Source organism: Eptatretus burgeri, chromosome 6, assembly GCF_056783735.1.
Source record: "Eptatretus burgeri isolate ZD-2024b chromosome 6, Ebu_testis_v1, whole genome shotgun sequence".
Lineage (NCBI taxonomy): Eukaryota > Metazoa > Chordata > Myxini > Myxiniformes > Myxinidae > Eptatretus > Eptatretus burgeri.
Genome location: NC_140966.1, coordinates 111,327,518 through 111,390,432, shown reverse-complemented (window position 1 = coordinate 111,390,432; position 62,915 = coordinate 111,327,518). Strand labels below are relative to the sequence as shown.

At 44.1% G+C, this 62,915-nt stretch overlaps 1 protein-coding gene across 3 annotated transcripts; it reads left to right on the top strand.

Annotated features, from left to right (window-relative positions):
• Positions 1-3,238: 3,238 nt before the first annotated feature.
• LOC147025620 (C-Jun-amino-terminal kinase-interacting protein 1-like) lies at positions 3,239-57,292 on the top strand. 3 transcript variants are annotated; one of them, XM_085886773.1, is made up of 14 exons: positions 3,239-3,386; positions 15,026-15,185; positions 29,330-29,435; positions 30,678-30,875; positions 34,899-34,983; positions 35,986-37,008; positions 38,807-38,882; positions 39,126-39,298; positions 41,640-41,749; positions 43,536-43,643; positions 49,919-49,989; positions 51,982-52,080; positions 52,389-52,476; positions 55,605-57,292. In XM_085886773.1, the coding sequence occupies exons 1-13, from the start codon at positions 3,254-3,256 to the stop codon at positions 52,459-52,461; spliced, it is 2,415 nt and encodes an 804-aa protein (XP_085742899.1). In that variant the 5' UTR covers positions 3,239-3,253; the 3' UTR covers positions 52,462-52,476; positions 55,605-57,292. The 3 variants fall into 3 exon arrangements, with proteins under 3 accessions (XP_085742899.1, XP_085742898.1, XP_085742900.1); XM_085886772.1 differs by having other exon boundaries at positions 52,389-57,292; XM_085886774.1 differs by lacking the exons at positions 3,239-3,386; positions 15,026-15,185 and adding an exon at positions 16,291-16,807 and having other exon boundaries at positions 52,389-57,292.
• The last annotated feature ends 5,623 nt before the right edge of the window (positions 57,293-62,915 follow it).

Below are 62,915 nucleotides of genomic sequence, written 5' to 3'. Positions count from 1 at the left end.
TAATGACCGAACACAAAAAAAATACACGCAAAAAAAAAAACTCGTGTCAGAACAGCTGTACACACTATGACACAACAAAGTTCGTAAAGTAATCCGCTGGCACATCTGCAAAAGCTTTGATGTTCCAGTTCCAGAAAATTTGTGGGAAAATGAACCAAAAGCAATCACTGAAAACATTGAAGTACCGCTTACGTACGACCTTTTGATCCCATCGGGCGTGAACATCGAAAACAAAGCATTGTGACCAGATATCCATCCATCCATTGGGACCAGATTCTGTGCAGAGCGTTAGTGCTGCTTAAGCAGTCTCCTTGGCTATTGGGCACAATCCTGGACGGGTCGCCACTCCGACACAGGATACCAGCAAGCTGGCACTCATTTTGCCGACCTCGGAAGGATGATAGACAGTCAACCCCACCTTGTATTACTTCAACAGCCAAGTGGGATTTTAACTCAGGATCCTAAGATCCCAAGCCCACCATCCTAGCCATTAAGCAAACAACAGACATACATGATATTGTTGCGGTTCTCAGAACCGCATGCATACAACAGATAGTTGTCCCGAGTCAGTTATTCCATTAATATAAGTGTAGTTAGGTCCCTACCTTTTGTCTAGTGGGAAGACAAGGGAGTGTGTTGCGATGGGATATGAGTTCAAAGGTTATTAAATCATTTTTCCCTTTATATTTTATTCCCTCCATTTATTTTCCGAGGTAAATCTGCCTCGCTTACCACAGCATGACGATCCACATGCCTTCTGCCTCGCTTGCTCCCCTCGTCTCGCTTACCACAGCGTACCACAGTCTACCCGGAGTCTCTTTTTCCGGGCAAGAAACCAGACATAGGCAGTGAGTCACGTACGCTTAGCACCCAGGTGGGCGGAGTGTACCGGCATCTGGCCAAAGCCCGGCCCAGGAAGGCGGACCACGTGAGGGGTCAGAGCCAGTCGGAATGCCCGACTCCGACGATGACGTCGGATTCGGCATGGCCCCTCCCTGAACCTTGGGCTCTATAAAGCACGGATAAATCCTCCGTGTAAAGAAAGGAATTGAGGAGGAATTGAGGAGAATTGAAGAGGAATTGAGGAGGAATTGAGGAGGAATTGAGGAGAATTGAAGAGGAATTGAGGAGGAATTGAGGAGGAATTGAGGAGGAATTGAAGGAATTGAAGGAGTGAAGTGTGTGTTCCTGCTACTTGTCTCCAACCACACGACGTCGACCATGCGTCCTGCCTATTGCTCCACCCTCGCCCTCTGGACTCCGCCCTTCTCCACTTAAGCTCCTCCTACAGACACGATCTCGACACATGTGGCTGTGGCCCGAACTACGCAACCATTGTCGGGTACCGCACCATGGAGCATCCCTTCCCCCGAAACGCTCAGGTACCGAAAAACTATAACCTCAACCCCCTTCCTCCCTGGCTGCAAAAGTCCTCTTCTTTTCATTGGGTTTTCTTTGTCTGAGTGAGTTGGCACCTGTCTGTCAAGTAAGCCTGTAGAAGATCTTTCGTTGTTACTGTGAATAATCTCGCGTCAAGTCTGCACTGTGTCTGCTTTGGAAGTTGCTTGTATAATCGCCGCACTCCACATCTCTCTCCTCTTTCCCTGCGTTACATACCCAATAAACCTTTGTTGTGCCACATGCTTTTCCTCGCTTGCTGTCAATAAATAATTGTTGTAGAAATGTTCCCAGCTCGCCTTTGTCTTTTCCCTCATTGGTCCAGCATGGTTTGAATCCAGGTTTAACTGAGTCTTTATTCCCAACGGTCAGTTCCTTTTAGCCGTAATGTCCTTGGCAGTGTCGCTCGGCTGCATCTGATCCGGAAAGGTGATGTGATCCGGTTTGGACAAGACGTACCAAGGGTGTGGTTCCCCGGTGGTTAATCAGGTAACCCGATTCCATAGGCGGGAGGACCCTAGGTCACGCGGTTGAGTTATTGGTGTCCACGGTCGGTTAAGCGACCCGCCGCGTCACGGAATTATCCGTGAGCGACGGCCTACAATTCCGGGGAGTCTGGTGGGAATCGACGTAGCTTCCCCCACCTGGTGGTCTTCTCACCCGACCCCGCCGGCCCGCAACAATATCATAGGTGCAAGAAAAAAAAAAGAGAAGAAGGCATTGCTAATTGAGGTGTTAATACCGGTGATTTTGGACAAACGATGCAGAAATCAAGAAAATGACAAAATACCAAGACCTCAACCACGAAGTGAAAATATCCTGCAAGCGGAAGAATGCCAGTTGTAGCAGGGATTACGAAGAACCTCGCAGAGATCTTAAAAACCATCCCCTGGGAATATCACTACAAACGAACTACAGTTGGAAGCCGTCCTGACCTCAGTGACGATCCTGAAGAGAGTCCTCAGAACAAAACCTTGAGAACAGAAAACTTCACAGCTTGGTCCATGAATCGTGACCCCTTCCTGTAATGAAGGTGGATAATTTGAGCCTGCCTGGAGGACTCCATTTCACATTGTGAAACCTGCACACTGTATGTAGATACCAATCAATGACCCACACCCCACACCCCACACACCACACCCCACACCCCACACACTATGGTAATACAGTTTATATACATACACACGCATAAAATACGTAAAAACGACAAACACAAAGATTTACCTCTAAACAGGGTTCTTTGAAAGAGGAATTCAAGTGGGAAATTAACAAAATTCCATTGTAAAATATATCAAGGCCCAGAATACAAAATGTCGACCTCTGCTCAAGGCCTTCACAGCCAGATCGGGGCAAACACCTGGTCGGCTGGACATTATTGTTTTTAAATACGTATGTATCGATGTCGAAGGTAGGGGTGGATTATATAAGGAGATCACACAAAAGGTTAAACAAAGCGATGTCCTGTAAAAATAAAATTTCACCTCCTGAGAAACCGATCGCACGGCACCGCAGGGCCCACCACAGGCGAAAAACGTACGTCCGTCTCATCGATATTCCCTTGAGAGCATGGACACCGAAACAAGCAACCAAGCGGCTTGGCGAGCGCTCACTAAGCGGCTTAAGCACTCAAGCAAGCACTCCGACGAAACGGCTGATTAGAAACGGCTCGTTTGGCATGCGATTAAAGAGACGTTGAACGTACACCTCCCGGAGACGCCCGAAATGTCGTCACGAACGCTGACGTCACCAGATGTTTACAAGTGTCGTGTTCTGTGAAGCTTCCGCCACGCGCATGCGCAGTGTGCGCTTCCCTGGGTAATGGCGTCCGTGGGGATTCTGGTGGAGTACCAGCCAGATGAGGACTGGGAAGACTCTGCTGATCGATTGGGACAATACTGTTGCGAATCTAGAAGCCATTTGCACACACACACACAGACAGATAGACAGACAGACAGACAGACAGACAGACAGCTGCCTCCGGAGTTCAGGTATTTCGATAAGTATGTGTTTATAGTTAGGGTCCCGACCTTCTGTCTAATGGGAATTTCGTGTGTGCGTTTCGAGTTACTTTTATAGTCAGGTTTTATTTTTTTTATATCTTTAAATCTTCATCCTTCGTTTTGGCACCATCGCCGTCCATCGCCCACGTGCAGCGTGTCACGTACAGGGGTGAGGTTCCCTCCGCCCACTGTGAGCTCGTCCAATCAACGGCGGCCACGAGTCGCCCGACAACCCCTCGTCCAATCTGGAGGCGTGTACCTCAGAGCGTTTCCCTCGACCCGCAGGGGAGGGGAAGGATAAGACGAGGTGGCGAGCCGTCGTCGAGGAAGGTTGGCCCGTCGTAAAAGAAGGAAGGGGAGAAAGAGGGGAAGCCTCGTCTTGCCTGCTGGCGTTCTCGTCTGGTCCGTTCCCGTGCTGGCTGGAGTCCGTGGAGTCGTTCCTGGTCCCTGGTGCTTGGTGCTGCGTTGTTGGTGGCGGGTTCGAGTCCCGCCACCGGACAAGCTCGACCAGACCGCACAAGGTGGACAGGTGCAAATAAAGACCCACGGGGTCCACTTTCTTTTTGGGTGTGTGCATGTGTGTGTCCGTGGGCCCCGTCTGTAAGTAGAATTGTTAAGTGCCTTGTACATTGTGAATTGCATTTCTTATTCGTGATAACTCTGCTCTGTGTGCTCCCCTCCCCGATTATTGGTTATAAATAAACCCCCGTGTTAAATGTACCAGCTCATTTTCTGTGCTTTCTCCCATTGGTCCAGCACGGTGCGTATTGAGAATTCGTGAGGCCGTTTGGGCCAGTAAGTTGTCATTGGGTCTGGCGCGGCTTTGGTAACTTCTGCTCAGTTACGCCGGATCAGAGTCGGTGATAGCGACTCGGTTCGGACAAAGTCGGCCGAGGGTGTGACTTCCCCGGTAATTTGACGACGTGGGTACTTAGGTATATTGAAATTAGGCAATTAACCCTACCCCACGCCATCAAAATATTGGGGACCACGGTCCGCTAAGGGGCCCGTGACCTTTCCGACTTATCCCAGAGTCACGACCTAAATTCTGGGTGTTCGGTGGGAAACGATTCCCCTGCTCCACTTAGTGGTCGTTTATCGCCACCGAACCCCAGCCCACAACAATACTTCATCTAATCGCTAAGATGATGGCGGCAGAAGATGCTGATCTTCGCCGGGCCATTCTGCTCACAGTGTGTGGCAAAACAATGTTATGTCCTGATGAAGGATCTGGTTTCTCCGGATAAACCGAAGGACAAAACCTTCGATGAACTGATCGACATTGTGGACAGGCACTACAAGCTGAAACTCAGGAAAATATTGTCCCGATACAAATTATACACTCATGGGAGCAAGGAAGGTCAGTCGGCGTCTGAGTTTGTTGCTGACCTTCGCAGATTGGCTGAACATTGTGAATTCAGTGCCACGTTGGATGAGATGTTGAGAGGCGTTTTCGTTATTGGCATCAATAAGGAGACGATCCTCCGGAAATTGTTGGTTGTTCCCGATCTCGATCTGACTGAAGCTGTGTCAATCGCAACTGCCTGCACTACTACGGATGAGGGGCTGCGTGTTATCAACGGCAGAAAGCAAGGCTCCCAGCCGAGTTCATGCAATGATGTGAACAAACTGAGCTCATCATCAGCTGTGAAGCCCAGCTATCCTCATTTTCACATATCTTCTCAACACATCACCTCGCTCCATAATGCGAGCTCGTCTGTGCCAAAGCAGAGCAGTGGATCATCGGGTTCTCCAACAGGTAAACCGTGTTGGCGTTGTGGGGGCAGGCACTTACCCCACCTGTGTCGTTTCAAACACTGCTCCTGTCATAACTGTGGGAAACTTGGTCATCTATGCAAGATGTCGCCAGACATCCCAGCACGGTACGAATCACTACATGATCGGGTTGGCCACGCTAGTGACTGGTGGTGAAGCAATACCTCCTGCTTCAAAGGAGCATGATTTGCTCAGTATGTCAAATAAAAGCAAACCCATTGTGGTGGATGTCAGGGTGAATGACATTGCCGTGAAGATGTAGCTGGACACCGGGGCCAGCAAGTCAATCGTGAGTTCCGAAACTTTCGATAGGCTGTTTAGCCAGGAGACAGCGAGACCAGTACTCAGACTGGTGACCGCCAAGTTGCGAACTGACACCAATGAACTGATACCTGTGATTGGCAGTGTGGAGGTGAAGGTCACCTTCAATGATGTGTCACGGAAACTACCCTTGTGGATCATTCAGGGAAATGGGACGACATTGTTTGGGCGTAATTGGCTTGAATTCATTAAACTCAATTGGCCTGTGATCAAATTGATGGCTTGTGATGTTAATCACAATGCAATTCTTGACAAATACCCCTCATTGTTTGGAGGTGGTGTCAGGACCTTTTTTTCAAGGTGTTAAAGCCAAAAATTTTGTGGATGAGAGTGCTAAGCCAATTATTTTGTAAGGCGAGGTCTGTACCTCACATGATGCGTCCAAAGATCAAGGCAGAACTCGACCACCTGCAGATGGAAGGTGTTATCAGTCCTGTTGAGTTCAGTGATTGGGTATGTCCAATTGTTCCTGTATTAAAGTCAGATGGTAGTGTTCGGATTTGTGATGGTTACAAAACAACAATCAACAGGTATCCCAAATAGGATCATTATCCTTTGCCCAAGGCAGATGATTTGTTCGCTATGCTTTCTGGTGGAAAGAAGTTTAGCCGCCTGGATTTGGAATCTGCTTCTCAGATGTTGCTTGATTAGGACTCCAAGAAGTATACATGTTGTAACACTCACAAGGGGTTGTTTGTTTATAACTGCTGTCCTTTCGGAATCAAATCAGCCGCTGCGATATTTCAACGCAATATGGAGAATCTGCTGAAAGCAATTCCAAATGTTGTAGTGTTTCAAGATGATGTTTTGATCGCTGGCTGCAATGATGCTGAACATTTGTGTAACCTTGAGGCGGTTCTCAAACGTCTTGTTGAAGCCGGTGTTGAGGTGAAACGTGACAAATGTCGATTTATGTGACCCGACGTGGAATTTCTCTGTCGTATTGTCAGTGCTGATGGCATAAGGCCCAGCACGTCCAAGACGGAAGCTATCAAGGATGCTCCGACTCCTGCGAACACGACCGAGCTCAAAGCTTTCCTGGGTATGTTGAACTATTACTGTAACTCTCTTCCGAATCTGAGCACCGTCCTTGAGCCTCTCCACAAACTCCTTCGTGAAGGTGTTGAATGGCGATTGTGTACCCTATGAATTCCATGACAAATTGAGGCCGTACCTTGCTCGTAAAAATGAGTTGTCTTTACATTCGGGTTGCCTGCTGGGGGGCAGCAGGGTCATTGTACCGCCCAAAGGTCGAAACAATGTGTGTGATGAGCTAAATGAATCGCATCCAGGGATTGTAACCATGAAGTCAATTGCCAGGAGCCATGTTTGGTGGCCAGGTATAGATGAAAACCTAGAGAGCTACGTTCGCCATTGCTCCATGTGTCAGGCCACTTCCCTGAACTCGCCTGAGGCACTGCTTCACATGTGGTCCTGGCCTTCTAAACCATGGTCTCAAATTCACATCGATTTACGCTGGTCCATTCTTCGGGAAGATGTTTTTGGTTGTTATCAATGCTCATTGAAAGTGGATTGAATGTTTAGCCTTATCCTGTACTCGTGAAATCACGGTTGAAAGTTTACGTTCCATGTTTGCCACTCATGGTTTGCCAGATTGTGTAGTTAGTGAAAATGGCTTATGTTTCACCAGCACTGTGTTTCAGGATTTCTTGAAACAAAATGGTGTCAAGCACTATCGCAGTGCTCCCTTCGAATGGTCAGGCTGAAAGAGCTGTCCAGGTGATCAAGAATGGTCTCAAAAAGGCAAATGACGGTTCTTCTCTGCAAACCAAGTTATCACGTTTGGTATTTGCATATAGGACACGTCCGCACACAACCACTAGACGCACACCCACAGAAATGATGTTTGGTCGAATGCTAAAGACACGCTTCGACCTGATTCATCCGAATGATTCGTCCAGGGTTGCGGACCACTAGTTTAAACAGAAGTGGTACCATGACAGGACCTCAGTTCCACGTGCCATCAATGTGTTTGATCCTGTTTTTGTGCTGAATCCCGGCCGTGGATCTAAATGGCTCACTGGTCATGTTATAAATCGAATTGGCAACTCTTTTTATTTGTTGTGGAACTAACCGATGGACAAACGGTACGTAAACATATTGACCAGCTCCGCCTGAGGCAATGTGACCTCAATCCTCCAAACTATATTCAGCCCTTTGAGGGTGATTCCCTGGTGTCTGTTCTGATTGTGAGCCAAGTGCTTGAGCTCACCGAGTCTGAGCCCGATAGTGGTGTGATGGAGCCTGCTCCTCCTCCTTCCTCTCCATCTCCTCTTGAGGATGCCACTGTTGGTGTTCCACAAGAACAGTCACCCATCTTGCGATGCTCTGCTCGCACATGCAAGGCACCGGAGCGTTTGAATTTGTGATTGTACCGAGCACTGTTGTGTAAGTGTTGTTGGGGGAATAATGTTGTGCAAGATTTTATTTGGGGGGAAATGCTGTCATGTTCTGTGAAGCTTCCGCCACGCGCATGCGCAGTGTGCGCCTCCTTGGGTAATAAACGTGGAGCTTGGACTTGTGTGGTGTCTGGCCTTTCATCCCACAATCCTTCGGATACGCCACAATAAACATTGTAATTTACCCAGCGATTCGTAGCTATGATGAACAGGCATTTGATAATATCAGTGAGGAAAGTGAAAACAACAACTTTATCATTAATAGATCGTTGTGGCCTGTTCCAAGTCAAGGTAAAGTTGAGCAGGCCAAAAAACATGGCAGCTTCAGACCCCAGCGAGGTTACCCAGAAAACGTCTTTAGACCCAGACAGCGAGGTGGCCGAGGATCGCCTGATGAAGGAAATAATTAAATAAGGCCGTTAATTATCTTCAAAAGGGGTGTTTTAATTAACCTAAACACCCAATTTTCACTCTTGCACATCCTTGGAGTTTTCTTGGTATGCGTGCAAAGTTTCAGGTTGCGAGGTTTTATCGTTTTGGAGTTATAGAGGACACGCACACACATTGCCTTTTATTAGTATAGATAATGGACTGGTCCCTCTGCAATCTCCTGCTGATTGGTCAGATTTAGTCACATAGTTAAGTGGTGGAATGGAGTCTGATATTCATGCTGAGGAGACATATCTCTTTCGTTGTAACAACAGTGTTGTTCTCAAATGCAAATGAAGGTTCTTCAAAGAGCATATATTTGTTCATTCATTTGGAGTCTGGCTGGTCATGCGGTGAAGTGCACGGACAGTTTGTGCGTCAAGACCGAGCCATTGGGGAGGCCTCGGCCCACGTCGGAGCAGTGAGCATCCGTGTTTGTCAGCTGACGCCTGAAACTCGACGTACCCCGGCCGATGTCGATACTGTCGACACTCTGCGCACCCAGAATCTGTGCACTCAGAGATCGACATGCTCACACGGTGATCGGAGGCGGCAGAGAGAACGTTACCAGACTAATGAAACGTTACGTGTTATACATAGCATTATCAAAACTTTGTTTTAATATGAAAAACGAATCAGCCATACCTAAAAACCCCACCTTGACACTCGAATCATCCTTCTAGCATGTTCCAATCGAAAGTTATGTCTTTTTCTATTTCATCTATTTCGGGTGACAGCCATCTGGGATTTATGTAAATTCTCAGTTACCCAAAGATGCCAAGCTGGCATCTGATTGATTCGACATCTCAGACAATGTTTTTGTATACCTTGTCGAGGCTCGTATGAGTGCGAAGACACAACGCACAGCAAGGGGGGCATGAGACGAGGGGCGGGAGTGGGAAGGACAAAACAGTGGGGAACAGAGACATTAGGAGATCTGTGGAAGGGAGAGGGATAGGGTGGGAAACATGGGGTATATAAGATGGAGATTACAGGGACTTTCAGGAAGGAAAGCAGGGAAATTGAAGGGGGTGGGTTTGGGGTGGATTACCAGGGGTAGAAAAGATTGAGGATTTGGATAAGGGAAGATAAGAGGTGGTGGTGAACAGCTGTTTTGAAGGCCTGGAGGGAAGAATGGGATCGAACAGAGTGAGGGAGTTTATTCCAAAGGCGGGAAAAAAGAGGAATGAAAGAGTGAAGATGAGCAGTGATTCGTGATTTTGGTAGTTTTACCAGAAGGGGGTTGTTGGCGGACCTTGAGCGCCCTGCGGAAATATAGTTGGGACAAATCGCATACAGAGCAGGGGTGGTCGAGACCGAAGAGACGGTAGAAGACAGAAAGACCACAAACCTGCCTGCGGTGAGAGAGTGAGAGGCCCAAAGACTCAGCCTCATCACGGGAGATGCCAATGATCCAAAATGCCTTAGTTTCCACAGCGTGAAACTGAGAAAGGTGGGAGGCAGGAACACCACCCCAGAGGGGAGAGCAGTACTCCATCATGCTGCGGATGAAAGCTTTACATGTGGTCAGGAGCTCAGGTGGGCCGAAGAAGGACTTTGCATGACGGAGGATTCCCAGTCGGCGACTGGCTTTGTAGGCCAGGTCGGAAATGTGGCTTTCCCAGGAAAGATCATGGCAGATCATGAGACCCAGAAGCTTCAAAGGACTTCCATGAGTGGTGATGTGAGCCATGAGTGGAGATGGCCTTGTATACCATAGGAAGAGAGTTTGGTGAGCAGGGCAGGGTGTCAGACCGTGCCAAAAGCACGCGATATGTCTAGGGATGTGGCTCTGATTTCATGTCAGGCATTGAGGATCTACATCCATTGTTGGTAGAGCAGAAGCAGCATATCCAGGGTGGAGTGACCTGGTCTGAAACCAAATCGATGATCGGAAATCAAGCCATTGGAGAAGAGGAAGGATTTATGTCTGAAGCGATCATGGATTCCATAACCTTGCTGATGATTGGGAGAAGGCTGATTGGTCTGCAGTTGCAGGAATCTGTTTTTGCACCTTTTTTGTGTAGGGCAGTAATGTTTGCTGATTTCCAAGCAGATGGCAGATGACCTTGAGCAAATGAGAGGGTGAATAGAACAGAGAGAGGGTGAGCAAGAGCAGAAGAGCAGGTTTTTAGGACACGTGGGCTGATGCCGTCTGGACTGGTTGCAGAATCTGAGTCGAGGTTTGACAGCAAGCTCTCCACCTTGTCAGGAGAAAAGGACAGAGAGTCCAGAGACAGTTGGGTGTGACTGGGTAAGGTGGTTACAGAAAGCGATGGGTTTTGGACACAATATTTTGATGCAAACACCGAGTTTAGGTATTCAGCCTTTTCACATGCGGTATCAGCAGTGCGGCCATTTGAGGTAAGGGAGGGGATGGAGGGGGAACATACACCAGAAACAGATTTGATAAGACACCACCAGGATTTGGAGGAGGGTGAGAGAGGTTTGAGAGTTCAAACTTGAGATAGGAAGATGTTGCTTTCTGGTTCTCCTGAGGGTAGATACACAATTGTTCTGAGCTTTATGGAAGAAACTGAGATTACCCTTAGTTGGGTTTGCTTTCCATGAGGCAAAGGCAAGTTGTTTCAGGACAACTGCTCGCCACAAGCTTCAGTGAACCATGGGCGGGAGGAAGGGTTGGACAACTCAAGATGAGAAGGGATAAATCTGTGCATGAGGGAGAGAAAGTTTCTTTGAAAGAATTCCCAAGTTGAGTTGATGTTTGAGAAAGTTTTGATGGGTGACCAGTCTCGAAGTTTGATGGCTGCTTGGAGACCATGCTTATTGTCTTGAGTGAAATGATGGCGCTGAGGTGGTTCTCTGATAACAGCCAGAGAGATGTCCACTTTGACAAGCATGTGTTCAGAAGAATCGATTGGAGTGGAGGAAGAACAGCAGATATTTTCAGGGAAATTTGTCAAAATCAGATCCAGAAGAGATGGAGTACCATTGTTTGTCGGGATGATGGTCGGGAAATTGACCGATTGAGTTGGTCCCAATGAGTCGCAGAAAGCTTTTGCTGAAGTGCCATAACAGGTGAGAGAGGTACCCACACCGACCCAACTGGCATGATGACAATTGAAGTCCCCACATACGAGGAAAAGAGAGTTTGGATGAGAAGATAGAAGTTGGTCCATGTTTTCGGATAGTGAGGTGTAGATGGAGTCATCACTGTTTTGGTGGATGGTACAGCACACATATAAACATGAGTTGGGAGTGGAGGGGAAGCTGTTGCCAGAGGTGTTTCTGGGGGAGTGAGGGCAGTGCATGGAGAGTGAGGAATAGAGTTTTTGATGGAGAGCAACTCCTCCACCAGGACGAGGCTCAGGTCTGTCACACTGGAGGAGGGAGTAACCAGGGAGAGATACTTGGAAGCAGAGACGTCTTGAGGGAGGAAAGTTTCTGTTAGGCAGATTATGTCTGGTTTGTCAGTGGCAACCTGCATGGACAGATCTGTAAGGTTTGAGTGAAGTCCCTGGATATTTGAGGTCCACACTGTTAATGAAGAGGGGCGGGAGGAGGCTTTGGGTGCAGGGGATCGGAGGAGGGGGAGGGTAGGACAAGGGAGGAGAGGGGAAAAAGGTAGGGAGAGTTGTTGAAATGGTGTGGGGTTTTGCAGAATAGCTCAGGGAAGGGGCCAGATGAGGAGGAATAAAGGCTCTGTGGTGCTGGGGGACAGGGGACAGAAAGCATTTGAGTATTTGAGGAGGTGGAGTGATGAGATGGAGGAGAGAGGGCAGGGGAAGGAGGCAGCTTTGTTGATGTAAGTGGGGACAACTTTGAGAAGGGTGAGTGAGGGGGTGAATTGTGGGGAGAGTTCAAAGTTGGAGTTGGAAAAAAAGAATGGTTGATGGAAAGTGAACACTCAGCAAACTGGGGTTTTAAAATTTTAAGGTCAGAGATGTGATTAAAGACATTTCTTGATGGATGCAATAAAGGCGAATTAAGAGAATGGAGAGAAGAAACTCTTTAACAATTCAATTCAATTCAACTTTTTAGACAAGGTATGAAGGAAAGGTCGAATTGAGAGCAGTCTGTTTAAATAGTATGGTGCATTATGATACAGTAATTAGAACTAAATGTGTGAAAGAGGAAGATGAAGCATTAAAAGAGATCGTTTTTATTATTATTATTATCATTATTATTATTGTTTGAGAGAGTTTTCATCAGATTCGGTACTAGAAATGTTTGAGAAAAAAATCGTGAGATGAATGGTGAATTTGGATCTCAAAACGCTGGGGGTAGAAACAGATCACGGTTTTGGGAGAAGCACGTGACTGGAAGGTGTATCGTCAAAAGTGAATTTATTTATTTTAAATAAGGCTTGTGTTGCATTCAGAAAAGGGAAGGTTGAAGTAAAATTGTGGAGGTGAATGGTGAATTTGGAACTGTAAATGCAGTGAAGCTGCTGGGTCAATGAAAAGTATCAGGAAGAGGGTGGAGAGAGACATGTGGTTACAGCAGGTGTATAGATCGAAAGGATACAAGGAAGATTATTAATTTTTGAAGAATAGGTAAGATTTGGGAATGGAAGGTTGTAGGAAGAGATTGTGAAGGTAATGGTGAGAGTGGGTCAGCTCAAGTGGAATAAAGATGGTGTGCCAGTAGGAGGAAGAGAAAGAATAATAAGGATCGGGTCTCGTGGGTGTGCAAGGAGAAAGGTAGATTTTTTTTTTTGGATTTAAGACAAAAAACAGATTGTTTAAATGAGAGGGATGGAGGACATTGGGAAAGTGGGGAAGATAGGAATTAAATGTAATAGGGAGAGAATACAAATAAAAACGATTGTACACCCATAGGGGAAGTGTGGGTAGGCCTCAAGTAAACCGGTAAGACAAGGTCGACGAAAACTCACAAAATAGTACAATTTTTGAAACAAAACCAAACTAGGAACACAGTAACATGTCGGTGAGAAAATAAACAATTAAATCGGGACAGATAACAACCAGAAACTTAACTTTGAGAGCACTGAGAGACCCTGCCATCGCTCCAAACGCAGAACCGGAAGTCCCAATGAATGGTTCATGACTCCATCAAAAAAAATAAACCTCCCAGTATCAACAATTTCTGGGTCCACAATCGCGATTGTGAACGGTGGTTACTGGACTGACATAGTAAAAGCACAACCAACGAGAAATCGATGTGAACTAGGAAAGATCAAAAGAGGAACTGAAAGGCAGAAACACATCACATGGCAATGGAGCGACGTCAGGATGATTTAGCTTCATTCTATACTAGGATCGATTGCCGTGCTGATTAGGAGAATAGGGAAGTAATCTGGGATGCAAATTACTTGGGTCTCACAGACCCAGCACTGGAAAGGATGGGTTGTGTTCGCAATTAAGCTTTTCCCTCGAACCTGAATGATTTTTTTTTTTACATTTTAATGTCACTGAATTATTTGTAACTAAATGATGAGAGCATATAAGGAGGCTCGTGCTAAAAAAAATTTAAAATATATAACAGTTATAGCACAGCAAAAACCTTGCCGGTTCTTTCGGACCCACTCCCTGTATCTAAGGGTTTTAAAAACAACCCGATGTACATACATGAAGAAAAACATGTGCAGCTTATTTGTACCTATAATACATAATGGCCACACACACACACACACACACACACACACACACACACACACACACACACACAGACCCACACACACACACACACACACACACACACACACACACACACACACACACACACACACACACACACACACACACACACACACACACACTATGTTGCTGATGCAGTGTCCCTATTACCAGTACACTGGTGCTCATTTTACCCACCTCAGAAGGATGACAAGCTGAGTCAACCCCACCTGGTGTTAATTCAGTAGCTGACAGGGTTTGGACTCAGCACGCAAGGAGGCCACCCTCATCACTAAGCCAACACCAGGCTTATTGTGGTGACTTACCTGGGATCGTTCCAATTACACTGGGCCATGGACTAACACCCTGCCGATATGTGCAGCTTCATGCAACTGTGGCACCTGATTAAGATCTTTTTTTTATTTGGTTGGAGTCGGGTCAGCTGTCCAGCCAATGGGTGAAAAGCAGTGGGCACGGAGTTAAGCCAGCTGAACACTGACCCTTGTATACCACGTGATATTTTAGAAGTCCAAAAAGGGCATAACTCTGAAAAATTGACGAAACGTCCTGAAACTCGAATTTGTTTTGTAATTTACGGTAATAAAACAATGTACCAAGTTTCAGTTGAATATGTTATAGGGTATGGGGAAAAAGTGAAAAATTGTGGGACGGACAGGCAGGCAGACAGAGCAAACCAATCGTCTCCTCCAGTGAAACCGGTAAGGGGCTAATATATGCGTTGTCAGATTCGTCAGGAGGATCCCCTGCAAAGCTTATCTCTGCACCCTACGATTGTGTATTTTGGGGAGGGGGGGGTTGCATGTTTGATCTATGGACACTCCCACTGTACATTTTGGGGAGGGGTGGTTGCATGTTTGTACAGGGTGGCCACAATGTCGAGCCACCCATTGTAAAAATTGTGACATTGCATTTTATCATATTGGCTGACAACACTGGAGGGTTCTACATGTCATACCATATACATTTGCATTACTCTTTTACTTGATTACATTTTTTTACAGCATATGACACTTTTTAAGTGTACAGTGGATTTGTTTGTGTTTCATCATTGTCATTACAGAGAATAATTTTGAGCCATGTTCGGTGGGACATTTCCGGAGCATTTGTGGGGTGATCCCATTAAAAGGAAGTCTACCTGCTTGGTCATCAGTGGTTTTGTGGTGCTGCTGTGCAACGTTCTCTTTTCTGAAGCTCCAAAGAGAATTATCAAATTTCAACAGGTATGGACTTTCCCTTTTTCTGGACTTTCGTGAACCCAAACACTGACAGCAATCCGTTGTTTAACGGTGTAGTTGCTTGTATCACCCATGGTTACAGTGAACCCAGACACTGACAGCAATCTATTGTTTAATGGTGTAATTGCTTGTATCACCCATGGTTACAGTGAACCCAGACACTGACAGCAATCCCTTGTTTAATGGTGTAATTGCTTGTTTTACCCATGGTTACAGTAAACCCAGACACTGACAACAATCTATTGTTTAATGTGTAATTGCTTGTATCACCCATGGTTACGTTCACTCAATATGAAAAAAAACAGGGAATAAGCGTGGTGTTAGCTTTGTGGTTTGGGTGGCTGGTTTTGGATCTTGGGGTTCTGGGTTTGAACCCCGTTTGCCGCTAAATTACCAGGTCCCCTTGACTCAGAATTTCATTCCTCTGAGATCGGCAAAATGAGTATAAGTATACTGGTAGAGGGGCACCGCATCAGCGGCACAGTCGTGCCCTAACAAAATTATAGCTGCCATTCGCGAGGAGGAGGAGGAGGAGGAGGAGGAGGAGGAGGAGGAGGAGGAGGAGGAAAAAAAAATTGAATGAACACGATCCGTACACGAAAGGCAATGTGACAATTTTCACAAGATGTGACAAGACGCCATTGCGGTCACCCTGTGCAGATGTTGAAGATTTATGATGGAGAGTAGAGTAGCAACAAATGAAAGTATTAAAGGGACGTTTTAATAATATTACAAGGACACATCACAGGGTTTTCCTGTGAACATTTCATCGGTCGTGGTGTCGTTCTTGCTTACACGACGACCCACCTCTCTTAATCGCTTGTTCCGCTTGCTGAGCGGCTTGGCGAGATTCTTGCAAAGCGGTTGATCCGGAACCACTCAACAATCTACGTAGGGGTTGCACCCGGTCATTACGATTACAACCCTCCCCCCCCCCACTTCGCACCCCCACCCCACCTGATGGGTACCTGTTGGTGCACGCAATAAGTGAAAGTTTACAACAGACGCGAAAAGAGGATAACTAAATTATTATTTATGTAAAAACAGAAAGATTGACAAGTGTTGATGAAACGTGTCCGTGATGTGGACGAGTAAATCCGTGAGTTTCGTCCTGAGTTGACACAATGGAGGCGCCTCGTCATCAATTCACCTGGAATCGGATCAAAGGTAACATCATCAAGAGGAGGTGCGTTACATGGAACGTAGAACGATTTGGGTCCGAAGGGAACGGAATTCCCTGATCCTGTGCACGGCTGTCGGTGAACAGCGGCGAACGGCGATGACGACCTACGTCATGTGCGCCGGTGACGTCACGACGAATCCCGTTCTATCTCGGGACGCGTCAGTCGGTCATTGCGTGTGAGCACGGACGGGCGGGCGGTGAGTAGTGCAGAGTGAAACGACGGAGTAGAGGAGGAGGAGGAGGAGGAGGAGGTACAGATCGCGGTGCAGGTGCTGGCATCGGCGCAGGTGTGGGAATACCGAAGAGGGACGCTCGGGCGGGGGGGAAAGGGTGAGCCTGGACAACGCGCCATGGCGGACACGGACACATCGTCGCAGGCTCATCGTCGATTCTCTCCCTTTTCTCCGTGTCCTCCAGCCCCCGGGTGAGGAAATTTCCTGCTAACCCCTCCATGATTGCTCCCCATCATTGACGCCCTGGTGTTTTGTTCCATTTTTTCCCATTCCGGTTCATTCCCCTCCCGGCCGCGCCCTCCATGCGCAATTGAACCCCGAGATGATGCGCAAGCTCCACGTTCATTGTCTCACCTCATCGTTCCCGACCCGTCCCTCCTGCTCCCAGTCGTTTAAACACAATCATGAGTCATAATTAAATCCTTTACCCTTAACCCCCCCGCCCCCCTCAACCCACAACCGCGTGTATTCCGACCACACTGTTTACATCATTATGTAATAATGTTTGTTTAACTTGAGTTTTCTCTTAAATCCCCACATTTGTTCCACATAACCACCATGGGTTGTCCATGTAGTGAATGAATGGTGGTTTTTCCCATTCGTACCTTCAGAATTCATTCCCTCATCATTATCCCTCTCCGTTTCCTCTACCTCCTCATTTGTTTCTGTGCCCCTTCCCCTTCCCATACCACTCTCACCTCTGAATGTCCTATTTATAATTCCTTTATGTCCCACTCCTCATCCCTCTCATCCCTCTCAATGTCCTATTTCTAATTCCTTTATGTCCCACTCCTCATCCCTCTCATCCCTCTCAATGTCCTATTTCTAATTCCTTTATGTCCCACTCCTCATCCCTCTCAATGTCCTATTTCTAATTCCTTCTTTATGTCCCACTCCTGCTCATCCCTCTCCGTGTCCTACATTTTGTCCTCATCTCCATGACTATCATTGTAAATGTCATGATGTTGTTCATCATGCCAGCTTGCCAGTATAACGACAAACATTGCTCACGACGGACACCAAAAATGCCATGTCTGGTGAGTTCAGGCATTGCACATCACCTCATTGTAATTGTTACCTCCTTGTTTAGTACTCTTCGTCTGCTTGGAACACTTTCAATTCATCAACTATTCCATACTACATTCTTCCTACGTTCTTCACTCTTCTTTGCTCTTATTCTTCACTTTTTTTTTTCTTCATCCCCCTCCTACTTACCCCCTCCTCCTTTTCTTCTTCTTCACACTCCCCTACCTCCCCATGCACCGCTCGTCTCAATGCATTCTCATCCTCAAATTTATCATACACCACCGTTCCTACCTCATCAAAATACAGGTTTCTTGCTCTGCATGCTACTTCAAACCTCACACCTCTTCACACAGTGAACCACGGATCCTCACTTTAACACAGCCCCGCCACGCATCCCCCACCCCCGCCACGCATCCCCCCACCCCCGCCACGCATCCCCCCACCCCCGCCACCACACATCCCCCCCCCACACCCCATCACACATCCTCACTGCACACCACCCTTCATCCACAATATCCTTCATATGAATCACATTTCCCACAATTCCATTGTTCTATCAATCCCTGGGGCTGTTTCATTGTTCTACAGATAACCTTTGCTGATACACACTACAGTGTCCTCTGCTGTACAAACAATAGAATAATAGTTTATTTTACTTCCGTTGTATTAATAACGAATCCCGTTCGTACAGATCGAGTTCTAAAGGCTCAGACATCGTTAGGTATCAAATCTTCAGGTGAAAGTGAAGGTTAAGTGTGCACCTGTGTTTGGTGTAGAGTATATAGTGCTTACACCTGTCGACCTGTGACCTGATCCAGGTTGGTATCGCATAATGCTGTCTTGTTTTCCCTGACAATGGTACAACACGAGTGTTATAACGTGCTTAACACTCACACACATGTACGGACGTGGACAAACCTTGCATAAAAGGAACATTCTTTCATTGTTTCTATTACTATGACTTTTACTCTTTTAATTTCATGTCAGATGTCTACGTTTCACACCAACGTGTCCTTATTATCAACACATCATCCCTTGTATGGGGAAATGGGAGCGTGGGTGGGTGGGTGTGTCTGTCAGGGGAGCATGGGTGGGTGGGTGTGTCTGTCAGGGGAGCATGGGTGGGTGGGTGTGTCTGTCAGGGGAGCATGGGTGGGTGGGTGTGTCTGTCAGGGCAGCATGGGTGGGTGGGTCTGTCTGCGAGGCGAGCATGGGTGGGTGGGTGTGTCTGTCAGGCGAGCATGGGTGGGTGGGTGTGTCTGTCAGGCGAGCATGGCTGGCTGGGTGTGTCTGTCAGGCGAGCATGGGTGGGTGGCTGTGTCTGTCAGGGGAGCATGGGCGGGTGGGTGTGTCTGTCAGGGGAGCATGGGTGGCTGGGTGTGTCTGTCAGGGGAGCGTGGGTGGGTGGGTGTGTCTGTCAGGGGAGCATGGGTGGGTGGGTGTGTCTGTCAGGGGAGCATGGGTGGGTGGGTGTGTCTGTCAGGGGAGCGTGGGTGGGTGGGTGTGCCTGCAGGGGAGCGTGGGTGGGTGTGCCTGTAGGGGAGCGTGGGTGTGTGTGCCTGTCGGGGAGCGTGGGTGTGTGTGCCTGTCGGGGAGCGTGGGTGTGTGTGCCTGTCGGGGAGCGTGGGCGTGTGTGCCTGCAGGGGAGCGTGGGTGTGTGTGCTTGTCGGGGAGCGTGGGTGTGTGTGCCTGTCGGGGAGCGTGGGTGTGTGTGCCTGTCGGGGAGCGTGGGTGTGTGTGCCTGTCGGGGAGCGTGGGTGTGTGTGCCTGCAGGGGAGCGTGGGTGTGTGTGCCTGCAGGGGAGTGTGGGTGGGTGTGCCTGTAGGGGAGCGTGGGTGGGTGTGCCTGTAGGGGAGCGTGGGTGGGTGTGCCTGTAGGGGAGCGTGGGTGGGTGTGCCTGCAGGGGAGCGTGGGTGGGTGTGCCTGTAGGGGAGCATGGGTGTGTCTGTCGGAGTTGTGGGGGTTGGCTGTACAGCCGTGTGGGGAGCGTGGTGTTGTCCAAGCATGCCATCGACTGAGGAATGCTTGGCCTTCTGAGGAGCAGTTTATTGAGGACTTTCCGACATTTTAGGTCGAACTCGAACGTTGTTATTTCGTGTAACGTTTTGTTACTTTCACTTGTGTTTATGTCCCAATGGTTCAGCATGTCGTTCCCAAAGGAACTTTGGCGCAGGAGGAGGTGATTTGGCCCATCACGTCTGCGCTGCACCAACCACAGTATCACCTGTTCACACACAAACTACCGACCACGCACACAAGCCAATATCCCATAACCCACTATCTCCAATGCATCCAGGTACCTGTCTAAATCCAATTTTAACTGATCCATCCACCCTGCTGCCACTACCTTTCCGTGGAGACCATTCCACACATTAAACACTCTCCAAATGAAAAACCCTTACCTTAAAACTGTCCGAACCTTCATCTTCTTTACCCTCAAGCTTTACCCTCTGATCCCCAGTCCTAACACTATGCACTCTGCTGAAAAACTCCACTTCGCCTGTCTTGTGCACACCCTTCATTGTCTAAAACATCACCATCAGATCCCATTGTAATCACCTTCCTCTTTCCTTCACCTGTGTATCCACCTGGAACCATGCTGTTAGATTACCCTCCCCCCCCACCCCCCAGTATCTATTATCACCGTCAGATTCTTTTCCTGTGTGACACAATCCAAGATTGTCCCTTATATCTTGTAATCTCCATTATCACTATTATTACCCATCCCGACGAGCACCTTACATTTCCTAACCTGCATCTGCCAATCAATTAAAGTACAGTATCTACACTTTCCTCAATCTGATCACCCACTCTCTGTTACCTCTAAGCTTTAACTTCATGTGCAAATTAGAAGGTCTACTCTTAACCCCACAATCCAAATCATTGATGTAAATAATGAATAATAATGGTTCCAGCACTGATCCCCGAGGTACCCTACCACTTGCATCTTCCCAGTAAGACATCCTCCCACTCATGGCCACTCTTTGCTTCCGATCCCAAATCCCGTTTCCAATCCAGGTAGCTACTCTACCAGCCACTGCACACGCGCTCACCTTAGCCAACAACCTTAGGTACTTTATCAAATGTCTTCTGAAAGATGAGATGCACAACATCCACCACACTTCCTTCATCCACCCAATCAGAAACGACGACTTCGTTGGCAGGAGTCCCTCATTATAGTGATTATCTGTTGGGTTGGTGAATGAGTGAATCAGATTTGGTTTAGTCATTTTGATATGTGATGTAGCTTCTGTGGTTTATTAACGGTTGTGTTTTCTTGATGGTAATGATCTGATCCCCAAGGATCAGATCATCAGGGGAGAAAGGGACTGTTGCTCCATCAACGTGAAGCTTGAAAAGCACTGATGATGCATTTGGGATGGAGAATCTAACTGTCATGGTGAAAGACCCAACTCATTGGATAACAGATTGTTTTACAAGATCTCACGGTCAAGGTAAGTTACACCAAAGATTAGACTCCAACCTGCACCACGTTTTCGGTTGATATCATAGTAGGTCTAGAGGTACACTCACTTCTGAGCTGTCCATCCGAGCCCAGCTATAAACTACCGTCCCGGTGTTTAACAAACAGGCAGGGCGAGGCATCAGTGTATGCGTTGTCCCTCGGATGGACGTTAACCTGGGCATCCAGGCTGCAGGCAGGCGTTGATGGATGTTAAAGACCCTACGGTGTCCTACACGGAGAGTAGGCGAGCTATCCTGAACAAATTACCAATTCCTGTACACTCGGTCGAGTAGTCTGTGTTGGAGTGGAGACCCATCCAGGATTGTAACCCAAGCCAAAGAAACAGCTTCAGCAGAACCGACGGTCGATATGGTACATGATTGTGCACGGTACATGATGATGATGATGATTCAAGCACCACATCTTACTCGACGAAGTACTCATCGAAATATTTGGAGAAAAAGCAAGATTGTCAAGGCCTGAGAGGAGGTTGTATAAGGCAGATGAGTCATAAATATGGCCACGGTAATCGAGTGTTTGTCGCTTTGTTCTCCATGTTGTCGATAAGAAGCAGGTGGCTCATTCCTGAGGATCAGGTTTACAAGGTGTTCCGTTGGGTTAGTGTCTGCTTCTTGGGAAAGACTTGATATGATGCCTTGGAGGTCCATTTATGGTTTTTGGCTGCTTGTAGATCTTGCACACAGGTTTGCCAGGTAGACATTTCGGCATGTGATGAAGGTCTGGTGCCTGAATTTATGTTCGCACCCCCCTCCCCCCAAGTGATACAGATTTAGTTTTGAGAGGTAAAGGTCAAGTACAAATGTTTCTCATTGGTGGAATGATAAAACGTTACATTTTCATCACTGAACACCTTCCCCTAAAGATATACTGAGGTTATTGGAGGGTTAGATACCAATTGTAGGGTAACCCAAGTTCAAAGTGCATTGTTCCATCCATCCATTGGGACCATACTCTGTGCAGAGCGTTGGTGCTGCCTCAGCAGTCTCCTTGGCAATTGGGCACAATCCTGGATGGATCGCGACTCCGACACAGTGCATTGTTACATACCTGCAATCCATTTTTATTCCATCAAAGTATTTCCTCATGTTGAGATGTTTCAGTGAATTGCAGGTTCTAATCCCTTTAATAAACCCAACAAATCGAATGCTGGTGGCGTGGTCGTATGGTAGCTTAGCTGCCGGGGTATCTCTCATTTCTTGAAGCGTGACTGTGTTGCTGATGCAGTGCCCCTCTACCAGTACACACACTGGAACTGGTACTCATTTCGCCGACCGCGGAAGGATGACAGGCTGAGTCAACCCCCTGGTGTATTAATTCAGCGGCCGGCGGTGCTTGAACTCAGGACCCTAGGATCCCAAGCCGCCACCCTAACCACTGAGCCAACACCAGGCTTAAATCGAATGCTTTCAAATGAGGAACACTCGGTTTTGTGCTTCATTTACTGTGGACTCTCATTTATATGAAAACTGTGAAACCAAACTTTGTGATTCTAAATATATTAACAACCAAAGTTATCCAGGTCTTTTGGAACACCCTGTACGTATCATCGACTGCTCCAAGAGGATTTCATGTAGGGCGCTAAAACTTTCTGGGTACGCCCCCCTCCAGCATCCTCCCACAATACCCACCATCATTCCACACCCCACCTCCACCCTCCTACCCCCTCCACAATCCCCATCCACTGAGGAGGGACATCGACACCCAACAGACATGATGGTGGGACACGGCACAGGCACAAATGGCATCCGGGAAAAGTATGAAACGGGACGATCCTGTAACATACAAGACATCTGGTCAGCCTGCGATGGTGGGCCAAAGCATCTGTCACCCATTTTGTCCAGGATGTCCGAGTGTGCTGGGCGATGCCTGTACTGTCGGGTGATGACGGGTATTTCTGCTTGAGTAATGTATAAATCGATTTATCAATTAATACAAAGTCCCTCTCTTATAAACCGGGAATGGAACAGAAAATCAAACCTACTGAGCTGAAGTAATCATGTGACCATCATTTTTATCTTCACGAACACTTCTGCCTTCTTCTGCTGAATCGCTCGCACAAGGCTCAAAACGATTCAGCTCCACAATTCCCACAACAGGGTTTCCATCACTAATTTTGTCTCCAATAGTTTCTTCAACATCTCGCTGATCAGTTTCAACATTCTGAGAAGCTTTGGAATTTCTGATGACGGTGGAATCAATACCAGAATCCGAGCTCAAAATACATTGCTTCTCGACGTAAATCCGCCATTTGGATAAGGATGAATTCCAGAAGTGATGTCACTGGCGTAATTGAAAATCGACCCTCCAGCACTTTTTTCAACACTTTGTGATTGGAAAAAAAAAATGCAACAAAAATTTTTTTCCCTTCAAATTAGACCGTGATTAGCGATTCTCAATGGTTTTCAGGAAAAGAAAAATTGAGTCACGGTTCCCCTTTCAGGCCAAATTTCACGTATGTTATGGTATTCGTGTGCTTCGCATGTTCGCTTTTGATGTACAGTATGATGGAACTGAGGGAACCAAACGGACACCTTCTCGTTAGCGAAACCATTCTTTGAACAACAAATGGTTGGAGTGGGGGAGGTTAGGTCAGGTGTGGGAGCATGCGCCGGAGTAGCACGTCGCTGCATCCACTTTCCGCCAGTACTCCAGGGGCATCCATCTGGCCATCCCCTATGCAAATGTCTTGCCCATCCCCATCTCCTTGAGATGCTGATCAACCTACTGCCACCACGAAGCATGTGGTCGGCCCATTGGCTTCCTGCTCTCACGAGGCTTCCTCCCTGTGAATCTGGTGAGCAGGATCAGCATCAGGAAAACTAGCCACATGTCCATACAACCATAGCTGACGCTCACGGACGATGCAGGTAACAAATCTCACTCGAGTCTCTCTCAGCCACTTGTTGGACACAATGTCCGACCAGCGATAGCCGAGGATTCTCCAAAGAGACCTGGAACCAAAGGAATGAAATCTCCGTCTCAGCTTCCTGGTCAAAGTCCAAGTATCACATGCATAGAGCAAGACTGGAAGCACCAAGGACCTGAAGACTTAGACTTTTCTCCTGCACAGGTACCGACAGCACCACACCCCATGATCCAGCAAATCCATGACTCCCCAGGCCTGACCCGGGTGTCTATTGACCTCTGGCTCACAGCCAGCAGAGACATGAATATCACTGCCAACGTAAGTGAATCTCTCTGTGATCTCAACATCCTCACCACAAATCGGTGCAGACAAGATGGCAGCATCCAAGATGTCAGTGAAAGCCTGGATCTTAGTTTTGATCTTGACATTCCCAAACGATACACCGCATCTTTATCTCTCTGACATCCTCCCAAGAATACAGTCCATACAAGCGCTGAAAATTGTGGGGGCCAGTACATACCCCTGACAAACTCCAGTAACAACTCGAAATAAGTCAGAAATGGAATCGCCACATCTCACAGCACTCTCAGTAACAGAGTAGAGTTCAGACATCAGATCGATCAGTTTTGGTGGCACCCCACGAAGACCAAGAATCCTCCAGAGGACATCCCGATTCACTGAATCAAATGCTTTACAGAGATCAACATCTGCTGCAAGCTGCCCCTGCCGAAACTCTCATCTGCGTTCGGTGAGGACCTGAAGAGCAAGGATACGGTCAATCGTTGACCTCTTTGGTGTAAAGACTGACTGCTCTGGGCACTGGTGCTCAAGCAGATGGTGGCGAACCTTATCAAGAATTATCCGAGCAAAGACCTTGCCTGGCACTGACATCAGCATCACCCCTCAGTGGAGGTTGCGATCCTGGCGATCACCCTTCCCTTTCCAGAGTGACAACAAGGCCCCTCTTCCAGTCAGTTGGGATGATGCCTGTGTTCCAGGCAGAGCACAGAACTGCATGCAATGACATGAGTACAACATTTCCACCAGCCGTGAGAAGTTCAGCATGGATGCCACAGATCCCAGGAGCTTTCCCCCCATTTCAACCGGTCCACCACAGCTGGTGTTTCCACAAACGAAGGTGGATCACATTTGATTGGAGGGTCAGCAATAGGTATAGTAACACCCCTGACGTCCAACTCGACAGCTGGTGGATCAGCCTGGCACAACCGCTCAAAGTAACCGGCCTAGCGGGCCTTCACTTCGGACTTCTCTGTCAAGAGTCCACCAGCATCTGCTCTAACTGCTAAACACCAAGGGACGGGCTTGGATGAACGCAATGCGCAAATTCCCCTATAAGCAGAACGAGAATCACTTGACCACAGGTGATGCTCTACCCCCTGACAGATTCCTCACACATCGTCTTCCTTGTCCACGCTCAGCACACGTACAGTTCTTTGCCTCAACTCCCTGAACAGCTCAGCACTGCCATTAAGTCAGTGGTATCTGGTCAGTGACATCTGGTCACTGGTATCCAATGTCACTTGAGAGACAAAATTCTTCTTCGCCATATGGTGAGTTCCAAGACATCCACCGGCAACATCAAGGATGGTGGTCTTGAAGGCACTCCACAACTCTTCAGGGTTCGTCAAAGCACCCAGACCACCCCCCCCCAAATCCCCACTCAGTCTGTTTGCAAACTCGCTTCACTCTCATCCTTGAGCTTGCCAACATTCAGCCGAGGCTGGGATGGTACCATTCTCCCAGATTTATGCTGCAACTTCAGAGTTGCTACAAGTCTGTTGCCGGTGTTGAGGAACTGAGTGCTCCAGTGGACCCTGCAGTTCTGGATCTTCCTCCAGCGACCATCCACGAGCACATGATCTGTCAGGGTTGTGTACTGGCCCCCACACTTTTCAGCCACACCGCCAGTGTTGAAATACCAAGTCCAGCGATGAGTCTCTAGGCGCTGAAACCATGAACCAGCCACCCTCAGTCCATGACTTCTTGCAAAGTCAAGGGATGTTATGCTTTTCTGGTTCATAGTTCCAGACTCATGGGGGCCAACACACATCTCATAACCATCCCTATCAGTTCCAGTCTGCATTGAAATCCCCCAAGAATTGAAGAGTATCTTGCCTGGGGCACTGATCAACCACAGACTCGAGCGTGGCACAGAATGCGTCCTTCACGGCGAGGTCACTCGCTTCAGTCGGAGCATACACAGAGACCAGGGAAATGACACCCAAGGAGTGATGAATCCTTTGTCTCCTAATACACTCGTTGACCGGTGTTACCGCAATTATCATTGGAGTCCGCTTATTGGATACAGCGACAGCAACTCCTTGGGCATGGTAACCATCAGAGTGACCAGACCAATAGTAACTGTAACCACCCACCATGATCTCGCCACTGTCCGTTCTCCGAACCTCAGAGAGTGCTGCAATATTGGTGTTCAAACGCTTGAGCTCAGATGATAACAGACAGGTGACCATCCTCTCTTAGGGATAGGATATTCCAGGCACCCACCCGAAGGGACCCCCTCAGGTTAACCCAAGGAGACCACCGTCTGGTGGACGACACCTCAGCACCACTCCACCACACACCACTGCAATTTGACCCAGGAAGTTTACCCCATGGTTTTCCTCCTATCATCAAGGAATGGCGGTCTCGAAGCCTTTGCCCAAATCCCTTCATCCAATGAACTGCCCTGCGAAGGGAAGCTGCACAGGAGGTACTCCCACAGAGTGGGTTTTCATTTTTCTTTGCATTTGTGGGTTTTGCGGAATGAAGTGTTTTACGGTGGCCAGAGGGCAAATCCTGCTACCAACCTCCAAAAAAACAAAAGGAACCCAACTGCAGGAGGACGTTTGCAGACACAGTTGGGCACTTGATATGAATGACTGTTGGCTCGCAAGGAGCTCCTCTGCCCTTTGGGACATCCATATTGAAAACCGACTTTACCACCATGTGATGGAACTTCTCAAATGGGAAGGATCATCTCCGATGTTTCGACCATGGGGTTGTCTTCGGGTGTGTGTGTGTGTGTGTGTGTGTGTGTGTGTGTGTGTGTGTGTGTGTGTGTGTGTGTGTGTGTGTGTGTGTGTGTGTGTGTGTGTGTGTGTGTGTGTGTCACACACAATGACATGACCTCAACATGCAGTAGGTAACACCAGAGCGGGATATCTTAAAGGGGTGATGAGGAAAAGGATGTGGAGAATTTCCATCTGCTTGTTGCAGTCATGTGGTACATCCTTTCCATCTGAATGATACTGATACTTAACAGCCAGCATACGATACCCCTGAGTCTTTGCTGAATACCACTTGGTGGTTTAAACGGACCCGAGCTTTGTTTGCTGAGCAGCTTCACATTGTGGTGCCTGCTTTTTTTTTAATATCCCGCAAGTATTTAAAGCATATGTTTTGTGTGACCTGTAAACGTCTTACAATGGGAATGCAATACATTCAAGTATGAGACTCGCATAATGGTATACCTGACATTATCACAATTTGAGGCTGCCAGTGTTGAGATGTCAACACGACAAACAACTGCTTACATTAAGCAATACACTAACCTCCATTACTTGTACATATCACTTTTTGTTTGTACAGTTTTATATTGCAAAAGCCTATCGTTTAAATGCTAAATTAAATTACCTTTGGTACACTGGTCGTAACAATAACTCTTGCTTTTCTGTACAGGGATCGACCACCTGCTTGTTTTGAGATGTTTTATCAACACAACATACACTCACCCAATGAACGTGCTTAAGATAGACCTTATTAGGACCTCATCCAGCATGCTTGTGTAGCTTCAGATGTCAAAAATCTCTAATATCACATTCAGAGTTTGTAAACGTGTTTGACCATCTATTTGATTTCAGTGGTGGCACATTGTTCCGCTGCAATGTTGTGTCAGATCGTGCATCACATTTGATCTCGGTTTATGGACCCTCTAAAGCTTTGTGTATCTGAACAATTGTATTTGGCAAATATTGCAACTCCTTTAGAACCTGTGGCCTACTTTTTAAAACTGGCTCGCGTTTTAAACCCGCAGCCTGCTTTTTATTTTTAAACCAGTGGCTCGCTTTTTATTTATTTATTTATTTATTTATTTTAAACCAGTGGCTCGCTTTTTTAAACTGCGGTCTTTTTTTCACCAACTTTTAAACTAACAGCCCAACTTTGCACCCGCTTTTAAACCCACTGCCAACCTTTGCACCCGCTTTTAAGCCCACGGCCCACCTTTGCACCCGCTTTTAAACCCACGGCCCACCTTTGCACCCGCTTTTAAACCCACGGCCCACCTTTGCACCCGCTTTTAAACCCACGGCCCACCTTTGCACCCGCTTTTAAACCCACGGCCCACCTTTGCACCCGCTTTTAAACCCACGGCCCACCTTTGCACCCGCTTTTAAACCCACGGCCCACCTTTGCACCCGCTTTTAAACCCACGGCCCACCTTTGCACCCGCTTTTAAACCCACGGCCCACCTTTGCACCCGCGTTTAAACCCACGGCCCACCTTTGCACCCGCGTTTAAACCCACGGCCCACCTTTGCACCCGCGTTTAAACCCACGACCCACCTTTGCACCCGCGTTTAAACCCACGGCCCACCTTTGCACCCGCTTTTAAACCCACGGCCCACCTTTGCACCCGCTTTTAAACCCACGGCCCACCTTTGCACCCGCTTAAACCCACGGCCCACCCTTGCACCCGCTTTTAATCCCACGGCCCACCTTTGCACCCGCTTTTAAACCCACGGCCCACCTTTGCCCCCGCTTTTAAACCCGCGGCCCGCCTTTGCACCCGCTCTTAAACCCACGGCCCACCTTTGCACCCACCTTTGCACCCGCTTTTAAACCCACGGCCCACCTTTGCACCCGCTTTAAACCCACGGCCCACCTTTGCACCCACCTTTGCACCCGCTTTTAAACCCACGGCCCACCTTTGCACCCGCTTTTAAACCCACGGCCCACCTTTGCACCCGCTTTTAAACCCACGGCCCACCTTTGCACCCGCTTTTAAACCCACGGCCCACCTTTGCACCCACCTTTGCACCCGCTTTTAAACCCACGGCCCACCTTTGCACCCGCTTTTAAACCCACGGCCCACTTTTGCACCCGCTTTTAAACCCACGGCCCACCTTTGCACCCACCTTTGCACCCGCTTTTAAACCCACGGCCCACCTTTGCGCCCGCTTTTAAACCCACGGCCCACTTTTACTCCCATCTTTAAACCATCGGCCTGCTGTGAAGGCAGATTTGAAACTCCCATGGCCCGCTTTAAAGCACCGGTTGCCTGTTTTGATTTTGTTCTTTACTTTGTGCTTCCCAGTCAGCTCCATAATGACCTGAGCCTGGAGGAATTTGATGATGAAGACCTTTCAGATATCATGTCAGACTGCGGAATTTCAGTGCGGTGCTCCCCGGCTATGTCAATGGTAACTTGTTTACATTTTCCACTCGTGTTTGTGTCATTCACTCTCATCCTACAAACTCACAAATGTGTCTCAATAAGCTTCATTCTGTTACAAAGCCATCCCTACCATTTAAACATTCCTTCACTTCCTCTGTTCTCTACGACTCCACCGTATCGCCTCAATGATGTCATTCTGTTTTGTTTTTCTCGTGTCGTCTCGTTGATAACATTTTTTTTGCATCTATAAGTAAGTATATCCATCATAGTTTTCTGTAGTGCATGCTCCGTCAAACTAATTTGGTTAAAATTGGGTCCATTGAGTATTGTTCTGAGATAGAAAAGGGATGGGGCATTAGGAATTGGGGAAGAGGCCCAGGAATTAAAAAGGCTTCATGGGCGAGACGAGTTTCGAGATTGGCTTTAAAGGTGAAAGAAGAATGGCTTTGGCTAGAGGGCAGTAGCAGGGAGTGCCAGGGATGAGGGGTGCTTATTGGGAAGGCTGGAGGTGGCTGTATTGGTGCGGTAAGGAGTCCGGCAGTGGTGGAGCATGAGGACCGAGATGGGGAATATAAGAAGAGGTGAGAGATGTTAGAGTAAAGGATTATGAAATTGTGATTATTTTAGAGAGTGTGCAGGAATATATTGTGATCCAGTGGAGGGCGCTCGCTGCTAAGGAGAGGTAGGAAGGAAGTAGAGTGAGAGATCTGAAGATATAGCCTGGTTGAGGCATTTTGAATGAACTGCAGGAGTTCGATGTAGGATAGATGGACATCAGAGGAGGTGACTGCAGTTGAGCCAAGTTAGTTTGAATGAATGTGGAGGTGGTAGTAAGCTCTTCAATGAGTCCTAAGATGTTATTGTTGGATTAAAATTCGAACACATATGTTATAATGCTTGTCCTCACTTTGCCTAAAATCCCTTTGTGGTGATTATTGAGCATGCATACTCTCCCCTGCATGTGTCGATAAAGGATTTATATATCGTCTGAACAAAATATTGTGCACACTCGTCTGTCTTGTACTCTCGAGTTCTATGTGGAGTATTTGGTCCTTACACACCTGTAAAATTAAAATGTCATGCACTTTGACCCTATCCATACATTGTTACATTGCTGATGTTTATTGATGCTTCATCCTGATGGCACAATTGGTAATATTAACAAGAAGATTGGGTCTCACTGACTCCCTCATGTCGTTTCCATACTTTCATTCTCTCCTTTCGCTGACGTTCCGTTTGTCAACAACCTGCCCACCAAACCCTGTAGTCCTTGTCAGGCCTGGCTGACGAAGGAAAACCCGGAGCCATGCTGGCTCGCCTGCAGGGAGATGATCTCGAGCTGGAGTTGATTGACGCCGAGGATGAGACGACAACCAACCTGACCATACCGCTGCGGCAGGATCCCCCGGGTGCGACTCGACCAGGAGAGACTACTGGAAAGCACACGACCCTCATCCAGACTCAGGTTGTTCGGGGCCCTGCCTTGTGTTTTAGCTTTGGTGGTAACCATTGTTTCGTGTGTGCCTGGGTCTTGTTACTGTGGCTAGTTTAAGTATTGATGTATGCTGATAGGATATAGTGGTGTTCTGTGGACCGAGGGTTCGTCATTGGCTCTTGCCATACTCTGTTTAACCTGCATTGAAAGGTTTTTCGGCGACATTGATGATGCAGAACATTCCATGCAAAACAACTTGAGAAAATAGCTTTCTGGTCGGTTATGTCTGCTGTGTTACCAAAATTTTTGGGGCAATACACCCAATCTCCCTGTTTAAAGTGAATACACAGTTGTGAAATGATAGACCCGTAATTATTTTACTTTCCCGATACCATTGGTAATGCAGTACATTTACATCTTGATATAAAAATGCTTGTAAAACCCCCACTCATATTGATGTTATTTTGTGGAGGGTGTGAGATGAATCGCTCACGGCACGTTTAGGAATGTGGAGGTGGAGTGGAATGACGTCTTGGGTGGAATATCCTATGACGTGGAGGCGTTTGTACTTGCACCACTTGCAGGATAAGGATGTAAGGAGAGATCACTGTACTTTGATATGAATTAGAAGAACATTAGGAAATAATGGACAAATAAACACTGTTCATGGGATTTGAACCTGGAATCTCAGCAACATGAGCCAAGTGCTCAGATGGGAACAACATACAGGCAAATTCCATTTTCGTTTCATTAAATCACGTACAATTAATTACAAAGTCTTATGAGCTGAGAGTGCGGACACACACAATACCAGTGTGGATCAACTCGCTACGCTCACCTCCACACGTCGCTTCAGTGGGACAAATACCACCACGTTATTAAAAACACCTCACCGCCACGTTATTAAAAACACCTCACCGCCACGTTATTAAAAACACCTCACCCCCACGTTATTAAAAACACCTCACTGCCACGTTATTAAAAACACCTCACCGCCACGTTATTAAAAACACCTCACCATGACGTTATTAAAATCACCTCACCGCCACGTTATTAAAATCACCTCACCGCAACTTTATTGAAAACACCTCACCATGACGTTATTGAAAACACCTCACCATGACGTTATTGAAAACACCTCACCATGACGTTATTGAAAACACCTCACCGCCATGTGATAAACACCTCACCGCCATGTTATTATAAGCACCTCACCGCCACGTTATTAGAAACACCTCACCGTGACGTTATTAAAAACACCTCACCGCCATGTGATAAACACCTCACCGCCACGTAATTAGAAACACCTCACCGTGACGTTATTAAAAACACCTCACCGCCACGTTATTAAAACACCTCACCGTGACGTTATTAAAAACACCTCACCGCCACGTTATTAAAACACCTCACCGTGACGTTATTGAAAACACCTCACCTCCACGTTATTGAAAACACCTCACCGTGACGTTATTGAAAACACCTCACCACCATGTGATAAAAAACACCTCACCGCCACGTTGTTGAAAACACCTCACCTCCACGTTATTGAAAACACCTCACTGCCACGTTATTGAAAACACCTCACCGTGACGTTATTGAAAACACCTCACCGTGACGTTATTGAAAACACCTCACCGCCATGTGATAAAAAACACCTCACCGCGACGTTATTAAAAACACCTCACCGCCACGTTATTAAAAACACCTCACCGCCACGTTATTAAAAACGCCTCACCGCCACGTTATTAAAAACGCCTCACCGCCACGTTATTAAAATCACCTCACCGCGACTTTATTCAAAACACCTCACCATGACGTTATTCAAAACACCTCACCGCCACGTTATTGTAAACGCCTCACCGCCACGTTATTGTAAACGCCTCACCGCCACGTTATTGAAATCTCCTCACCGCCACGTTATTGAAATCACCTCACGGCCACGTTGTTGAAAACGCCTCACGGCCACGTTGTTGAAAACGCCTCACGGCCACGTTGTTGAAAAACGCCTCACGGCCACGTTGTTGAAAAACGCCTCACGGCCACGTTGTTGAAAAACGCCTCACGGCCACGTTGTTGAAAAACGCCTCACGGCCACGTTGTTGAAAAACTCCTCACGGCCACGTTGTTGAAAAACGCCTCACGGCCACGCCCTTAAACGCCTCACGGCCACGCCCTTAAACGCCTCACGGCCACGCCCTTAAACGCCTCACGGCAACGCCCTTAAACGCCTCACGGCCACGCCCTTAAACGCCTCACGGCCATGCCCTTAAACTCTTTGCAGCACCACGTCCTGGGAGAGGCCGTCGCGGAACCACGTCCTGGGAGAGGCCGTCGCTCCACCACGTCCTGAAAAACTCCTTCACACGTCTCGATAGAGGCAGGCTTGTTTTAACTGAGGATAAATATATGAGTTGCCACGTGTTCATGATTTCACCAAGCAGAATTCATACATTTAATTTTGCAAATGTAATTGTCGTATTCTTGATTAATTACATTTTTAAAAGCAATTGAAGTTGAAGATTTATGTAAAAAATAATTTCAAAAAAATACCCTTTGGACATTGAGACGGAAGAGCTCGGTGCAGCCCAGAAGTTTGGTTCGATTTCGCAAAACTTTGAGGGAGTAGTTCATTGACAGCACGTGACAGACACTGCACAGATATATACACATACATATCCAAACATGTGGAGGGTGACGAGAACGCCCCTGATCCCCAATTGCCCTCGTCCTACATCAAAGCATCACCTCCAACCCAGAGGCCTCAGCCTGGCGATTGTCAAACCGACAAAGATTACATGGTCAACATCAGTAAACATCAAACAGAGGCACCGATCTGGATTTCGGGCTTGTTTACCCTCATCAGGACGGCATACCGATAAATATCTAACCAATGATGACCGCAGTTGTCATTTAAACATCAGACGCACCTCTTGACTGTTCGGTGAGCATCGCTGCGGATTATGTCTCGCATGGTAAAAAAACGCATTATCTGCAAAGAACAACCATCTGTCTGCCACCCAGACAATTGTTCCCACTAATGCAAACCTGATTGTTCCTGCTATTGGATAAGAGGGCCCATTTCCTGTGGATCCAGACTTCTGGGACACCCTGTACCTTAAGCTTTGAACATTTAAGACCACATATTCTCTTGTAAAGCGTAAGGCATCTTGGATTGGTACAGTGGTCAAATGCTCTGATTGGAGTCGGCTGTATAATTAGGAGGTGGTAGTTCTTGGAAGTGGACATGATACAGATATGATTGACTAAATGTCGGTTCATAAAACCTTGTAGAAGGTGTTCCAGGCATTATGAGCTGTGATGTTGCATTGCCGACGGCACCTCAGCCTGTTTGAGGTTGGAAACGAGAAAGAAAATCCCAAACGGGCAGATGCCGTGCCAGCTCCGGCTGGTTGCATCTCCGTCTTGGGAAACGCCATTGAAAGCTATTATTGAAAAAAACTTGGTTACTACACAGCGTGAGGTCTCCATGTTTCTTATCATTCTAAGCAAGAACCACATGACTGGTTGGCTATGTGATCATGTTAGCCATACTAAGAAGGAAATGCAATGCCGTTATTCCCGGTTATCCATCGAAACACGATAACTTGATCCACTTTAACCATATTCCATTTGGCTTGACTGTCGTTCTCATCTGAGCACTTGGACCATGTGATGCTGAGGTTCCAGGTTCAAATCCCACATCCGTTGATGATTTGTCCATTGTTTACTCATGTCCTTGTAATTCATGTCCAAATGTACTGACATCCTTGTCCTACACATGATATATCTCCAAGCTTCTCCATGATTATTTGAGTATTTTAATCGGTAAAACCTCATTCTGGTTCGAATTACTCCAGAAGTTATCAGTCCTTACCAGAGTGTTGTATGACAGAACCTCAAGAGCCGTCACTCATAGGTGTTCAGTTTGCCATCTGAGCACCTCATCATGTTGGGATTTAGATTATCGAACCATTCCACACACTCTCCCTTCAGCCTCACAACCACACTGGCTCTATTTTTTGTTGATGTCTTTTAACCCCTTGTTTACAACAGGACTCCCTCAACAACAACAACAACAACTGCATGACGCAGAAGGAGTTGTCCCACACGCAGCGTCCCTCATCACCACCACCAGACGGTACATGATCATTTACTTTTTCAATTAGTGAGCACTTGTTTGATAGTCCTATTTATTTTGGTAGTTTGGTAACACGCTATTTATGTAAAGTTGCTTCTCATCGTGATATATATATATATATATATATATATATATATATATATATATATATATATATATATATATATATATATATATATATATATATATATATATATATATATATATATATATATATATATATATATATAGTTTTTAATGGTTTTTTTTGTGCACTGTACAATCAAAGTTCACCTTTCATTTGGACATGTGGTATCCATATCGTTTTAACAAACAAAGCACTACACACCATATATGGAAGCCTGTCTGCATCATGATGAGAAGAGCTATCGCACTAGATCAGGTCAAATGTTCATGCCATGGGCCCGGGACTGTGTGCGCTGTAAGATAGATCTTTCTTTGGTGTCCTGTAGGCTCAAATCAGGTCAAGTGCAAAGTTTCATCTTATAAAAATATGACATAATGACTTGAGCATTGAAATGCCAATTTAACTTGAAATGTAATACAATCACGACTCTCTTGACATACGAAGGGCGTGGACTCACGACTCTGATGTACGAGGGATGTGGGAGCGCCAAGTGATTGAGTACTCCAGTATTCAACAGTGCCCTGCGCCAGCATCGATAAATACATTCTGTTTCAATGTGAACAGCTATACTTGTCTCAAGTCGTCCCTACAGCGGGTCAAAGGGCACGATTCTTCCCAAGGACAAAAACTCCTTTGTCTAACTCCATCTTTTGCTCAAATGGAATTGCTAAAACTGGAATCCTTATTGGAGTTGCTTTTTAAAAGCATTATAACTATATTGGCATGGGCGTCCCACGCATTACACAAAGATAGAAAGCTATTCAATAATAAAAACAATTGTTTAATTTTTTGTACTTGCAATGCACTTTATTTCAGGAAGTTAAATTGGATTCACATTTGCTTGTGTTGTTGTTTATCCCTCTACCTGTGAACAGGTGGAAATGTGCTCAACGTCACCCATTGGAACAACAGAGAAAATGAAGATTCAAGTCATAATGGGTCATCTGCTCAACCCTCACGGCAAGCCCCAGCCAATCTTAACCTCAAATCAAATGTAGCAGCAAACCTCGAAGGTGAAGACATGACGGTCAATGATGGAGGAAAAGTAGTTGAAATAATGGATGCAATGAGGGGAAATCCAGGTTCCCCAGGTTCTGGAGAGCGTGGAGACCCACCAGGCAGTGCGGAACCATGTCGAGAGTGGTCTTTGGCTGTCGGGAGCAATGTGGGAAGTTTTGCCGACTCTATCGACAAAGGTCATCTGGAAGTGCTGGAGTTATCGGGTCGTGGAGATCCGGACGGAGAGACCGTGGCCCCAGTGCCGTATTCATCTAGTCCATGTTTGCCCTTTGCTTGGGATACTGAGTATTTCTCTGTACTGGCTCAACCTGAGGATGAAGAGATAGAGGAGGAAGAGAAAAAGGATAAAGAGAATGAAAAAGAAGAGGATGATCTTGACGAAGCAGATAAGAGCGAGAGGATATGGGAGGTTGATGAGGGGTCCAGTTCTTTTGAAAGCTCTAGTTCAAGTCGAGTCACCAGTCCCTCGTCCGACATTCCCAAGATGACGCTGGATGGAAACCTGATCTATCTGTCTCCGTCAGAGACCGAGAAAGAGAGTGATGAAGACGAGAAGGTCGATACAGAAGAAAGAGAAAAAGTTCAGGAAGAGGAAGAAGAAAACAATTTTGAACCTATACGAGGAATAGCGGAGAGTGTCCTCAGTTACGATCCCCTGAAATACATGCTCGTGATGGATGTTGGGATGAGAATTGATGAAGAGAGCTTGGCGATGAGGGGAACGAATACTTATGACAGCAGAGGGCCGGAGGTTGGTGCTGTGGATTCTGTGGAATTCGTTGAAGGCTGCTTTGGGTATGCCACCGGCCATGAAAATGAGATAACTTTCTCTAAGAAATTCCTCAACGTCTTCATGAATGGAGCTTCCAGGTCGTCCAGTGAGTGCATCCATTGTGTAACTTTTTGTCCTCTCGGTTATTGCACAGCGTAGAGCGTCTGCTCAGAAGAAGGGCTCACGCTAAACGCCTGTGGAACCTGATTACCAACGTGCTCTTACCGGTTTTTAAGTGATAAGTTCCATTGTTCATCTTGTCTGCCATGTAGACCAACACAGGTCTTTGTATGAAAGGTGACTGTTCCATTGATCCGCACAGTAAGTCGGGATGGAAGTACACTGCTGGTGGTAACGAGCTTTCAGCTACCAATAGTCACTGATGATCCTTTGTCTCAGTGTTCAGCCTGTAGTAACGCTACCCTTCTAACCGTAGCTGTCAGGTCGGTAGATAACTAAATAATACCCAAAGAACTGCAGGTTGTATGGTCCTGGCTTTGTATCCTTTCATCAAATTTGAGTTTAATCACTTTGTTTTGCTTTTACAGCAAATGTTTACCTCGTAGGTTCGTTCACGTCATTGATTTTGATCAAATGAGTTTTCGTTCAGTCAGAGTATGGAGCTCGTACTGTGAGAGTGAAATGCTGTGGATACCACCACAGGGATGGGAGGGTAAACATTGGAATTGAGTGGGGATGGGGGAGGATGACACATTTGAATCGAGCGTTAATGGAAGGGGTATACGTTCAAATAGAGCGGTTATGGGAGGGGGAGGAGGTACACATTATAATTGAGCAAATATTGGGGGGGGGGGTGGGGTGGACGGGGTACATGTTCAAATTGAGTGGGTGTTGGGGAGAGGGGTTGGAGGGGGTACACGTTTGAATCAAGTTGGGATTGGAGGGTAAACGTTTGAATCGAGTGGGGATGGGAGGGTACAAATTTCAATCGAGTGGGGATTGGAGGGTACACGTTTGAATCGAGTGGTGATGGGAGGGTACACGTTTGAATAAAGTGGGGATGGGAGAGAACACGCTCCAATCGAGTGGGGTGGGAGGGTACAAATTTTAATCAAGTGGGGATGGAAGGGTACACGTTTGAATAAAGTGGGGATGGAAGGGTACACGTTTGAATAAAGTGGGGATGGGAGGGAACACGCTTGAATCGAGTGGGGATGGGAGGGTACAAATTTTAATCGAGTGGGGATGGAAGGGTACACGTTTGAATCGAGTGGGGATGGGAGGGTACACGTTTGAATCGAGTGGGGATGGGAGGGTACATGTTAAAATTGAGTGAGAACACATCATATGTGTGTTTCTAATCAAATATTGTGGGATTGTGGTGCAGCCGGCATGCGGAGAGGAATGTGAGGATGATATTGAACATTTGCGTAATTTTGCTTTGTTTTAATGGTGTTTATAACATTTGAACGTTTTCTTTGGACATTACTTAATCAATAACATTCATTTATACGTATTTTTTTGATTCAGATGAATCTATTGAGGGCCTTTTGCTCTAAACGTCTGATGTGCTACCCTCTCATGTCCTTTGGAAGGAGCTTATGCTTCATACGTTAAGGCCTCAGATTACATGTGATGTGTACTTCACAATGAAACTGAGTCTGGGAATTAGGCTAGGCTCACTTTGCCCAATTTCTTCGACCTGCCGGGTGATGTGGACAACAAAGAGCACACCCAACTACTCAGCTCTGGGACATAAGGGCAACACCCTCTAGAAATAGTTCAGTCGAGCAAAGGATTTTGGCTGAAGCAGTTCTCGATATTCCATACTTTGTTTGCATCAAGTTCATGACTATGGCCTTGGCTAAGGGAATGAGGCGTACAGATAATCGCACGAACACACCACATGAGCCTACGATGGTGATTTTTGGACCTTCTTGCAGGCATGGAGTCCTTTGGCCTGTTCTCATGTGAGATTGATGGACAAGAGAGAGAGCAAACTCACAGAGCTGTCTTCAGGTGAATGTTCCTCCATCAACATCATTCAACCTCTTACCTTTGTGTCTAAAATACAACAAATGACCCAATGAGATGTACAAAGCCATTTTACTGCTCACTCCACATAAAGTTGAACCTTCTTCACTGTGTCTGCACTTTTAATTGTATCTTCATCTTGTCAAGCATTTTAAATCTGTAACAGTTGAGTGTTTTTAATTATTACAAAAATGATATGAGGAAATGTAATTGAACTCCGTGTTACAGGTTTGTTCCACGACACGTAGACGAGCTCAATTTGGATGTGGACGACCCACTGCTGGTGCTGCGACAGGACGGAGACTTCTGGTGTGAGGGTTACAACATGCGAACCGGGGACCGTGGGGTCTTTCCGGCTTACTACGCCCATGCCGTCCCTCAGGATCCCGAAGATGTATATGGTAATGATTCTCCAACTTGGCTTCTGTAACGGATTGTAACTCACGACTCGATGGGCAAATGCATGACACAAACGTAATTCACCAGAGCCATTGGGATTCCGTAATTTACCATCTTTAAAATGAGGCCCACAGTCTTTGTGATAATAAAAGTCACCTTCACTGAGTTTTAGGATTGCTTAGGACGCAGAACCTTGTCTTGTAGGGAATTCGATTAAAAATCAAAAACTTTGAACCCATCAGCCTGGTTAACACGGCCATAATACAGGCCCAAATGCTTCTTTCCAAAGAAATTAAAATATCATGGAACAATTATTTTTATACTGTTTGTCCTGAGGGGATGTTTGGTATGCAGAATACATATCATTCAGTCATGGAGGACAGTTTAGATCAAATTCAACTTTTACTCCAAATCACTCGATGGACCCCAGAACTAGACAGCTGAGACTTCTGCCATATGGTAATTCGCAATTGATCGTAGTACTCTCGGTGGGCACAAACGGTCCTACCCACCCTTCCCACTCTGAAGGAATGTAAATCAGCACAAATATCATTCAGTCGACGTAATATCAAGAAATTAGCACAAATATCATTCAGTCGACATAATATCGAGAAAGTAGCACAAGTATAATTCAGTCTACATCATATTAGGAAATCGGCACAAATATCATTCAGTCGACGTAATATCAAGAAACTAGCACAAATATCATTCAGTCTACGTAATATCAAGAAATTAGCACAAATATCATTCAGTCTACGTAATATCAAGAAATTAGCACAAATATCATTCAGTCCAAGTAATATCAAGAAATTAACACAAATATCATTCAGTCTACGTAATATCAAGAAATTAGCACAAATATCATTCAGTCGACGTCATCAAGAAACTCGCACAAATATCATTCAGTCTACGTAATATCAAGAAATTAGCACAAATATCATTCAGTCTATGTAATATCAAGAAACTAGCACAAATATAATTCAGTCGACATCATATCAGGAAATCAGCACAAATATCATTCAATCCACATCATATCAGGAAATCAGCACAAATATCATTCAATCCACGTCATATCAGGAAATCAGCACAAATCATTCAATCTACATAATATCAGGAAATCAGCACAAATCTCATTCATTCTACATCATATCAGGAAATCAGTGCAAGTATCATTCAATCTACATAATATCAGGAAATCAGCACAAATATCATTCAATCTACATAATATCAGGAAATCAGCACAAATATCATTCAATCTACATAATATCAGGAAATCAGCACAAATATCATTGAATCTACATCATATCAGGAAATCAGCACAAATATCATTCATTCTACATAATGTCAGGAAATTAGCACAAATATCATTCAGTCTACGTAATATCAAGAAATTAGCACAAATATCATTCAATCTACTTAATATCAGGAAATCAGCACAAATCATTCAATCTACTTAATATCAGGAAATCAGCACAAATCTCATTCATTCTACATCATATCAGGAAATCAGTGCAAGTATCATTCAATCTACATAATATCAGGAAATCAGCACAAATATCATTGAATCTACATCATATCAGGAAATCAGCACAAATATCATTCATTCTACATAATGTCAGGAAATCAGCACAAATATCATTCATTCTACATAATGTCAGGAAATTAGCACAAATATCATTCAGTCTACGTAATATCAAGAAATTAGCACAAATATCATTCATTCTACATCATATCAGGAAATCATTTAATCTACTTAATATCAGGAAATCAGCACAAATCTCATTCATTCTACATAATGTCAGGAAGTAGCACAAATATCATTCAGTCTACGTAATATCAAGAAATTAGCACAAATATCATTCAGTCTACGTAATATCAAGAAATTAGCACAAATATCATTCAGTCTACGTAATATCAAGAAATTAGCACAAATATCATTCAGTCGATGTAATATCAAGAAACTAGCACAGATATAATTCAGTCTACATCATATCAGGAAATCAGCACAAATATCATTCATTCTACATCATGTCAGGAAATCAGCACAAATATCATTCATTTTCCATCATGTCAGGAAATCAGCACAAATATCATTCAATCTACATATCAGGAAATCAGCACAAATATCATTGCATCTACATAATATCAGGAAATCAGCACAAATGTCAATCATCTTCCTGGTATGACCCATCAGTGTGACATTTTCCCCACCTACGGTTGAATTTCCAGACGAAAGTGGAATCCACATCATGTTCTTAGATCTGAATCACCCCTTTTAACTTCCCCTCACTTGTCCATGTGGTTCAGACCACACATGACTGTTTATGGCCTGTCGTCTGACAGGCAAGGAGCGGGCGAGTAGCTGGCTGGAAAAATTTTCCCTTCGCTTTTTGGGTTCCGTGGAAGTTCCTTATCACAAGGGAAACACCGTGCTGTGTGCTGCCATGCAGAAGGTACACTCAACCAGGGCACTTGCGCTCACTCGCCCCAAATGTACTCCAACTGAACTCACCTTAATAAACTTGTACTCACTCCAGTGTACCTCTGCGCATGCCCCACCCCCTAGTGTATATGCGCACGCCCTCTCCCTCCTCCCCCCTCCCCCAAGTGTACTGGCACATGCCTCCCCCCCCCCCCAGTGTACCTGTGCCTGACCATCACCCATTTACTATTGTATATTAAAAGTGTTCACATCATCTTTTTTTTCCGTTACTGTTTGGCTCACACACAAGGTGAAAGATTTCGGTTAGCTATGGAAATGTGAGATAAGCACCATTCCCGTTAATTGAGCCTTGCATTCCATGGAAGAATGTGCAAGTGCAATGCCCTCTCATCAGTTCGATCACTGCTTAGGGTGTGTGTGTGTGTGTGTGTGTGTGTGTGTGTGTGTGTGTGTGTGTGTGTGTGTGTGTGTGTGTGTGTGTGTGTGTGTGTGTGTGTGTGTGTGTGTGTGTGTGTGTGTGTGTGTGTAAATATGTATATGCAGAATGTAGTCGCCAGACTGATCCAGTTGCCTGGTACGAGTCCATTGACTCATGTCAAAACGACCGCAGAGGTCAGGTGAGTCCACAGCTCCAAGTCAAATCACGGCCTTTTAACTTCGCTACCAGATCCACTGGAACTGTGGAGCCACAAAAGCCCTGCACTGAAAGGGAACCACGTGACCGACCAATCATGCTGAGCAAACCTTCTAGTCACATGATGCAATCTTATTCCCCATCAATCTGCCTTTAACAGGATTTATAAACCACTAGATGAAGCCACAAGGCTGGCAATAATTCATCCAGTGACAAAGTCAAGTTCAAATGAGGGTGCAATGGTCACATGGAGGAAACAAAATGAAGCAAAGCACAAAATCTGTACATAATAAGTAAAAACCCCCTTAAACTCGAACTGATGCACACCCACAGTAACAGCAAACGATCGGGAAACGTAATTATATAACGTTAAAGGCCTTCACTCGTACAACAGGATAGATATACTGTACATGTGAAATTCACAAGACCATGAGATGTGCAGGCAAACCCGGTGAGTCGCCCCATGATTACAGGATGAAGTGAGTGCCCTGAGCAGGCTGAACGTCCCGTGCCGGGCAACAAGAGGGAGGGAGTGACCCGGTGGAGTGGGAACGATGTCTGCTCGGGGGGGGAGGGGGGTATGGCCTCCGCTCTGGGGAGCTCCGAAGAAACACTTTTAAGATCGGTTGCTGACATAATTGGTGATGTTTTACGCCCCTCCCCTGTCAAACTGTTATTCAACATTGGTAATTTGCCCATCCAGCAGGTGGGGCAAACTTCTTTTTTTTCTTCTTTTTCTCCCCCCCCCCCACATTCCACCCCACTCCCAACCCCCTTTTTCATGTCATCATTCCTTGAGGCCTCGCAAAACACTAAAAAGACACATGCAAGACAGAAACTGAGGATAAAAACATTTAACATAGATGCACAGGGGTGACACACCCAACCTGTGTGATGTTTCATGTGTGGATTTAGCAGCAGACCTGTGTGATGCTTTAGGTGTGGATGTAGCAGCAGACCTGTGTGATTCTTTGTGTTTGGATCTAGCAGCAGACCTGTGTTATGGTTCACGTGCGGATCCAGCAGCAGACCTGTATGATGGTTCACATGTCGATCTCGCAGCAGACCTGTGTGATTCTTTGGGTGTGGATCTAGCAACAGAGCTGTGTGATGGTTTGGATGTGGATCTATCAGACTGTTTGACTGTCTGATGGGGGTGCAGATTGCCTTGGCTCGAAGGATGACTGTACACCTGAAACCACCATCCCTATGCACTCTGGAGATTAACAGCCAAGGTATCCGGCTCGTGCTCAAGGCAGGATCCTTTCAGGTACCATGTCGAGTCTCTCACTGATCCATCAATACGAATTATTTCTTCGTCACATTTTGTAGACACAAGGTGTACCTACCCGTCGCTTTACTGACGGATTTAATCAAAATATAGAATGTTGGACTTCACATATTTCATACCTATCTGTGAATCTCAATGAGGTTGCAAAATGAAGTGAAACACGAAAAAAATTATAACACATCATTGTTGTTGTAGCTGCTCTCCTGGTGACTGGTTGTTGTTGTTTATTCTCCTTCCATGTACTTTTATATATTTCTATTGCTTTGAGAAGTATTGTTGCTCTATGTAATTTGTGTGTTCCTCCTGTTTCCTCCTAAAGGGTTTCTGCTGTCATTGATTGATAAATGTTACTGTTGGAACGGCTGTGTTAGGTTCCTATTCCCACTTCTGCTTCTCTTATACAATTTTTTTTAAGCAGGCACGTTTATTATTAAACGGACACAAAGTTTTATTCCAAGTAATTTAGTTATTATATTTCCAACCAAGTAAATCGATTATAATATTTCCAACCAAATGAATCGATGATTATATTTCCAAACAAGTAAATCGATTAATAGCTATCCAACCAAGTTAATCGATTTTTAGATTTCCACCCAAGTAAATAGTTTCTTGGATTTCCAACCAACTGAATCGATTATTATATTTCCAACTAAGTAAATCGATTATTATATTTCCAACCAAGTAAATCAATTTATTATATTTCCAACCAAGTAAATAGATTTATTATATTTCCAAACAAGTAAATCGATTGTTGTATTTCCAACCAAGTTAATCGATTTTTAGATTTCCACCCAAGTAAATAGTTTCTTGGATTTCCAACCAACTGAATCGATTATTATATTTCCAACCAAGTAAATCGATTTATTATATTTCCAACCAAGTAAATCGATTTATTATATTTCCAACCAAGTAAATCGATTTATTATATTTCCAACCAAGTAAATCGATTATCATATTTCCGACCATGTAAATCAATTATTAACTTTAGAACCAAGTAAATCGATTGTTGTATTTCCAACCAAGTTAATCGATTTTTAGATTTCCACCCAAGTAAATAGTTTCTTGGATTTCCAACCAACTGAATCGATTATTATATTTCCAACCAAGTAAATCGATTTATTATATTTCCAACCAAGTAAATCTATTATTATATTTCCGACCATGTAAATCAATTATTAACTTTAGAACCAAGTAAATAGATTGTTGTATTTCCAACCAAGTAAATCGATTTATTATTTTTCCAACCAAGTAAATCGATTTATTATTTTTCCAACCAAGTAAATCGATTTATTACATTTCCAACCAAGTAAATCAATTGTTTTGTTTCCAACCAAGTAAATCAATTGTTTTGTTTCCAAGCAAGTAAATCAATTGTTTTGTTTCCAAGCAAGTAAATCGATTATTTTATTTCCAACCATGTAAATCAATTATTAACTTTAGAACCAAGTAAATCGATTGTTGTATTTCCAACCAAGTAAATCGATTAATATATTTCCAACCAAGTAAATTGATTATTATATTTCCAACCAAGTAAATCAATTATTAACTTTACAACCAAGTAAATCGATTGTTATATTTCCAACCAAGTAAATCAATTATTATATTTCCAACCAAGTAAATTGATTATTATATTTCCAACCAAATAAATCAATTATTAACTTTACAACCAAGTAAATCGATTGTTATATTTCCAACCAAGTAAATCAATTGTTATATTTCCAACCAAGTAAATCAATTTATTATATTTCCACCCAAGTAAATAGTTTCTTGGATTTCCAACCAACTGAATCGATTATTATATTTCCAACCAAGTAAATCGATTATTATATTTCCAACCAAGTAAATCAATTTATTATATTTCCAACCAAGTATATCGATTTATTATATTTACAACCAAGTAAATCGATTTATTATATTTCCGACCATGTAAATCAATTATTAACTTTAGAACCAAGTAAATCGATTGTTGTATTTCCAACCAAGTAAATCGATTTATTATATTTCCGACCATGTAAATCAATTATTAACTTTAGAACCAAGTAAATCGATTGTTGTATTTCCAACCAAGTAAATCAATGTACTATATTTCCAACCAAGTAAATCGATTTATTATATTTCCAACCAAGTAAATCGATTGTTTTGTTTCCAAGCAAGTAAATCGATTGTTTTGTTTCCAAGCAAGTAAATCGATTGTTTTGTTTCCAAGCAAGTAAATCGATTTTTTTGTTTCCAAGGAAGTAAATCGATTATTTTATTTCCGACCATGTAAATCAATTATTAACTTTACAACCGAGTAAATCGATTGTTATATTTCCAACCAAGTAAATCGATTGTTATATTTCCAACCAAGTAAATCAATTGTTATATTTCCAACCAAGTAAATCAATTATTAACTTTACAACCAAGTGAATCGATTAATAGCTCTCCAACCAATTAAATTGATTATTAGCTATCCAACCAAGTAAATAAATTTTTAGATTTCCACCCAAGTAAATAGTTTCTTGGATTTCCAACCAAGTAAATCAATTTTTAAATTTCCAACCAAGTAAATCGATTTTTAGATTTCCACCCAAGTAAATCCATAATCATATTTCCACCCAAGTAAATCGATTATTAGCTCTTCAACCAAGTAAATAAATAATTAGATTTCCACCCTTGTGAATAGATTATTAGATTTCCACCCAAGTAAATAGATTATTGGATTTCCAACCAAGTAAATCGATTGTTCGCTCTCCCACCAATTGAATGGATTATTTTCTCTCCAACTAATGAAATTGATTTTTACCTCTCCAACCAAGTAAATGGATTATTCGATTTCTAACCAAGTAAATGGATTATTCGATTTCCAACCAAGTAAATGGATTATTCGATTTCCAACCAAGTAAATGGATTATTCGATTTCCAACCAAGTAAATTGATTATTTGATTTCCAACCAAGTAAATCGATTATTAGCTTCACAACGAAGTTCATCGATTATTTGATTTCCACCCATGTAAATAGATTATTAGCTCTCAAACCAAATAAATCGATTATAATATTTCCAACGAAGTAAATCGATTATTAGCTCTCCAACCAATTAAATTGATTATTCGCTCTCCAATCAAGTAAATCAATTTTTAGATTTCCACCAAAGTAAATAGTTTCTTGGATTTCCAACCAAGTGAATCGATAAATTGTATTTCCACCCAAGTAAATCGATTATTAGCTCTTCAACCAAGTAAATCGATTACATTTCCAATGAAGTAAATTGATTATCAGCTTTACAACCAAGAAAATAGATTAATAGCTCTCCAACCAATTAAATTCATTATTTGCTCTCCAACCAAGTAAATCGATTTTTAGATTTCCTCCCAAGTAAATAGTTTCTTGGATTTCCAACCTAGTAAATCGATTATTAGATTTACAGCCAAGTAAATCGATTATTAGATTTCCAGCCAAGTAAATCGATCATTAGATTTCTAGGCAAGTAAATCGATTATTAGATTTCCAGCCAAGTAAATGGATTATTAGATTTCCAGGCAAATAAATGGATTATTAGATTTCCACCCAAGTAAATAGATTCTTGGATTTCCAACCAAGTAAATCTGTTGTTAGCTCTCCAGCCAATTGAATGGATTATTTGCTCTCCAACCAATTAAATTGATTCTTACCTCTCCAACCATGTAAATGGATTATTCGATTTCTAACCATGTAAATGGTTTATTCGATTTCTAATCATGCAAATGGTTTATTCGATTTCTAACCAAGTAAATGGATTATTCGATTTCCAACCAAGTAAATTGATGCGTTGATTTCCAACCAAGTAAATCGATTATTCTATTTCCAACCAAGTAAATCAATTATTAGCTTCACAACGAAGTTCATCGATTATTTGATTTCCACCCATGTAAATTGATGACTAAATTTCTAGCCAAGTCAATCGATTATTAGATTTCCAGCAAAGTAAATGGATTATTAGATTTCCAGCAAAGTAAATGGATTATTAGATTTCCAGCAAAGTAAATGGATTATTAGATTTCCAGCCAAGTAAATGGATTATTAGATTTCCAGCCAAGTAAATGGATTATTAGATTTCCAGCCAAGTAAATCGATTATTAGATTTCCAGCCAAGTTAATGGATTATTAGATTTCCAGCCAAGTAAATCGATTATTAGATTTCCAGCCAAGTTAATGGATTATTAGATTTCCAGCAAAGTTAATGGATTATTAGATTTCCAGCAAAGTAAATGGATTATTAGATTTCCAGCAAAGTAAATGGATTATTAGATTTCCAGCAAAGTAAATGGATTATTAGATTTCCAGCAAAGTAAATGGATTATTAGATTTCCAGCAAAGTAAATGGATTATTAGATTTCCAGCCAAGTAAATGGATTATTAGATTTCCAGCCAAGTAAATGGATTATTAGATTTCCAGCCAAGTAAATCGATTATTAGATTTCCAGCCAAGTTAATGGATTATTAGATTTCCAGCCAAGTAAATCGATTATTAGATTTCCAGCCAAGTTAATGGATTATTAGATTTCCACCCATGTTAATTGATTATTAGATTTCTAGCCAAGTCAATCGATTATTAGATTTCCAGCAAAGTAAATGGATTATTAGATTTCCAGCAAAGTAAATGGATTATTAGATTTCCAGCAAAGTAAATGGATTATTAGATTTCCAGCCAAGTAAATGGATTATTAGATTTCCAGCCAAGTAAATGGATTATTAGATTTCCAGCCAAGTAAATCGATTATTAGATTTCCAGCCAAGTTAATGGATTATTAGATTTCCAGCCAAGTAAATCGATTATTAGATTTCCAGCCAAGTTAATGGATTATTAGATTTCCAGCAAAGTTAATGGATTATTAGATTTCCAGCAAAGTAAATGGATTATTAGATTTCCAGCAAAGTAAATGGATTATTAGATTTCCAGCAAAGTAAATGGATTATTAGATTTCCAACCAAATAAATGGATTATTAGATTTCCAACCAAATAAATGGATTATTAGCTTTCCAGCCAAGTAAATCGATTATTAGATTTCCAGCCAAGTTAATGGATTATTAGATTTCCAGCAAAGTAAATGGATTATTAGATTTCCAGCAAAGTAAATGGATTATTAGATTTCCAACCAAATAAATGGATTATTAGCTTTTCAGGCAAGTAAATGGATTATTAGATTTCCAGGCAAGTAAATAGATTATTAGATTTCCAGCCAAGTCAATGGATTATTAGATTTCCAGGCAAGTAAATGGATTATTAGATTTCCAGGCAAGTAAATCGATTATTCGATTTACAACGACACCATATTTATTGTTCTGCTACACTAAAGGTCTTGCTGCATCTTCGCGTGACATGCTTCTCCGTTTAGTGTTAGTTGAACCAACTGAGCTTTGTACAATTTGTTCGGGGTTTGCAGTTGTTGGTTTTAGTCATTGTTAATCTGACCTAGCTACACCACTCGTGATAGATTAATCAATTGGAGTTGATCCAGTTAGTGATTAATATGCCATTGCTGATGATATGGGAATGTCTTTGGTTGGATGTTTATCAGTGTACTGAATTCCTCCCTATGGTGCACTTCGTTCCTGCCCATGATGTGCTTCGCCGATCGCTTCAGCGTACCTAATGTGTCCAATCACAAACCCTCCTTCATTGCTTATTGCATTCATAATTTCATCTTTCCTCCCAGGCTTGTGTGCCGTGCGTAGGAAGGGGTGCCGTGTGTACGATAAGGTACTGCGTGTATCATTTGGGTGTCCCATGTGGACAATAGATTGCCTCATGTATAAAAGTGTACCTTGAACATGTCATGCGTTTTATGTGAATCTAGTTCACTTTCTGCTTCTTTTTCCAAAGAAGATGTGATTTACCTCGAATTTGAAGATGAACTACGAAGGAGTATATGGAGATCTTTATTGTCAAATGTGGTAGTTTAATAAAATGAGGATATTAAACGCTTGCCTCCATAGTTCAATAAACTGATTGTCAAGGCATTTATTTTTGTCTGGCATTTGAGGATTTTAAGTCGTAATTAGAGTATGAATGGTAATCACATATTAATTTGGTTAAATAATACGTTAAACAAAATGTCAGAGCCAAAGTTGGAATGAATGTCGATAACAGCGTCGTCACTGTAAACTATGCAGCAGTCCGCGGTGCCAGGAGTAGCTTGGTATTCAGTGTTCTTGATCAGCGCAGTTTAAACTCATGATTCCTTTGCTACCTTGTACTCGTATAACACCTCCATCCCACCCACTCCCCCAATAGGGAGGCCTCTGTAGCCATATCTTCAAACTGAGAAACATCTCGTTCTGTGGCTACCATCCCAAAAGGAGCAAGTACGTCTCTTGATTGTTTTTGAATGAAGGTTGTGGACCCTCTGTTCTGAGAGGTTTTGAGATGAACACCTCGAGACCTCGATGATGAACGGTTGATGATCCAAAGGTCCTTTCAATCAAAGAGTGAATTGTAAAATGTCAATTTCTTTCATTGTAATTATTGAATGTTGGTAGAAATGCAAGCTTGCCTTAAGAATGAACAGTTGTTTGTGTTGTATACCTTTGTGCAAGTGTTTGTTTGTGTTGTATACCTCAGTATGAGTGGTTGTTTGTATTGTACACATTTGTACGAGTGGTTGTTTGTGTATCTTTGTACGAGTAGTTTGTATTGTCTACCTCTGTATGAGTGGTTGTTTGTATCGTGTACCTCTGTACACGTATTGCATACCTCTAAACGAGTGGTTGTTTGTGTACCTCTCTCTGAGTGGTTGTTTGTGTTGTATACCTCAGTATGAGTGGTTGTTTGTATTGTACACATTTGTACGAGTGGTTGTTTGTGTATCTTTGTACGAGTAGTTTGTATTGTCTACCTCTGTATGAGTGGTTGTTTGTATCGTGTACCTCTGTACACGTATTGCATACCTCTGAACGAGTGGTTGTTTGTGTACCTCTCTCTGAGTGGTTGTTAGTGTTGTATACCTCAGTATGAGTGGTTGTTTGTATCGTACACATTTGTACGAGTGGTTGTTTGTGTATCTTTGTACGAGTAGTTTGTATTGTCTACCTCTGTATGAGTGGTTGTTTGTATTGTGTACCTCTGTACACGTATTGCATACCTCTGAACGAGTGGTTGTTTGTGTACCTCTCTCTGAGTGGTTGTTTGTGTTGTATACCTCAGTATGAGTGGTTGTTTGTATTGTACACATTTGTACGAGTGGTTGTTTGTGTATCTTTGTACGAGTAGTTTGTATTGTCTACCTCTGTATGAGTGGTTGTTTGTATCGTGTACCTCTGTACACGTATTGCATACCTCTGAACGAGTGGTTGTTTGTGTACCTCTCTCTGAGTGGTTGTTTGTATTGTGTACCTCTGTTCGTGTAAGTGTTTCTATTGTCTACCTCTGTACGAGTGATTTTTATTATTTTTTTTTTGAAAATTTTATTTTGAATACCTCTGTACAGGTGGTTGTTTGTGTTGTATACCCTTGTACGAGTTATTTGTGTTGTATACCTCTGTATGAGTGGTTGTTTGTGTTGTATTCCTTTGTACGAGTGGTTGTTTGTGTTGTACACCTCTATACGAGTGTTTGTTTGTTTTGTATACCTTTGTACAAGTCGTTGTTACGGTTGTTTGTTTGTATTGTGTACCTTTGCGAGTTTCTTTGAATTTGAATTTTTGTATTGTTTGTTTGTGTCTGTGTCTTGTTTTTTTTGTTTGTTTGTTTTTTTTTGTGAAATGTGCGAGTTTGAATTCTTGTCTGTCTCGGTGTCACATCGGTGTCGTACTCGTTGAACGGATTCTTCAGATCTCTATCGTATACTGCATTCTGCTTGGTTTTGATCGATGACTTTGTTGTTGTACCTTGTCCCATTCATCGTCTTTCATCATACCCTGATTACAAACCTTTCGATTGACTTTACAGGATAGGTTTAGGATACGATTAATTCACGGCCCAACTGTAAGGTTGTCGAGGGAATTGTGTGGTGATCTTTGCCGTGTGACCGAATTGCACGATGATCGGCCATGAGCTCATTACATGACCAATCCTAGATAGCCATAGGAGCCCAACTGTTTGCTTTATACCTTCTGATTAATTTGGAATCAAGAACATCAGGAGGAATTCGGATTATTAGAACACTTCAGCGATTGGACTCGTATAACACTGCAGAGCAGCCATTTTGTTTTCTTGTTTTTGTTGTGAAATAGAACGAGGTGCGGTTACGTACACGTGCTTCCTTTCCTCTGTTGAAAAGCCTTTTTTTCCGATGTCTACCTTTGTCGTGATTTGTTAGAAGAGGTGTTAATTATACCATAATATTTGTTCCATTACAGCTATTTTGGCTTCATAACCAAGCATCCTGTGGATCATCGGTTTGCTTGCCATGTTTTTGTGTCTGAAGAATCTGCTCGTGCTGTTGCCGAGAGTGTTGGGTAAGTCTTTTATGTACTCCAAACGTACAAGGTTCGAGCTCGAAGTCCTATTCAGGCCTCAAATCTCAGGCCTCCCACATGTGGCAATTGCTATCTTTATTGTAAACCTTTCCTCGTTCGGGTTTATCTAGGTGTGTAAAGCACATCTCCTTCACCCAATTTCATTGCCTGTGTATGTCTTATGGCGTACATGGGTACCTAACTGTGCACCATGTGTACACTACACGATGTATTGGACTGTTGGATTTGTACTCGGCAAACACAGTTTTTATCCTCTCCGTGTCCCTTGTCCTCCTGTATGCTTGCAGGAAAGCCTTCCAGCTCTTCTACCGAGAGTACCTACAGTACGCGTGCCCCACAGAAGACATATACCTGGAGTGATCGGAAAATACAGATGTAATGTTTGGGAAGGTTTTTGCTTACCGAAGTGGGCGATAATGCAAGGCCTGGGATGGGGTGGTATGTGGGGTCGATGGGGCTGGGGGCTAGGTGAAGGGAAGGGGGTACACATAAATATTGTTTTTGTTTATTTTTAATTGTATTTGTCTATTTATTTAATATTTTTCCAATAGTTAGCACGCACTAACGTACTATTGCAAACAACCTATCGCACATAGCTCTTCTCTTTTGAAATTTCCCAGTGTGCTGTATAGATGCAAAGTAACGAAAAATGTGGGCCTTGCATTGGGAAAGCCTCAGGATGGACAAGCTGCAGGAACCTACGGATAAATAACTTTCCCATATTTGCGAATGGTGTTGAAATACACATTCTGATGCTGGAGGACCGCTCCCCATAGCGCTTGATTGGGCTCCACTCATATTGGTTCCAATCCGGAGTCACAGCCATTCCTGGCTCTTGGTGCTGTTGTTGTGTTGTTATTTAATTGACTTATCCATTTGTTAATGTTTATTTGTGATGTACCATTGGTATGGCGCTCAGCAATCACTGCTGCACCATCTCACCTACTATATAGCCATATTGGACTCATGTCAGAAATATACCCATAAAGTAACATACGTTATCTCTCTGGTTCCTTTTTCCATCTTCTTTGGGCTATATGTGTGTCTCGTGCTCCTTTTTTTTCCTGGGAAAACAAAAAGCATTAATGAGAAATTGCACAAATGGAGTTGGAAAAATATTTCATCCAAGCATTGTCTCACACTCGGTCGGTTTTTTTATTGCTTTGTGTAGATATTGAAATTGTCCTGAAGCTTGTATAATGCCATTACGTTGTCCTTGATGTACGTGTGTACCATTATTTGTGTGCCTCCATGCGACATTTTCCTCACTTCCTCCTTTGCGCTTTAGACCCATCTGCTGCTTCTGAGAGCTTTAGATCCATCTGCTCCTCCTGAGAGCTTTAGACCCACCTGCTCCTCCTGAGAGTTTTAGATCCATCTGCTCCTCCTGAGAGTTTTAGATCCATCTGCTCCTCCTGAGAGTTTTAGATCCATCTGCTCCTCCTGAGAGTTTTAGATCCATCTGCTCCTCCTGAGAGTTTTAGATCCATCTGCTCCTCCTGAGAGCTTTAGACCCATCTGCTCCTCCTGAGAGCTTTAGACCCACCTGCTCCTCCTGTGAGCTTTAGACCCATCTGCTGCTGCTCCTGTGAGCTTTAGACCCATCTGCTGCTGCTCCTGTGAGCTTTAGACCCATCTGCTGCTCCTCCTGTGAGCTTTAGACCCATCTGCTGCTCCTCCTGTGAGCTTTAGACCCATCTGCTGCTGCTCCTGTGAGCTTTAGACCCATCTGCTGCTCCTGTGAGCTTTAGACCCATCTGCTGCTGCTCCTGTGAGCTTTATACCCATCTGCTGTTCCTGTGAGCTTTTGACCCATCTGCTCCTCCTGAGAGCTTGAGACCTACCTGCTCCTCCTGTGAGCTTTAGAACCATCTGCTCCTCCTGAGAGCTTTTGACCCATCTGCTCCTCCTGAGAGCTTTTGACCCATCTGCTCCTCCTGAGAGCTTTTGACCCATCTGCTCCTCCTGAGAGCTTTTGACCCATCTGCTGATGCTCCTGTGAGCTTTAGACCCATCTGCTGTTCCTGTTAGCTTTAGACCCATCTGCTGCTCCTCCTGCGAGCTTCAGACACATCTGCTCCTCCTGTGAGCTTTTGACCCATCTGCTCCTCCTGAGAGCTTTTGACCCATCTGCTCCTCCTGAGAGCTTTTGACCCATCTGCTCCTCCTGAGAGCTTTTGACCCATCTGCTCCTCCTGTGAGCTTTAGACCCATCTGCTGCTCCTCCTGTGAGCTTCAGACACATCTGCTCCTCCTGTGAGCTTTAGACACATCTGCTCCTCCTGTGAGCTTTAGACACATCTGCTCCTCCTGTGAGCTTTAGACCCATCTGCTCCTCCTGTGAGCTTTAGACCCATCTGCTCCTCCTGTGAGCTTTAGATCCATCTGCTCCTCCTATGAGCTTTAGACCCATCTGCTCCTCCTGTGAGCTTTAGACTTATCTGCTGCTGCTCATGTGAGCTTTAGACCCATCTGCTGATGCTCCTGTGAGCATTAGACCCATCTGCTAATGCTCCTGTGAGCTTTAGACCCATTTGCTAATGCTCCTGTGAGCTTCAGACCCATCTGCTCCTCCTGTGAGCTTCAGACCCATCTGCTCCTCCTGTGAGCTTTAGACTTATCTGCTCCTGTGAGCCTTAGACCCATCTGCTCCTCCTGTGAGCTTTAGACCTGTGTCCTTTGTTGGTTCGGTGATTGCTTGTAAAACCATGAAACGCCTTACGATGCAGAAAAAAAACATGCGAATCCTGAAGCGGCACTTCTTGTGATCAGTGAGATGAACACTACCTTGGTCCCACAATCCGATGCAAACTTGGGTGATGTTTGATGTATGTGATGTCATCATACATATTGATTTGACCCAAAGAACATTGTGCTATATTAAATACGATTTATTCCAAAGCAATGAATTCGAAATCTGTTGTGTTTAACTTTCACCCCTCACTATTAATCAGAATATTTTTAAGCCTTTATAATGAACACAAACCTTGCCCTCTCTTCGTGGTTTCATAAAAATTATGTAAATATATATATGTCGAAATCGGACCCCATTACTGTAGTGGGTAACAGGAAGCAAGTGCCAGATGAGCTATTGCTGCATGCATCCTGACCAAGAGAAAATGCCTGCTAGGTAGTAACCTGTCTGTGGAACACTAAACTGTTCTGGGATAGCCTGGAACAATTTAAGTAAATAAAAGGCTTTTCTGGTAAAGTAGTTGAATCGGCTCTTTCTACTGGGCTTGAGCTTATCACTCGGATTGTAGTGCAGCCAATACCGGGAAGAGAATTAAATTCCCAAGTTGATAGGCCAATCCACCCTGGAGAGGAACATCATTGATGTAGGGTTATGAATTAATCGTCAATTCTATTTCCAATAGGATGTAACTGTCACTAACCCATTTAACCAAATGTGAGTCAATAGGTATCAGGTGTAATGTTGGATCATTCTTCCTGCAGAGTCATTGGTGGACCCCCCTCACCCCCTTTTTAAATCTGACCCACAGGTGGTGTTCCAAGATGTCCCAGAATAGTTTGGGATTAAGTCAAGACTCTGTGCTAGCAGTGACAGATTTCCAACGTCGATATCCTCAAAACAATTCCGAACAGACACCGAATTGTCGGAATGTGTCGTGTTGGCCGGCTCTCGCGTCTCCAGGCATGACACTAGTTTTGCATCAGACAGTTGTCCATCGTCCAAAAATGTCAAAACGAGATGTCTTTTTGAAGTACATGCTGCTTTGCATTGTGGTAATAATATGCAAACGAGTTTGGAAGGGTCATTTCCAATCTGGGACTGACATCCCATTACTTTTGCTATTAGTGTACACAATGAGATTCCACCTCTCCATGTTCTCCTATGGAAGACTAACCAGGTTGTTTATCAGGTAATCAATGTATTGCACATCAACATCGAACATGTCGTCTGCTCGTTTTCCTCCTGTTATTGAATTTGCTTCTTTTAGACTAATGCTCTATAACTAGAGACTTCAAATATGGCTTCCTAGTTCCATGTCAGAGCAATTGCCTTGTCATGTCCCTTGCTGATCCTGCTCTGAAGGTCTTTAACCCATTCGTCTCGTCTCTGTTACATATTCTGAATTATTTGTTTTTTATATATTCAATTCTCATTTTTCTCCCGTTCTTCTCTGACCTATTTGAATGTATTGCCCTTCAAACACCTTGACCTGACATATTTAGCTCTTACACACACACACACACACACACACACACACACACACACACACACACACACACACACACACACACACACACACACACACACACACACACACACACACACACACACACACACACACACACCTGCTGCCATGTTACCTCATGAATAGTTAACACATCTCAGTACTTTCCTCCGATTCCCTCTCCCCCCTCCACTCCCTGTGAAATACTGCACAGTATGTGTCAACTTCCACCCTTGCATCCCCTGACCCCTACCTTAAACACCACCTTGGATGGATTTATTGTTGCATTCCTTTTCCTGCAATCTAAGTGTGCAGTGATTGCATAAACAAGATCCAAATGCATCTCTCCCTCTCCCTCCCCCTTCTCCCTCCCCTCTCCCTCTCCCTCTCCCCCTCTCTCTTCCCTCTTCTCTTCCTCCCCCCCATCCTTCTCTGTCTCTCTCCCTCTCTCTCTCCCTATCACCCTCACCCCTCTCTCTCCCTATCACCCTCACCCCCTCTCTCCCTATCATCACCCTCTCCCTCTCTCTCTCTCCCTATCACCCTCTCCCTCTTCCTCCCTCTCTCTCTCCCTCTCCCCTATCCTTCTCTGTCCCTCTCCCTATCACCCTATCCTTCTCTGTCCCTCTCCCTATCACCCTCTCCCACTCTCTCCCACTCTCTCCCTCTCCCTCTCCCCCTCCCTCTCCCCCTCCCTCTCTTCCCATTGTGGTTTTGATCACTCAATTAACAGGTGTTTATCAGAGTGAATGCAATGTGTCCTTTCCCCCTTACTACATTCACTCTGCCTTGTCATCACTTTCTTTTGGTCTTCGTTGTAATCTCACTTACTTCTTCCTTTGAGAATGTTTTCGTGGTGCCACCATGTCCAGTGACGTGGCTGGAGACTCCTAATAATGGTCCACGTGCTTTGCCCAGCTTGCATTGAGGGTCTTGATGAGCGGTCCATGCTGTGTGTGTGCAACATCAACAATAAAGATGGCTTGACCCTTCTTCTTTGAGCACGTTTTGTTAACGATTCGGTGAAATGGTCGTAAGTGGTCATAATGTGAAATGCATGCATTCCAAATGTAACTGACACTTCATGGAGAAACTCCTGGTCACATTCACATCAGTGCCACCAAAGTGCCATCTCACAGAGTGGTTTGGGGGGGGGGGAGTAATCCATCTGTAAGATTTAATTTTATGTGGGAGGGGTAAGGTGAGAGATAGACACATAGATAGAGATATATAGATTTAATCAAAATAGACAAATTACAGCACCATAGTCCCAAGAATGAAGCTGCACACGCACACGCACACACACCACACACTGTACTGGGAAGTACTTACAAAAGGTATTTTATTTCAATCACACCCTCACCATGTCTCTCCAAAAGGACCGTCTGGAACCCCTCTCCCACCCCCAATCTACATTCTCAACAATCCTGTTGAAGTCCTTTCATTAAATCTTCTGGGTCTCACTGTCTACCATGATATTTCCTGGGAAAGCCACATTTCCAAGCTGGTCTCCAAAGCCAGTTGACGACTGGGCATCCTACATCATGCAAAGTCCTTCCTTGGCACACCTAAGCTCCTGACCACTTACAAAGCTTTTGTCCACAGCTTAATGGAGTACTGCTTCCCCCTCTGAGGTGGTGCTCCTGCCTCGCATGTAGCTCGATTTCACGCTGTGGAAACCAAGGCTTTTAGGATCATTGGTGATTCCCACGATGAAGCTGTCTTGGTCTCTCTCTCTCCCACGAGAGGCAGGTTGGTGGTCTTTGTCTTCTACCCTCTCCTCTCTAGCCTTGCTCCCCCTGCTCTGTCTGTGATCTGCCCCCCCTATATTTCCTCAGCGTGCTCAAGGTCCACCAAAAACCCACTTCTGCTGAAACTGCCAAAATAAAGAATCGCTGCTCACCTTCATTCTTTCATTCCTCTTTTTTTTTTTTTTTTTTTTTTTTTTTTTTTTTTCCCTGCCTTACATCACTGCTCACATGAATAGCCGAATGGTTTTACTTGGAGGTGAACAGCTGATATCCTTGGAGATTATGGCATGCAAGGGATGGAAACACACGGGTTTATCCTCGAACCCACAATTCATAGACAACACAGTAAATGTAACAAATGAGGTTTAAATGAACATAAATCAACGAGTTGTAATGGAAATAATCAGTGTGAGTAAAATTGGAGACGTCTCCACTCGGTTACAAAAACAGACAAGGGGAAAGATATCTTTTTGGAGCCTGGTGATTGAACCATGTAGGCGCTGCATGGGAAACCACACCCAAAAAATGGCACCAAGTCGCTCTCTGCATGGGAACCGTATGAGAGATGATTCGCGCAGATGGCCTCCAATGCCATGGCCCACAACCCACCATTACAGTCCCTTCTCACGTCAAAGTTGCCAACACCTTCTTCCAAGCCGGGAAGGCAGGGTTTTTGCCTGCTCGGAGATGTTCGGCTCTTGTTTTTGTTTCTGTTGTTAATACATGGTTCCTTTATATAGCCAACCTTGTAAACATATATAAACATAGGAAACGGTCACAAGAGGCAATCACATACTGGGAGAAACTAGCCTTCAACCCTACCTAGTTAACAAAACACCACCCCTGTGTTGTGGCATGAAAACAACTTAATCTCACAGTTACTTAAATTGCACTTAAATTAAACTTTGGAAAGAGGGTAACGGGCAGCAAAGCTAAGAATGTTTAGAATAGGGGAGGATAATAAATCCTCGTTACTTGGTTCGGAAGCAGTTACAAAGGGAAAATATTATTTTATCAAGGTCTCATCGCCAGAGATTCCAAATGAGCATGATGGTCTACACTGGCTCTGGAGGCTCCACCTCGAAAGGGGAGTTGTACGACTTGGCCCTATGTATAAACACCTTGTATAAATGTGAGCTGAGACGTCCTTATCCTCTTCATACTCGGGATTGCAAGACAGCAGAAAAACTCCTCAAACAGAACAATTTTTGGCTGTCTAGGTCAAGGTTCACCAACTCATAACTCTCTCCCCTTCCACCATCTGCTTCCAGGTACCTTTTGGCCTCCCTAACTTTCTTTTGCCCTAAACGTATACCTTATACGTGGTTCAGGACATGCTCCTTATCTTTTCTCAGGATAGTGCCGATCTACAAGGTGGTCCATCGAATGATGACATGTCATATTATTTTAGTAATCAGTGGTTGTTGCATTTTATGAAAATCCTCCCAAAATTTCTGTTAATATACTTGTCACTAAAAGGTCTGGGCAATCACAAAATTGTATATATTATATTGGCTCATAAGATGCATTTAGTAAATATTGAGTTTCTCACCTTGCATCAGGAATTAAAACTAGATAACTAGATATCGGCGATCGTCAAGGGTAGGCCTCCCCTTGCTGATCGCCCGGGACTTACCCTTGGCCCCATGATCCAATGATGGCATATTTTGTTCGGACCATCATATGACCTTGACCTACAACATGTACAGGGTGTTTCAAAAATATTGATACAACTTTGACTTCCTGCCAATCCCTTGTTTTTTGATCGATACCATTTTCCTTTTCAGGGTTTGGTGTTGTTATCCTGGTATTTGTTCCCTGGGATTTGTAGCTCTGTAGCTCAACTATGCCATTGACAGTGAAGCCGAAGACAAAAGTGGTGACTGTGGTGGGAGACTAAATTATATGAAGACACCTGCCAGAGGTTCTGCCAGGAATATGACCTCAGAACACATGCTGGACACAAATTGTGCCATTCAACATATTGTGAAACATTTTGAGCACAAGGGTACAGTGCACACCCAAAGCAAGGGCAACAGTGGCAGGCTAGCATCAGTAACCAAGAGCAAGGCCAGCATCGATGCCATGTGGGATTTGGCAGTGGACAGTCCTAAGAAGTCCCACTACCAGTGCTCCCCGGAGCTCGGCATTAAACAAACACATCTAGCATGTCCTCACTAAGGAACTGAAGCTTTTCCATACATCATCTCTATTAGGCATAAACTGAGTCAAGATAACATGAGTAGACTTGATATGTGCAACTGGCTCAGTGACAGGATGGAGCAGTACCCAAACAGGATCAACCTGATATGGTTCAGTGATGAAGCCCATTTCCACTTGAACGGTGCCATCAACAACCACAAAAACATTTTCTGGGGGGCAGAACCACTTGGGGAGATCACTGAGCGGTACCTGAAAGAGCCTAAGGTCATATGCTTCTGCACGTTCAATGCCAGATGGGGAATGCTAGTGCCTTACTGTTTGAGAATGACAACAACAGGACGGTGAGGATCAATGGTGAGCGCTATCGGGCTGTTCCCCATAAGTTCCATAATGATCTAGCCCAAAAGGTCACCCCAAACCAGCTCAGCATTACCTGGTTTATGCAGGATGGTGCACCCCCTGCATACAACTGGTGACACCATCACTTTCCTGCAGCAGCTCTTCAGAAACCACCTCGTTGCCCTGGGTACTGCTCATGACTGCACACCCCATAGACCAGACTTGAACCCTCTGGACGACTGGTTCTGGGGGGGGGGTGCGGGGGGGGAGCTGGGCTCTGTCGACGCAAACTGCCCTGCCACACTGGATGATCTGAAGTAGGTGTCAGACTACTTTCAGGCAGTGCCACATGAGACCTACAGGAAAGTTGGACAGAACTTTGGAGTCAAGATCAATGCCTGTCTGAACCGTGGAGGGGCACACATCGAGAACGTCAATTACAAGGATTTTGCACAAATGCCAATTTCAGACCTTGGACTCTCACTAACTGTAGCAGTGACTTACGGCAATAGCAATCAATGATAGAAAATACCATGTCATAAGCTTTCAAGAAATGTTTGGTTCACATTCCTGAGGTTTCTGTTTCTTTGTAAATACACATTTGAAGTTGCATCACTCTTTTTGAAACACCCTGTAGGGACAGAATGCAAATTAAGAAATTGTGTCCCCATCTACAATCCATCAACATCATGAAAATTGGAGGAAAATTATTCAAGTTATGATCAAAAAGTTGTTTTTTATTCAGTGGATCACAATCTGAAAAAGTAGATCAAGGTCATGAAACAAATATCAGGTGCACAACTTCAGTGCAGGTATGCTATTATGACGCAAGAACATGCTCCACTACGGGAAGGCGTTTTAAATTCAAAACTAAACCGTCAGCCCTTAACAGTCCCCTTAACAGAGGGTGGGGGTGGGGAGGAGAGAGTGAGAGGGGTGGGGGAGAGAGAAGGAGTGGTTAGAGGGGGGAGGGACTCCTGCAGATGTGATACCCAGATTAACATCCATCTGAGAGATGGCACACACACTGATGAATCACCCTGCCTGTGAAACACCAGGATGACAGATTATAGCTGGGTCGGGATTCAAACCCAGGCAAACAGCTTAGAAGTGATTGTGGGTACCTCGAGATTATCCTGTCAGAGGTCGTGTCTCAAAACACTGTCGATAAACAAAATGCGATCCCATGTTCCATGTATACATTAAATTAAATGTACAATCTGAATCCAAAAAGATCGCCACTGCTGTCCTTGGACGGTGTGAAATAAAATCGGACATACAATAATTACCTTTAATAATAAATGGGTTTATTCATGAAATCCTGGAATTCTTTTTAATAATAAATTGGTTGATCTATATAATCCTGGAATTCCTTTTCATAATAAATGGGTTTATTTACACAATCATGGAATTCCTTTTAATAATAAATGGATTTATTTATACAATCCTGGTATTCCTTTGAATAATAAATGGCTTTATTCACACAATCCTGGAATCCCTTTTAATAATAAATGGGTTGATTTATACAATCCTGGAATTCCTTTTAATAATAATTGGATTTATTTATACAATCCTGGTATTCCTTTGAATAATAAATGGCTTTATTCACACAATCCTGGAATCCCTTTTAATAATAAATGGGTTGATTTATACAATCCTGGAATTCCTTTTAATAATAAATGGGGTTATTTACACAATCCTGGAATTATTTTTCATAATAAATGGATTTATTAAAACAATCCTGTAATTCCTTTGAAGACTAACTATTTATTTATACATTCCTGGAATTCCTTTTAATAATAAATGGGTTTATTTATACAATCATGGAATTCCTTTTAATAATGAATAGGATTATTTATACAATATGAGAGTTATTATTAATAATAAATGGGTTTATTTATGCAATGCTGGATATCCTTTTAATAATGAATGGGTTCATTTATACAATCCTGGAATTCTATTTAATCATAAATGGGTTTATTCACACAATCCTGGAATTCCTATACATAATAAATGGAAACATTTACACAATCTTGGAATTCCTTTGAATAATAAATGTATTTAATTATGCAATCTTGGAATTCCTTTTAATCATAAATGGATTTATTTCGACAATCCTGGAATTCCTTTGAATAATAAATGTCTTTATTTATGCAATCTTGGAATTCCATTTAAGAATAAATGTATTTATTTATACAATCCTGGAATCCCTTTGACTTCTCCTTTTTATAATAAATGGGTTTATTTATACAATCCTGGAATTTATTTTATCATAAATGCGTTTATCTTACTAAAATTCACCATCTCTCTGTCTGCCCGTCTGTCTGTTCCCAGGTACCGCAAAAACGGCTGAACTGATCGC

Excerpts from the sequence above, each read along its gene's own strand:
- LOC147025620 (XM_085886773.1), top strand. The coding sequence starts at position 3,254 with ATGAGGACTGGGAAGACTCTGCTGATCGATTGGGACAATACTGTTGCG. Across the intron at positions 38,883-39,125 it reads ACTCACAGAGCTGTCTTCAG|GTTTGTTCCACGACACGTAG; the intron begins GTGAATGTTCCT and ends TCCGTGTTACAG. Across the intron at positions 52,081-52,388 it reads GCTGTTGCCGAGAGTGTTGG|GAAAGCCTTCCAGCTCTTCT; the intron begins GTAAGTCTTTTA and ends GTATGCTTGCAG.